We start from the raw sequence: 72,089 nt of genomic DNA on the forward strand, positions 1-72,089 counted from the left end.
GAAATAACCAGGAGGTTTTCAATGGGGTTCTCAGTGGTCTCTTAATTATTTTTCAAAGCTGTATGACCGCAAACCTGATCAGAACCAGAACCAGTTGTAAGGTTTCATTCATCAGGACATGAATGACTTTAGTGTTTGTTTGTTTCTGCTCACCTGGAGCACCAGCCGGGTGGAGTCAGTCTGAGTTCCTTCATCATCTAAAGAGAGCTGGAGAACATTGAAGATCCTCCTGGAAAAAAATGGGAGCTTTGGAAAGAAATCAGCAGGAAGAGAAAGAAAAATGGATCTTCATCACTTCTGAAGTGGACGACATCAGAGTTGGATTCAGTGGAGTCACATGAAGAACAGAACACTGAGGCTAGAATAATAAACATCAATAATCAGTAGCTGCTTATACTGCTCACCAAAGAGTGACATCTCTCAGTGAACTTTATTTGCTGAAATCAGAAGTGAACCTGGTCTCCTTTGAGAAAAATAAATAAATCTGACAATCCTGAAGTTACTGTGAAGAGCTGTTTCTTTATCCAGTCATTTATTAAACTTGCCTGAGTCCCATAAAGCTTCCACTGGCACATCAAGATGGGACTGAACAGTTCAGTCAGTTTAGCTTGTTTTCGCAGTGACTGAAGGTAAACTGTAGGAAAAATTGTGTGTTGGGTTCATATGAGCATTCTGGGTTGGTCTGCACTGATGCAATGTTAAAGTGGGAGCTGCTGGGTGTGGGAGGTAACTGGGTTACTGCTGCTCCAGCAACTCCTTCCCATTTTCCTGCAACTACAGCTACCTGCAGCCACAAGAAATGTGGCTTTTTGTCCACATCTGAAGCATTGCTGACAGATATCACCCATCCCAGCTTCTCTGCATGCTTGGCATCCTTAAGTCCTCACAGATCTGCCATGAAATTGTAAATACTTTAGAACTGCAAAGTGACATTTAATTTAATCTAGCTGTCCACAGTAAGAAACCTGAATTATGTGGTAACCTTAAACGCATAGATTTCATTGACAGGATGGTGCAAGTCGCCAAGAGAATAAATGCAGAAAAAAAAAAATTCCATTTGTGCCTTTAGAAACGGTAAAAATTGCTTTGCAGATTAGACATCAACTCCAACTGGAGGCTGTATGAGACAGGAATTTTCCTTCAAAACATGGAACGGAGAAATGTTAAATTTGATTTCATGCAATTTTCTGCCACGACTCTAGACCTGGAAATCTAAGTTCTACATATTTTTAATATTTTATGAACCATAAGTAGATTTGGTAGGAAGTAAACCAGAAAGTTCTTATGCTTTTCTTGTGATGGATACTTGAATATTTGACCCATTTCACTCAGAAATAAACAAAAGATTCAAAGGGATTTTTGAACACTGATGTTTTAATTCAAAATTTCTTTGCGAATCAGTTCCTTCAGATACAGATCATTTCATTCTCCTTCACTGTACAAGGCTATAAAAAGTTCACAGCAACAGCACAAACATACAAAATAGTAATTTTTACCAAATTCATTTGTGTTTTTCCTCCTCTGCTCTCCTTAAATACATCTGAACTCTGGTGAGGAACCCAGCCATAGCAAAAAAAGATTCAAGTCAGTGTATACAATCTTATTTACAGAGAACTTTGATCAAAGTGCATTGAAGAGAGTCCTGATTTACAGTCACATCTCTGAGGGAGGAAATATATTTACACTGTTTACAAACGCTGTAACCATGGTGATCTCAGCAGCAGCAATAATAATAATGCAATTAACAGAAGAAACCCTAATATTAGCCAGCAAAGCATGATCAGAAATATTAACATCCTGTTTCATAATTAAATACTCGTCTTTTAGTCTCCAGACTTCTTCCCCGTTAAGACCTGAGAACTTTGACCCGGTTTAAATCAGAACCAGGAAACAGTTTGATGAAGACACCCAGTTCTTCAGATGTTCAGTCCAGGCAGAACACGGAAAGACCCTCAAAGAGAAAACTGTTCTCTGAACGGACGGGCAAAGACAATGTCGGAAAAACAAAAAGAAAAATTCCTTAACACTTTGGAGTGAACATAGAAAACTCATGGAAGTATTCACATAATAAATAACATTTCCTCTTCACCACAGATCAGGACTTAATGCACTTCTGAAGGCATGTGGTTGAACTGTAAGGGCCGCCGTTACGGCGAACCGTTGGCATCGTAACACGGAGGAGGTTTCCGCAAAGAGAACAAATAAAAAACAAAATCCTGAGAACGATCAGGATAAATCATCGTCTGTGCTCACTATTGAAATCTGTGGAAAAAAAGAGATGAGATTTTATTTAACACTTTGTAAGAGGAAATGGCAGCATTTTCATGCAACTCAAAATATTGACTTAATAAAATATAAATATTCAGATGACTGAGAAAAAAAAAGATAAGACTTATTTGGGTAGGAAATGAACTGATCTTAACATCTTAAAGATTCATGCAAGTGGGTTTGAAGCCAGAAAACATTTTTTTTTAATTATTATTAATTTAATCAAGTAAAACAAACCTGGAGGAGGAAATAAGGAACTACTCTAATTACAAAAGTTTTCAGGTTTGGGTCGACTCACCGCTGGGTAGGTGTGGCCCACGTTGGCGCCGTGGCGGGTGATGTCGATGTTGAGGTCTTCTTCTGTGGTTTTCAGGTAGACTGGGTTGTCAAAGTTCATGCTCTTCTGGTTCTTCAGCTGCCAGTTCCTCCACATCAGGTAGGCGCCTGCTCCGGCCATGGCCAGCAGCACTGCAGCAGAGACACAGGCTGGTGAGAAACAGATCTGACCTTCATGTTTGACCTTGGAGGCGGCAGCTGTACTTACAGACAGGCAGGATGGCCCAGGCAGCAGCAGAGCCTCTGGCTGTGGAGTCCACCTGGATAGATGTGCTCACATTGGCTTCTGGAAGAGACAATGACAAAATCTATACAAACAACTTCCATACACCTTGAACAGGTTAGGATAGGTTTATGGTCTACACAAAACCTGCTCTTTACACGTTTTGCAAAACTCATTTTTAGAAAAGGTTCAAGTTTGCTCAGTTCAGAATGAGTCGTTTTAGGGCTTCTTGTCACCAATAACCAAATAAAAGCCAATCAAATTCACAATTGTATAGCTTTGAAAAGCATAAGTGGAGCCTCCTACACAAACAAGAATGCGGCAAGTGGTTTCTGGATTACGGTTGTCTTTTCCACCAGCCATTGTACAGTGCATACAGCAGTAAAATCTGCTGACCAAATGTGCTGGGGCTCAGTTTGGGATGCTAGGCAACAGGCTGGGATGTTACATTTGGAAGGTTTTTGTAAAGGCTCATTTTTCTGAAGCTAAAAATATTTGCCAAATATTAGCTCAGGTGTTTAAGAGCTTGGGTTGTTTTTGATTTGGACAGTTTGATCCACAAAGGAAAGGAAAATTGAGGCAGTGAAGATCTGCTTTAACATCTGGGAATACTGAAGACCCAGGATTTATTATAAGACTTCTAGAAACTCTTCAAATCTAAATATTTGGTGGCATTTTATTGCAATAAAAAAAAATTATGAAAATCTCCAGGTATTCAGAGCCTTACAAGACAGACGCTGGTGTAAATCCAACGCTCACAATCAAAATAAGCTGCAGTTAATTCCTACATTAATCTTTACATATGCAGAATTGTGGAAAAAATAAATTGTTCAAATAGCAAAAATAAAAACTTCCAGATTTTGAGATTTGTAAACTACAGTGACAGTCCTGCTCCATTTTCACAGGATCACATGAATGCATGTTTAACTTGTTTCAAGCCAAAAACTGCATGTGCACTTCATAATGTCTACCTCTAGATGGCGCTCCTGTTCTACATTAGTTCAGAGGCAGATTTAATTTGTTAATCATGACAGTAAACTATTCCAACAGCAGAGAGGTGATTACTGAATGTTGCATGGATTGTTCTGCATTTAGCAACAAGTCACAAGGATTCCTCATGTTTCTGATTAAAATCTAAATTACTCAAAAAAAAAAAAAAAGATACAGGGAATTTCAGTTGTTTCAAAAGTTTCCAGGTTGAAATGATCCAACTAAAGAAACATCTGAGGGACGATTCATTTATCTCAGCAGGATTAGAAGATTTGAGGAATTGCAGGTTAATTTCAGCTCTTAGATTCAGATTAAGATAAAAGTAGCAGAAGTTTCAGTTAAAGCAGAAGAGAAGGTTAATTTAGAAAAATCTTTGACGGGAGGAGTAAAACTAGATGCTACTTGATTTGAGGAGAGCCCAGCATGCTTTGAGATGACGGCATTAGGTTTTACCTTTGGGCTGCGTTAGAGCTTCACTACCGTCCTCTGAGGAAGAGTCTGTCACTAGAAGAGGAACAACAAACCTTAAGCATTCAAGGTCGTCCCATTTTTGAGTTTTCTTTGAATGTAGACCAGATCTCTGGAGAGTAAACTGGTTTATCTGATGCATGAAAGCAGAAATCAAAACAGTCGCTGCAATCTGCATTAGTGGTTTCAACATCCTGTATTAAATGACTCCAACTGGGAAGTCTGGTCCTTTTGCCTAGAAAGTCCAGTTCATTTGGGGAGGTGTGAATGTGGAAGTGAACTCTGGTCCACCTACAAACATTGGCCTCCATTTGGACACTGGTGCGGTTTGAATGCCTATATGAATGGACCACAGATCGCTCCTAAAGCAGGAAGTAGACTACAGCGTAGAGCATATAAAAATAAGAGGTTTTCTTCATGAAACGTAAACAAACCTGCCCACACAGCAGAGCGTTATGGGATTTCAAGTTTGTTTCTCATTGTAAACATTGAAAAACCTAAACTTCTAGCATTTCAGCTCACACTGAAGGGAAAAACTCCGCTTATCTGTAAAGGCGGCCCGTAAACAATAAAAACAGTCGTTTGTAGCTGCGAGTTGAGCTTCTGTTCACTTTGTGTTTCTAACAAGATTAGAGTCGGCCAGAGCAGCAGCCTCACAAAGCTCTACAGTTCCCGGTCGGCCCAGCTGAGGCAGCTGGAAAATGGGCTGGACGGGCAGAAACGGCCCAATTAGTCTGCAGCCTTAAAGGGACAGGCGCCAATTTTTGCAGGCATGTAACCAACAGAACTATGAGGTTTAGCATAGTTCTTCAGTCTATGCTAAACCTCCAAGTGTGATTTAAATAAACTTTCCAATACAAGGAACTAAAATTGACCAAGTTTAGGGTAAATACTTTAACAAAATGTGGAATAACTAGAAACTAGAGGGAAAATAGGAAGCAAACTCAAAGGTGAAGAAGAAAGTAAAGGATGCAGTAGAGCTGGGATCCAATTTTTGAAAAATCTGGATTCCCCTGTTCTGTTGGTTTTTCAGTAGAAGGTCTCATCTCATTTAAATCAAGTCAAAATGACTAAATTAATTTTTTTTTTTAAAACAACCTCTTTATACTCTACTGTCAGTTAAAACTTCCAATCCTCCACAGATTCTCAGCGTTTGCTGTAAAATAAAGAGAAAATCTGGGAAAACTGAAGTTTGTTGGGAGCGCCGTCATGAAGACGGTCCAGCGATCTGCGAGTCTCGGCTGGAACCAGAGTCCAATTAGTGCTGCGGATTCAGCTGTCAGGTTTCTGTTTGGTTTGAAAAGGCTAATCTGTGAAAGGAGCTGGAGCGGAGCCGCAGGGAAAAACAAAGCGAGTCTCTAAGCAACCGGTCGTCCAGCAGGAGGGAAAGGCCAGAGCCGCCGCTCTGCCTTCACTCCTGGAACCGCTAATTGTTGCAAACAATCCTGGAGCTGCTTCAAACTGGACCACTGCAGACATTTACCCACAACTTAAAATTCAAGACGCCGGTTCCCTTTTCTCCTCTAGAAGCCTTAAAAACAGGCGAGTGGTACTTACTATATTGAAAACATGAGGCTGAAACAAAGAATTCAGCAGTAAAACAAAGAGGATGATGTTTAGAGTTGATGTGAAAACATCAGAAAAGCTGCAGAAATAACTTTGTGCATTTCGGTGCAGAACTCACCAGGTCTGCAGCGATGGCCGTCGGCTGCCAGCTCCTGGCCTGCAGGACACACACAGCTGTACTTGGGGGAATGTTTGTTGATCTGTGGAGCAGGAAGACACATGAAGCTGCAGCCGCCATTTTCACTTTTCTCTGTGCACCAGTTGGTACCTGCAGAAAAAAAAAGATCACTGAGTGTAACTGAAGCCCAAATCAAGCTGAGAACTTGTTCACCACCAGTCCTGGGTTAACTGGGTGACCTTTGACCTCTTACCAGCCAGCTGGATCAGCTCATGGTAGACGATGACGTCCTGAGGGTCGTTCAGGTTGCTGGCGAGCGTGATGACATCAGAACCAGAGAACTTGTTGGCGCCATAGATGGCTTTGTTTTCACCGTCTGTCCAGAAGACCCGATCCTGAAAACAGAACCAAACATGGCCGACTTTTATACAGAGCTGATCATCATTTCAGTAATCCATTGTTCTGATGATTAATGGAAAGTTTGTCATATTTTACAGATTTTTCCATTTGACCACCTAAGCCTTGTATACAATTTTAGAAATTGTCCAAATAATTTTGCCAAAAATTTTTTTTTATTTTTATGATGTAAAGTACTTTGTATAGAACTTTTCAGTAACAAGGCAGTTCAAATAAATTTGATTAAAAAGCAGCAGCATTTCTTTAGCTTCGTTTTAAGAGAAGCTAAAAATGCCTCTAGAGTTTTTGGTGAAAAATAGACAAAGGGTGTTTTTAATAATGCATCTATATTTCATAAAGTTTTAGCTTAAAATTACTGGTCCGAATATTCTTTCAGGAATTTGCCTTTGAGTTTATATATTCCAGTGAAAGATTGATTACTAAATTGGTAATTAATCATAAATCATTTCAGCCAAGCTTGTATACTCGTACTATTAAAGTGAAAGTTAAACAGGTTGCATTTTTTAGCTGAAACTTTAATTTTTTATTGATGTCGATGAATTTAATGAGAAATCTGAAGGCAAAACGAACCTCGAACACGGTGAGAGCGAACGGATGAGCCAGGTAGTCTGCAGACTGCAGCACCTTGTTCCTGTTGTCTCCGTTCAGGTCGACGCTACTGAGCATGTGCAGCTTAGAGTCGACCCAGTACAGCCGGCCTTTGATCAGATCTGAAGAGACAAAAAGATCAAAAATAGTTTCATTTCTGCAGTGTCAGATCTAAATGTTTCACCAATGAATAGATTTTTATAATTTCAGCTACAGGTTTTTATTTTGGAGACGTTTTTGCCTCCATCCCTACCCAGTGTGATCCCGTTTGGCCACTGGATGTCAGTCGCCACCAGAACCTGCCGGTCCGCTCCGTTCATACCAGACTTCTCAATCTTAGCCGGCTCTCCCCAGTCAGACCAGTACAGAAACCTGAAGCCAGTATAGAAAATGTCCAGTCAGCTGATCAGACCAGTGCTCTGCCAGAGGAAAAACCCAAAATGTTTCCACCCACCCAGATAACGGATCCACAGCGATGGAGGCGGGTTCTTTCAGGCCCGTGTTGAACAGAACTTTCCGTTTGGTTCCGTTGAAGTTTGCCACAGAAATGGTTTTGGTTCCCAGATCGGACCAGTACAGGTTCTTGTAGATCCAGTCGACGGCGATCCCCAGAGGAGTCTGGACGTTGTCGATCACCTTCTTATGGACACCAACGTCTCCTCGCTTGTCCAGGACGGTGCTGAAGAGAAAAAACACGCAAGTTTGAGGAAAAGAAATTCTCCCTTTGTCACGTTTAAATGACTTAAAGTTCAGATGATTTATTAGTTAAAACTGACAAAGTAATTTTCTAGACACAAAATTACAGCAAATACTCCAAAAGTCAGTTGGCAAATGAGCTGAAAGTTTTCATTTTCCTGCACATGTCCAAGAAATAACTACATTCACACTGCAACCTGAAGTGAAACAAATCAGATATTTTTTTTACCCCTATTCGACCTGCATCTGATCTTTTCATGACAAAAATTGAGCATTAAAGCTGCAATATGCAACTTTTATAAAAATAAAAGGTTCACATATTTAAAGGTTATTATGTTGAGATAAAGTTGATGTTTGGAAACCCTGAGTCTACCTGTATATGGCCCTCTGTCCCAGGTCGGCCCAGAAGATGGTCTGCTGGTTGAAGTCTGCATCCAGAGCCGCTGCGTTTCTCTGCTGCTCCACAATCTGCGTGTACTCCTTCCTCTCCAGACCCAGACGGCGAATATCACGTCGATTGGTGAAGATCAGGCACGGCTCCTTACCTGAACATGGAGAAAAATTAGCTTGTAAAAACCAGGAAAGGTGAAAACATCCAAAACTAAAAGTTCCTGATGCTCACCAACAGCCTTGCAGACGCCGGTAGCCGGATCCATCTGGTAGCCGTTGTGGCATTCACACTTATAGCCTCCCTTCAGGTTAACACAGATCTGACTGCAAATACCAGGATTCATGCACTCATTGATGTCTGCATCAAGAGATAAAGAGGAATCGTTTAGAAATTTAAAGCTGCATAACAACCATCTTAAAATTTTAAGTTTAATTATAAAATTGGCAAACGAGACATTGAAATCTATAATTTCAGTTTCTGCTGGTTGTACATTTGGGAGGAAATTAAACACTTCTGCGCTGGTGGAGGTTATGCCAGGAGAGAGACTGTCAGAAAACAACCTGCAGGATTTCTGCTTTAAAGCTGATGGACGATCAGAACATGGAGCGAAATCCTGGATCAAGATTTTAGTTTAAATTAAATGAGTAAAATGTTAAATGAAAATTAGTCAATTAGCTTTTTTCAGCCTCATTTCTTCTTTGCACCACAAAAAAAGAAAAAAAATCCAACTTAAAGTTCCCTTCTTGAACTTGTCTGGTAATTACAGTGGATCGTACCTCCACAGGTCTTGTGGTCGATGAGCTGCAGTCCAGGTGTGCAGTCGCATTCGAAGCCGATCACCGTGTCTTTGCAGATGTGGGAGCAGCCGCCGTTGTTCAGGAGACACTCGTTCACATCTGGAACAAGAAATGCCACAGTTTACAGTAGGAGCAACAAAATAAAAGACAGGAGTCTTCTACAAACAAAAACATAAATTATCAGTTCTTCACATAGATTTGCTTTTAGAAGTTGACAAGCTGACAACTCCTTCAGACTAGCTAGCAGCATTTGGCAAACGTCTGGTGGAACTGCTGAGCTCAGGAGCTACTTCTCATTGAAACGCTGGTAAAAACATTAAAGGGTTAATAGAGAAGCCATGTTGTGATGACATGAAGTCAGTTTCAGAAAGCAGGAGTTTTTAAAGAGACAGGCTGAAGTTCAAGGCGTTAAATAAGTAAAGTTTCTTTTAAGTCTTGTTTGATGAATATAGCATTTGCATTTCAGTAACAATTGAAGGCAACAGTTACTGGATTATGCTATAAAATGCAACAAAGCTGACATTTAAAGGAGGATCAAACACTGTTGTGCAGGTTAGTAAAGAAATACCAACTGATTTTAAAATTCATCTCATCCTTTCATGATTTAAAAAAAAAACACCCATAAGTACCACAGATGCTCATTCATAGAGTTAGCATAATTTAGTCCTATTTAAATCAAACTCACTGCACTCTTTGATGGGCTCGTCGCTCCAGTCTGGACAGTCTCTGATCTTGTTGCACACTTTACTCATTTCGATGCATTCTCCGCTGCGACACTTGAACTTCTCTGGCCCGTTACACTGAGTCACTGAAAAACAGGAAATTAATCCAGATGATCACTGATCCAATATGAAGAAATTCGTTTCAATGCTAAAATCTAGCATGAGGACGTTAAGTTTTAAAACCAGAGTAAAGTCTTACAGTTCTTGCAGTTTATTTCGTCTGATCCGTCGGCGCAGTCTCTGATGCCGTTACACTGTCTGCTTCCCAGGATGCAGCTTCCATCGTCACATTTGAACTGATCCGGCCCACAACTCCTCACAGCTGCAAACAAAAACTCCAACTTTAATTTGTTCCGAAGAAAAATAATCAGTGAAACAGAAGCTGGAAGTTGTCTGGACGGCGTAACGTACGACAGTTAGCCTCGTCGCTGCCGTCCTTGCAGTCTGGGTCTCCGTCGCATCTCCACTTCTTATGGATGCATTCTCCAGAGCCGCACTGCATCTCGCTGGGCAAACATTTGGCGGGCGGCGTCGGGTGGCGGCCGCAACGAGTCGGAGCTTCATCTGACTGGTCCTACAGAAACACAGCAAACGCTTTAAAATTAGAATATTTTACTTAAATGCCAATATTTCAGCTAAAATCACCAAACCTTTTGGTTTTGCTAGAGGTCTGGAATGTCACAGGAATCCTAATTATGATTAAATGTATAGATGTACATTAATGAAAGTTGCAGTTTGACACTTCAGTCACACTTTGCAGTTTTCTAGATTGAATTTTGTTTTTCTACATTAAAGTTATGATTCTTGCACTGTAAAAATGTACCAAGTTCGCAGCTTTTTAAAACCGTTTACATTCAGATTAGACAAATCTGGATTTTCTCACACCGATGCTCTTCAGGTTTCCAGAGTGACGTTAGTCTAAGAAATACCAACTTGTTTTCCAGATTCTATTCATCTCAACTCACAGAAGCAATTATCGAAATAAGCAATTCGTTTTATTTTATACATTTGTCATTTAATTTGGTAATGGAAAAATTAAAATTGGAAATTGAATCTGGTGTAAAACAATAGTTTCAATTTTAAGCGATAAAGACAGACTTTGCAGCTTCTCCTCACACTAGTTTGATCTGTTGATTTGATTGCCGTCATGTGTGATTATTGACAAATAGAAATTTTCCACATGCAATTTTAATTTTAAAAAAGCAGAATTCTGTCACAGAATTATTCATTTTAAATCATATTTTGAGAGACAACTGTCTCATTTCCTATCAAACTAAATTCCTCAGAATTAAAGTAGTTTTAAGTCAAATTCTGACCTGAACTTGACCTGTAAATCTCTAAAAAGTATCGGCAGTAGAAAATGGCCCTTCAGTCCTCAGACCTGAAGGTTCACCTCTTCGTTTCCGTTTCCTCTCACCTGACAGTCGACGTCGTCGTCACACACCCAGCTGGCCGGGATGCAGGACGCGTTCCCACACTGGAACTCACTGGGAGCGCAGGACGACGGCACGCAGTCCACCTCGTCCGAACCGTCGCCGCAGTCGTCCTCGCCGTTGCACACAAAGTTCTTGGAGATGCAGCGGCCGCTGGCGCAGGTGAACTCGTTCAGAGCGCAGGTGACGTTACCTGGGAGGAGTAACAGTGTTTAATTCAGGCTCGATTTTAACTGAATGACGTCTGATCCACTCTGCTGCTCTACATCCACCGAGGCAGAAGCTGCAGTTGTGAACTGAGCCAAGCAGGTTTCTGCAGCTCAGCATCCCATAATCAATACCAGCTGATCTCGCTTCACGGAATCCATGAGCATCCGCCGAGATATCTGGCGTTTTCCTCAAGCGCTTCATCAATACGACAACAAGAGGCACAGCTAAACTGCAGTAAAAACCCAAATCACTGAGAGCACAGGATGTTCCTCACCATGTTGTGACAGAGAACCTTTTAGAACAATTCAAACTAACTTTCACATTATGACCAGCATTTTCATGGTTCTTAGTAAAATACAGCTGGAGTTAAAAAGAATGAGCTTCTCAATCAATATGAAGTATTGATTGAGCAGTAATGTAAAGCACTTCAGACATTTTGTTTATCAAAATCCCAGGAGAAAACGTTGAACTGCTATGAATGCCTCATCTTCAGGTTTTCCAGCAGTACTTGGACCATAAATCATCTAAAGGTGAACACAGTTGCTGCTGATTGCAGCGGCTAGACGTTCAGCTTAACAGGGAAACGACGGATTCAAAAGGTCAAATAATTACTGGGGAGTTGAGGGGAGAAAAGCAGCTTCCACCCACCACAGTTGACTTCATCCTCTCCTTTGTCACAGTCTCTCTCGCCGTCACATTTCCAGAAGATGGGGATGCAAAGCGTGGTTCCCGGGCCGCAGCTGAACTCGTTAAGACGACACGTCCGCATGTCTGCAGACAGAGGGGACACGGCGAGGTCAGCGACCAAATCCAAACCGCAAAGAGCGCAGCACCAAAGCAAGACGTTCTAGGAACATGTCAAACTGTAAAAGTCAATTAAATATTTGGTCTGAAGTTACATGAAGCTCAGTCCTACTGAAAAAGAAAATATACCAGTTTGAATTAGACATTGCATCTACTTTCTTGATATTGTGCAGCACCAAGAATGAAAATATGTTTTGGGGAATATGCATAGCTTTACTTTTTTATACACTAATTAGTGCATTCAAAAACAAAAACAGAAGTACTGTTGGAGCCAATTGGATAAAAATGACAACAGAACCAAGCAGGGTCAAAACAAAGGTTTTACAATATTTCTTTACAGGAACTAATTAAAAATCACAGGCGACTATGGAGCTAAATTGGGGCCAAAAAGCCCCAATTTAGGGGCTTAAATCCTATAGTTTGGATTTAATATCCAAACTATTGGATATTAAATCATATCCAATAGTTTTTAAAGCTTAATACCATACCAACTTTATTTATGAAGCACTTTTTGCACCGACAGAACCAACGTGCTATACACAATCATAAAATACGTCAAATGTTGCATTTTATTCAACTTTTACATAATTTATGCGAGACACGAATCAATTCTGAACCAGAAGAAGCCAGACGCAGGAGATCTGAACATAAACAGGTGAAATTATAAATAAAAAAAGTTTCTCAGTAAACTCACATTCTAGAAATCTTGTAAGAATCATTTTTGAAAAAGTTCAGCTTGCTTTAAATTTGATGCACGAGTTTATAAACTTTTAAAGTTGCCAAGCGAAACATTAAGAAAAAAAAAAGCAGCTTCTTTAAAATTAGAAAGTTTAACTGTTGCAGGAAGAGAGAAATCACCACCAGGAATGTGGAGGAGGAGTCAGCGGGTTAAAATTAAAGCCAGACATTTGCAGCTGCTGAGCTGAAGCCGGCAGCTGGTCAGACATCAGCGTGACGCAGCAGCAGCTCTGATATCAGAACATGACTGGACCTGAAAACGACCCGATCATGACCTTCAGAACCAACAGGAACATAAACAGCTGCTGCACTAAACATGACAGAGCAGAACTGGCTCAGGCATCAGCAGGAAACTGATCCAAACTCAGAAAGCAAGAAATGATCTTTTATTTCTGATTAAAATAAAGCCAGGAAAAAGTTACTTGGCATGTATTCATTAGCAGGATTAACTTTTTCCCCACAGCTTCACAGTTTAACATCTTTGCTGATTGAAACCTGTCAAACGCGTCTAAACAAGTTGCATTGTGGGAGAACTTACGGCAGATTTCTACGCTCTCGTCGGATCCGTCCTCGCAGTCCGGCTCGCCGTCGCAGTGCCAGCGCTTCGGGATGCACTGACCGCTGCGGCACACAAAGTCCACATCCGCACACGTCTTCTGAACTAAAACAGAACCAGAATAATTTAAAATAATACTGGGATCCAGTTTAGCTTTTATTACACAGCCAGCATCAGAAACTAGTCCTGCATCTTTAGTTTGGACCATCTGGTGTTTAACTGAGGCTGAGATGACAGAAAGTCGTGGGAAGAACAATAAAATCTCAGTGGATTCTGGTTATTTTTGCAACATTTTGGTTGCTTTGTATCCCACTTCCTGCACTGCAGGATGTGGAGTAGAAAATTTGGAAATCATTAAAGTCCAACATGTTCCCAGTTAAATGTTGCTACGTGCAATTAGCACGTTTCCCTCTCATCCTTTTTCCCTGCATATTTAATGTTTTTTTGTGAAAATATTTGACATAAACCAAGAGTTCAAATAACATGATGTTTCGTTTCCTGTTCATAAAGGACTTAAACATCCCATCCCCCTCCTCTTATTCTTTCCTTGCTGTGTTTTATTGAATGACCCAGATAGTTGAACATATTGGATCCAGATTTAGCTCCGCTGTGCTTTTCCTTCCCATCAGGTTCGACTCTCAAACCGTCACCTTCCTGGTTCTAAGGCGACAGAACGGCTCAGAATCTGAACGGTAAATAGATTAGCTCTGATTTATTGAAGCGGTTTGACATTAATATGCAGCAGCTTTCAGAACTTCATGCATATTCACACGTTTTTTTTTTTTTAAATCCGCTTCAAACTGAGTTCTGCACAGAAACGTTACAGAAAAACCACAGAGCAGGTTGAGGCAGAATTACAGGCCTAGTCAAAGCAAATTTATACACGTAAAAAAGATAACGTGTTAGAGATGTTTATCTGCACAAGAGAATAAACTTTGGTTTCATTAGTACGTTAAACAAGTCAAAAAAGGTGAAATTAGCTGATCAGAGAGCTGCATCCAAGTGGAAAGTTGAGTGGAAGGAAAACATCTTGTGAATTGAAGCCTGTTCTGTATGTTTATATAACTTTACTTTTATGTTGAACTGCCTCGTTACTGAAATGTGCTAAACTAAAACTCCACTGATCCAGAAGTTGCTACATCAGCGTTTGTGTTCTGGTAAAGCGGGTCGTTCCTCCTCACCACAGGAGTTCTCGTCGCTGCCGTCCGTGCAATCCTCGTCGCCGTCGCACTGCCACACGGCCGGGATGCAGCGGCCGTTTCCACACTGGAACTGGTTGGCTTCACATTCAGTCTTCGTACCTGCAGAGACCCAAACAAGGTGATGAGAGAACTTCCTGAAACTTGATGTTTCTACAGGGTTAACAGAAGTTTTATCATTCTTAACTTTAGTAGGTTCTGATCTTATTAAAATCAAGCCTCATGTGAAAAAATATTCAATAATTAACCAAACAGTGAAGGAAAGAGAAAAATTCAACTTTTATAGTTTAGTGCATTTTATTTTGAAATCAGACCCAACTTGAGCCGTCCTGAATTGACCCAAAGGAAAGATTAATCCTGAGGTTAAGAGTTTGTGTCGTTTGCTCCAGCTGCAGGTTCAATAATTTAAACAGAAGCACTTTGTCACTTCCTGCTCCAACAGGACTGAAACCAACGTTTCCAGACTGAAGGTCGGCGCTGTGGCCCGGTTTGCTGCAGCTGACATCGGAACATGTTCCTAAAATAACCCCGACCTTGAGGCTGGCGCCACGCTGCAGCCGTCCAGGTGGGGAAATGGAGCGCTCCTGGCTGTTCTCAGAGGTTTAAATGAAATATTCACCTCAGAAGAAGCAGAAATGCAGCCATGGCAAAAAACTGAAAGTGGGTCAGAAGAACCCGGATCGGCTCGGAACCGGAACAGCTTTGGGCCTCAGCGTGGAGCGGACCGCGCCCCAGATAGACAAATATTTAGCTGCTAGAAGATACAACTGGGTTTAAAAATATCTAAAAATTAAACATCCAAAAACAGAAAGTCACACAACCAAGGAAATAAATAAAAGAAATTCCCTTCAAAATATAATTAGAGCTCATCATGTGATTAATTATTGCAAAAGGCTCACTCAAATGATTAAAAATAAAACTGTGAGTGAAAACGTCACGCCATCAATTTGATGCATTTCAAATATTTAAAAACTAATCAATATTCATCAACAGACTTTAATGAAAGGCTTGTATATCAGGTACATTTTTCAGCCATATCACTCAGCTCTGTCCTGTAGCAACTTATGGCATCCTAAGTTTTAAAACAATGGTAGGTCAGGCTTTTTAAAGACCCCAATTGGTGCTGAGGAGCCATTGGCTGGTGTTTGCAAAAAGCCAATCCTGGAGTTCCATTTATTTTCCTTGAAGGTGATTGGTTGTATCCTAAAGCTTGGAGCTCAGACTGTAAATGTTGCTTCTGCAGTCGTGTTAAGAGTTTCCACTGGGTGCATTAACCCATATTAAGGTATATTTAGTGTTTTAGCTGGTAAAATAGTTGGGCACTGGTGGCTGTGGTTTCTAACTCCAGTCAATACTGGGATTTAACTATAGCTCTTCTTTAAAAACTCAGGAAATCCACAAAACAGAAGAAATTCAGCCAGTTACTGAACAGAAATGTCTTGTTACAAACACTGTCCAACAGAACACAACCAGAAAACTAAAGTCCATTTCTTTCAAAGTGTCAGTGAATCGTTTCTGGTTTCTAGAGAATCCTGTTCCATCTTTAACCCAATCATGAACAAACTTCAACTCCTCTCTACAATTCCCCTGTATGTCTGTCTTTCTGTTCCTGTAGCTTTAAAACATCTACAGTCATGCAGCCACCCAGCCGACACCTGCTGGTTCTGAAACTTATTTACCTGGAAGTTACAGCCCAGCAAGGCTGGCCACACTGCCTGAAGGAAAGGTTGTGACTCACCACAGTCTAAATGCTGACAAAGCAAAGAGATCCTGCAAGTCAAGCCTCAAAACAGACTCATATTACAAACTTCCACTTTTACAAACTTGTGACTTTAGCAGAAATTACCAAGAAATGTTGACACTTTCCTGTAGTCAGCTCTTTTCAATAATAAAAACCAAATACAGGTTTCCTATTTTGGGCAAATATTCAACATAAACTCCTTAAATCCTTCCATCCTTAAACATGTTCAGACCTGAAATACCAAAATCAAATCATAGGAAACTTAAATTTAGCAGAACATTTCACTTCATTGCAAGTTTACTAGCTTACAAGCCTGCAAAAAGACAAAACAGTTAAAATGTATATAATAAAGTCCATGTCAGTGCTACAGCAGTAAAAGTAAGAAGCAGAGTCGATGAACTGTAGATTCTGTGCTTTTGTTCCTTCAGGATGGCTCCCCCACAGAGCTGCTGCTACGCCAGCCCATCGACTAGCTGCCAGCAACGCTGTACACTTCACCCTCTGATCAACACTCCTCAGCAGTTAGACGCACCTGCATGAAGCAACGCTGCTTTCTCTGCAGTGTCACTCCTGATTTTAAAAAACTGACACCTAAAGGATCTACAAACAAGAGACTGAGGGAATGTTATCAGCAAACACTAAAATTAGACATTTTCTGCCTTTAAGGTTCATTTCAGCAACATATTAAACACTTTAGCAAGTATTTGCACTTTATTTTTAAGCATTTTTGACTCTTAATTCAACATTCTCTAAAGAGGAAACATCTTGCATCATTACAGAGACATTGATAGTAAATTTAAAATGACACCCGTCATCTTCATGTACCGTTTGAAGCTGACAGGCGTTGAGCCGAATCAAATCATCTCCATTAAAAATAGAAAATTATTGTGCTCTATATAAATGCTGTCGCACTGGAGGTCATGGTGATGCAGTTTTCCCCAGTAACAAACGGCTGCAGCATGCTGCTCTCCACCACTCCGCCCACTTTAAGAACCCCCACACACCGACGCCCCCCGCCCGGCTTCCCACAGCCGAGGATCTGGGTCTCACTCAGCATCATAGTAACCATGGAGGGGGAGAGAAGAAAAAGCATAAAACATCCATTTTAATCAGGCCAGCCTGCTTCTGCTCTCCTCTCACTAATCTGCATGACATTTTGGTCAAATAATTCGTCTGAATCTCAAACAGAGGCAACAGCAGCGGCTCGTTTTGGAGAACGAGGCTCTTATCAGGCACCGTGGAGCCGATGCTGTAGGTGGGGAACCTGGGGATCGGTGCAAATCAGAGGAAAAACATTTCCTGCAGATAGCAAATCAATTATGATGGAATTAAAGACTCCACAACACAAAAATAAAAAAATGTGGTTCAAATTATACCAGCTAACAATCAGCTTTGTATACACAGGCTTAAATGGATTATGTAATTGAAGGAAAGTATTTCTAAATAAATATTTTAAGTAAATATTTTAAGAAAATATTTCTAAGTAAATATTTTCTAAATATGCACCCACACGAAAAAAACTCAAGACAAATGCAAAAGCCAGCATAATAAAAAAATGTATAAAGAGAATTTCAGTGGAAACCAAAATGTACGAAACATATATACATAACCTGCGTAATAAATTAAACATTTTAATAAGAAAGTTTGATAGTAGAAATACACAAAACCTGCCTGATAATCAAATATTTAAATATAAAAAAAACTTAGAGTAGAGACAAAATGTACAAAACCTTCTTAATAATACAAATTGTTTAATACCAGTCAAAATCCAAGTACAAATCTTAATAATGAATTTTGTTAAAAATTTAAATAGAAAATCTGCCAAATAAAACAATTTGAATATAGCTCCAACATAAAATTACAGAAATATTTGTATATGAAAAAATCTTTACATTAATTAAAATCTTTTAAAAAATGAAACCAACTCCCCATTTAAAAAGAGACAAAATTCAAACATTTTGAATTTTAAAAAAAGCCATTACATCTCCAGTTTTCTGACTACAGCTGTGGATAATTAAATTTATCCTAATGTAATATTTAACAGCTATATGAAAACTACTGTTGGTTACTGAGTCTATTTTAATGTTTTATCCTGGATTTTCAGGTTAAAATGAGAAGTTTTGCCGCTACATGTCCAAGCTGAACCCGGACACTCAGCAGGTAATTAGCCTTCATTGGGATCCCTGCGGCCGGTGATTGGCCTAAATCACCGCCCCCTCCCCTCCGGAGCTCCAAGCTACTCCCAGATTTAATCCCCATTTCAAAGATGTTAATCCGCAGTTTGCCCCCTTTCTCGGCCAACATGTCGGCTTTCACTTAAAGAATAAAATAAATTAGGAACGTCACAGAGGCGGAGGGGGTTGGTGATGATGGCCGAGGAGAAATCACAAGACATTGACGCAAAAACGAAGAGGTTTAGGTGCTGAGCCACCAAATTAAGGGTTTAAATCTTTGCTTTAGTGGTTAAATTCTTTAAACGAGAGTAGGAATCAATTCAAAATGAATTAAACTTACAAATACTGACCAAAATGCTCGAAGAATGTGGTTTGTTTGCTAATTAGACGGCTAACAAGTGCATGAAGGTGCAGCCGGGAGACAGGTGTGCGGCTCGGTGAATGTTAGCTTAACCGCCCCGAACACCGGAGCGTTTAACCGGACAAACCGGGGGAACCGCAGCGGGCTCTTACCGTGGACGGTACCGCAGTGCTGGAGCCACATCAGCAGCAGGAGGAGGAGGATCCGAGGTGCGGACGTGACCATCTCTGGTTCGGAGGAGTCACGGTTCGGCCGCTGCTGCTAGCTGTGCTGGGCGCCCGCGAGCTCCCTGCCTGCCTGCCTGCCTTCTCCTGGCTCGCGCTGGCCTGCTCCTGCTTTTTCTTATGGTTCTGCCGGTCGGTCCACGCGCTAGCAGGAAGCACACATCCAAACAGGCGCGAGCGGAGAGGGCAGCTTTTATAGTCCGGAGGTGGCACGCGCCGCTGAGGAGGACTGCGTGCGCACCGGGAGAAGACGAATGGAGAAAAACACAACAACCGTAGAGCCCACGCGCCCTTTTATATCGTTCCGGGCTGATTCCAGTTCCGTCCAGTCCGTTTAAAATCCATTTTTTTAAAGCGGTTAGCGGTACCGAACCGGTACCGGGTGATTATCAGTGCTGCACACAGCCGTGGAGGGGTTTTCTCCTCCTTCAGTGCGTCTGCTGCAGGTAGTTAACCCTTCACTACCCGCACAAATTAATTAATTAATACCGCAGAAATCACAACTAGCTTGATCCAACTTATAAAATCTGAATCTTTAATGTCAAACAGAACATTTAAAAGAACAACACCTTTTATATAGTTATATATAACAAGTAAACAATGAGCTTAAAAAGAAAAATGGTTGATTTACACCAATTAACATTCATATGGAGTACCGTTTGTAACACTGTCAAAAATTAACAGTAATAATCTGAGTTATTTAACATGAGGATAAACTGAGGATTCATTTTTTAATGTAATATTTTCAATATGTTACTCATTTGTCACACTAAATATTTAATTAGCAAGCTAAATATTTAGTCTAAAGCTATGCTTTGTTAGCAGATATTTATAAATATTTAATTTATAAAGTAATTATTTAGCTCCAACCTATGTATTTTGTGTGCAAGCTAACTTTTAGCTCCAATCTAAATATTTAGCTTTAAGCTAATAGATGGAAACATTCAGCTAGATCTTCAAAGCTCTGAGCTAAATATTTAGATTTGGCTAAATATAAATATAAATATTTAAAACTAATGCTTATTTAGCTTCAAACTAAATATATAGCTTGCAAAACTAAATATTTATTTTGGAGCTAAATATTATCTAAATGTTAACTAAATGTAGTACTAAGTTAGATGAAGCTTTAGCTTCAAGCTAAATATTTAGCTTGCTAACTAAATATTAGTGATGCTTAAAAACAATCTTTCAGCTAACTAAATATTCGCTTCTAAATTTTTAGTTTGAATCTAATTATTTATCTTGCTGAACAGCGCCCTCTGTGGCCACTAACTAAAATTACCTGATAATTACCTTCAATTATAACTTTATTTTCTTCTAAATTTATTCTCTTTAGCTATTGCATTTTTATCAACTGTAAATTGATTAATATTTCAAATTATTTTTGGCACTTATATCAGTAAGAAAAGGTACAGCTGGATTATTTTATCATTTTAAATGAGGAAAAAATGAAGAAAATATTGTAATATTATGTATTTTTCTCATGTTTTCACTGGCAGTCATTTTATCGGATTTCTCAAGCGGAGTGACAGAATCTTTGAACCGAACCCGACTGTTGCTTTTCCTCTCTGCTGTCCGTCTGAAGCTGTTTCCCTGCGGTTTGATCAGCCCGCGGTGTTTCCACAGGGCTGCCAGCCTCCACACACTCTCACGCTTCTTATCAGAGGATTAAACCTCATCTTCACTGAGGCCTGACGGCTGCTGATGCACCCCGAGGCTCGCTCCGTCCCAGATTCCCTCTTTTTACTTCTCTCAAAAATACACAAACCTCATAAACCGACTAATAATCTGCTTCCAGGAAGCGTTTTCACACGCCTCTAATTTAAAAAGCAGACTTCTCTTCCTGGTTGGATCTGCAGAGGAGGGAAAACTAATGTTTGCACAGAATGGAAAGATTCACATATTTAAAGTATTTTATTTTTGGTTTATTGACTGCTTTTGTTTGTTTTTTGGTATGCATTAACATTCAACAAATGAATGCAAAAAACAGATTAAGTTCAAAAGTAATTGCATAAATCAGACTTACTACGCCTACAAAGTCTTTGATTTTCTTATATTTGTTTTTTCAAAAGCATCTATTTCTCTTTTATTCATATTTTGCTTATTTAATATTAAACACTGCAAAAACACAAAATTTTACTGAAATTTCTAATTAGTCTAGAAATTAATTTGATGTTTGGACATAAAACCAGAGGTGAATAAATCTTTTTAGATATTTGAAACATTTACTGACTTATTATTAACTAACTAACTTATTTTTATTGTGTTGTCTCGTTATGTTGCTCAACTTTATCATCCAAAATGACCAGACTCTGAAGTTTCTATATACAAATGCACAAAATAAAGATAAAACCCATTTTTTATGCAATCATTTATACACTCTCAGTATATATTTTTGTAAAAAACATCACATTTACATATTTACAGTCATTCTTTTACATATTTACATATAAATATGGACAAAAGCTGCACAGTATAAAACTCAGGAATGTACAAATGTTAAAAAGCCTGTTTCAATGTTGACAAAAACAGATAATCAGTCCCAGTTTGGCTGCACTGTTAATTTGAAAACAAGATTTTCCACTTCTGTTAATGTTTTGCCTTTATTTCCAACTGAAATGTAAGTCGTAAGTTTCTGTTCTCTCGTGTCAAGGAAGGTTCAGAACGCGACTTTTAGCCTTTAATTTTGTCCGTTTGGCTTGTTTAAAGTCATTATGTGTCGTGTGACGCAGCCAGATTTACACAGAAATACTCATCATAGGCTTCAACATCTGAAATTACTTAGAGAAATGATACAGAAATAAATACTTATAGCTATATTGAGTGATATGTTTATGTATGTAGGCTGCAAATCCAGAATCTGTTGCTTTATGTTGTCATTTGTCGCCTCCTGGTGGACAAAATGTGTCACAACCATCAAACTGCTCTGATTTCCCGCCGGTTTTCCATCCTCCTCTGGGTGATTTTCAGTTCAGTTTGTATTGAATCCGTTTGAAGGTGCGTCTCCAGCTGCATGTTTGGCTTCAGCTCAGGATTTTGGCGTAAGGCTTCTGCAGGCACAGCGAGCCGTGGTGAGGAAGAGGTTGGCTGTAGTAGTGTTCAACCAGCGCTGCCAGGTTGGGGAAGGTCAGGTCGCTCTCCAGAAATACACTGTCATCCTGTCAGCAGACAAAAAGGAGACGTTAATGAATTATTACAAACATAGAGTCATTATAATACAGCAGGGGGCGCTGGTGGGTTCCTTACTTCTTCAAACAGTCTGTAGTTTCTGGCCTTGTTTATAGCGACGTCCCAAACCACCAGCACCTGAAAAACACAAAAATATCCTTTAATCACACATTTTCTGATTTTATTTCACTTCTGACTACTTTAACCTTAACTCTTCACTTTCTGTTATAAGTTAAGTCACAAAACTATCAAATTAAGTCTTTAAAAACAACTTCAGCACATTCAGAAAATATGTTCTCCCTTCAAAAACACCGCAAAGTAAATATTTTATTAAAATGATTTTAAAAAAACAAGTTTTCACTGAGAATTATTTAAAAAATATTAACTTTCCAAAAATTTTACAAGAGAATACCGTCCTCTGAAGAACTTTAACCCAGAATTATTTTTTCTACCTTTGCAGTTTTGGTTCCTGAGTTTCTGATGCCGTAGAGTCCATCCGGTGGATTAGCACAGCACTCTTTAAAAAGCCTGAAGAGGAAAACATCAACACATGGTTTTTATTATTACTAAAAGACTAAATTCATAAAATATGAAAATGTCTACAAGATTGTCGAGTGTTAAAAGCTGAGAAAAATAAAATAATTGAAGAAATAGGTGTTGGGTTTTGCCAGTAGGGGGCAGTAAAAGTCCAGAAAAGAAGAATTGGTTTTGGTTTAAAAGCGTTTCTAATCTGTAAAGCATTAAAAAGTCTCGTACTTTTCCACAAAGGTGGTTTCAGTTGAATCGATGAAAACTGACTCTGGCAGCTGCACCTGCACACAGAAACAACTCAGCTTTAACTTTAACAAAAGATACAGAAAAATATATAAAAAATGTCACAAAACTGAGACTAAAGGCCAAAAAGCTGCTTAGTGTTATTTGTAGATTGCTTACATTTTCGTAGTCGTCATCGGAGTCGCGTCTGTGTTTGGATGACTTTGGTTTCTTCTTGAAATCAGCGGGGATCTCCTCTCCCAGCGAACGGAAACTCTGCCCGTCTGGAGATGCTCTTCTGACAAGAAAACACTCGTTAGTTAGAGAAGCAGATTCATCTAGTTCAGGCAGATTTCCTGTTTGAACTCACATATTTATCTACCGTAACATGGAAAATCTTTACAATGAAATATTAGACAAATAAAACAAAACTAAAGTCAGAAAATTATGAGAAATTGCTATAATAAAGGAGGTAGTGGCAAGAATCAAACGGTTTAACTGAGTAGTGTCAAACTTTTTGCAAAGGCCAAAATCCCAAAGGTGAAACTCCTTAGTTTCCAAAATTAGCCCAATTAAAAACATTATGGTGAATTCTTCATTCTTTACCGGCACTACAATAAATTAAACAAGTTATATTTTAATAAAAAGGACATTTAGCCAAATAGACGGATGTGACCAAGTGTGTTTCTGGGTAAACGGTCACTGGATGTTTGGGGCATGACTTACTAAACGGTAGTAAAAAAAACAATTTGTTGTCTTTTACTTGACATTTTCTGTTTAAGAAGATATAAACTTGCATTGTGGACACAACTGGTGTAACTGGAACTATTACAACCAAACTGGACGAGGAATCTGGACGCCAGACAGAGAGGAGGATGTGAAGGGAGGTAAAAACATCTCTAGTTCTGTGCTGGGTCACTGCTAAAGACATTGGCATCTTGGGGTCACTTAGTCTCAGCTTTTAGACCAAATGGTCCCCAAATTCAGTCCTGAAACTTGTAGATGTGTCCAACACACCTGAATCGAATGACTGACTCATTAGATACCGAGGAGGCATCTTTAACTGGTTCTTTGACTTTAACTGGTTCTTTGACTTTAACTGGTTCTTTGACTTTAACTGGTTCTTTGGTTCCTCCATGTTTTCCATAACCGCTTCGAGAGGTGGTACAAGTTGCACCAAGCGGTGTATCCGTTTATTGGCCTGTGATTTACTTTTGCATGAGCAAAAGCCAAACCTAACAAACTCTCCAAAACAACAAAATCTCAAACACCGCAGTGGACAATCGTGAGATTCGTAGATGACGCAGAGATTTAATTTTACTTGACACTTCCAGCTGGTTGCTTTTACGACAAAATGAAATATCTGGGTATATTTAAGTCCATCAAAACCACAACCTTGAGGTTCTCCATTGCAAAATGTCACTGCAAATAAAATCATAGGAGGACAGTCCCAATAATCACACCCACAGCAGCAAAGAACAGACTGTAACGAAGACACACCCAGATTGGCTTGAACCAAACCAAACATTAACCAATGAGAGCGAGACTTGACAAAGAAGAAGCAGCTTTGGTAGGACCAGAGCAGGAGACTTCTGCTTTAGACATTACCTGAATACCAACTGGTATGGCAGGGAAATCCCTCTTCTGTAAAATCAAGGTTTACTGAACTCTGCTGTGAGCTTTGGTTGGATGAGAAAACAGTCCAACTGCATTTGATGTGAAACAAACCATGAACATGTGTGAAATCAGAGATGCTGACTTCAGGTCCCCAAGTTTCAAAAAACATACTTTGGAGTTTCTGAGAGCAACACATTTTCTTTCTGTTTGGATTAAATCAATTTGTTTGTGTCTTGTTCCTAATTTCTGACTATGTTTTGTTCACACAGCAGGGCTTGATGCTCAGTTTCGCCATTTTGGAAATCTGATCTTCTTTTCATGCTACTAATGAAAAACAACCGCAATCAGACTTCTGTTTGAAAGGTTTATGACCCTAAAGCGACACGCATGCACTGAAGAAAAGTGAAAGTTATAATGGACGCAGTCGTCTATGGATTTATTTTGAAGTTATTCAGCAATAGGAGAAGTATCGTCACACGATAGTGGAACATTGACGGCAACTTTTGCAGAGAAATCTGTTTGGAGGTGCAGTTGGAACCAGAAATGGTGTGAATGTTGATTTTCTTTTGTTTTCAGCCGTTATTTGGTTTAGCTCTTTCTGGTGCAGAATTATGACGCATTTCTCAAGTCAGTTAAAAGTTACATGAGAATTCAGAACCTAAATTATTTGAAAACAATCGAATATGTGTCCAGATTAGTTCCACATATGGAAGAGGCACATATTTTTGGCGGCTGAAAAGGTTTGAATTGAAAAAGTCAGATATGTGTGGCATTCACCTGAACGTAGCCAAACTGTCAAGAACTATGGCCAAACATCTGGAAAAATGTTCACCCCAAACTGTGGCTAATGGTGGTTTAAATGTTCTGGTTATTCCTTGAATGTAACTTACTGAAACGGAGACTTTGGCTTTTCCAGAGGCTGCGGCGGTTTGGCCGTCGGTGGAGGCGGTTTCGGTATCGTCGGCTTGTTGTGAAGTCCAGGTTTGAGCAGTGGAGACGTTGGAGGTTTGGCAGGCAGCGATGGGGCACTAGTGGATAGCAGGTTAACTTCGGTGTGGGGCAGTGGTACGGAGGGCTTGGTCCGAAGGCAGTGGTTTCCCAGAGACTGGGTACTGCCTGTGATTGGGGAGCTGTTGACCGGGCCGTTCAGGGCCATCCTGTTGTGCAGCTGGTCACAGATGGGCAGAGTGGCCGGCAAGTGGACCTGAACGGTAGAGTGGGACCTCAGGTCTCTCCTATCGTTGGCAGTATTCCCCAAAGAGATCGTCCTGTTCTGAGCAGTTTTCAAGGAGCTGGGAGGAAGAGCAGGAGGAGTCGGAGACGGCGACTTCTGCAGGTGAGGGGCAAAGGGCAGAGGAGGGGGCGGACCTTTGCTTTGTTCTTTCTGGAGGGACTGGTGAGGAATGGAGGGCTTTTTGGGGAGTGGGCTCGTTGGGTTTCTGTGCTGTCCAGGAACAGGTGGAGGCACAGCTTTCTGGACATTTGGACTGGAATCCCGACGGAGCGGAGTAGCCGGCACCGGTGGAGGAGGGTAGGCAGGAGGCGGCCCGGTGGGTCGACCTGCAGGGGGGGAAATCACCAACTTAGACACTGAAAGACCTTCAGCAAGATACATGGAATAACTTCTACCTTGTTCTAGAAAATGTGAACAGAACTAGGGATGTTGCAAGTAGGGCTGGACAAACATCAACAATATATATCACGATAGACACTTGATCAATATCAATAGATAATACATCTGATCAATATGACTGGTCTGGCGGATGTAGGCAGAGGAAAAGCTTTAGCCACTGAACTTCTCATGACACGCAGAGCAAGACTGCCGGTATCAACTAACTCACTCAATCTTTGGTTGCCTAGCAACAGGCTGTTGAGTAACTTGCACAGCAGCAGTTTAAGGTTTTGTCTCATAACTGCTTAAAAATAAACAACAATGGCAAGAAGTGAAAATTGTGGATAAAGCGAGACATGTCATCAGGTTAGCTGTATTTCAGATGTTTAAAACAAAACACTTTCAATAACTATTAATATTGACTGATATATATAATGCTTGTATTTATTTTTCAGATGGTTTTACCTGTTGTTGGTGAACCATCACCGTCTGGCTTCAGATAGTCTTCTTCATCTTCTTCATCATCGTCCTCATCAACATAATCTTTACATAAAGAGAGCAGATGCTAAAGTTTAATAGATAATTAAATGGTGGAGCATTGCTGTAGGTGTCAGCATGGTCTTACCATCCTCTGCTGTGTCAACAGCGTGTTTAATTTCCATGGGTCTCTCTATGGTGCCATAGAAGTCTGCGTCTGAGTCAGAGTCACTGTGGCAACAAGGAAAGTTTTATGAATTACAAAATAAAATTGCTCAAAGCTCCTTAGAAAACTTACATTTACATCAAAATGCCAATCATTCTGTCATATGTGGTTTATAAACTGACTATTTTTTGTGGATTTTCCAGAAAAAGGATGTTTTTGCTTTAGCTATCCAGCTAGCTATGTAGCTTCTAGGCTAACAGTTAGCTTAAAACCATCAACACCCCACATTGACACAACCATAAACATGGTGTACAAAACAAGTAGCCATTATAAGGAAGAGCCATTGACATTTTAAAAATCAAAGCTATCTAGCTTGATAGCTTTAGCCAACGTTTGCTACTCTTGAACTTGTCTGAATCTACCAGGGTTAACATATGAGTTTGCAGTTATAGTCTGAAATAAAGCACAGCCTGTGAGGCTAAATGTAGTCAGAAGGTTCAAACATACCATAAATACAAATGTTAAAAGTTCATCTGACTTATTTGTAAGTGTGAGAGTTTATTTCAGGTATGCGGGTTTCTTTCAGCAGTGCAAAAACATGCAGACTAGATTATCTGGAGATTAAAAATTGCCCTTTGATGTGTGTGATAGGTTGCTTGTGTCTTGTTCATGTCTTGCACCTTATTTAGTATCTTACATACCAGACTGGTAATTTATGCTTTTGTATTTTAAAAGTAGTAAGTTTGACCAGGTTGTTTTGAGGTTACCTTGAAATTTGAGCCTCTTTTCTGTCGTTGTAGTGATCGATTTCCCTTCGCAGATATCGCATCCATTTCTGTAAGACAGAAAGTAAAATAACCAGATGTCAGCTTCTTCCTGCAGAGAGTAGAAACGTAAGACTTTCACAGTTCAGTGATGTTCTCACCCTTCGCTCGTCCTCGCTCGCTGCAGAAAAGTACCACGTTCTGTGTTTCTTACTGAAGTGAACGATTTTAAAGGGAAAAACGTTGCTGGACGTCGTCTCCTCTGCTGCCCTCATCACTCTGTTGAATCCAACAAATGTAGGAGTTATGATCGGAGATTTATCTGTTCATAATTATTGGATGAAAACTGGGAAGTAGTCCACTTAGCGTTCACATATGAATTCAAACCGAACCATAGTTCACTTAAGCCAAACTGAGGCATAGATTTGTAGGTGGACCAGACCTTTGGGACTGCCTCAAACAAACTGGACTTTCTAGACAAATTAACTAGAGTTGGACTGAAGCGGACTAAACATGGCTGGTTTGAATGATGTACCTTAAAAAAGAACCAAAAGCTCATTAAAGTGGTCTCATTACGCTTGTTTTGAGAGTACCAGGCATTTGGGCTAATATTAGCCAAAAGTGCTAGCTTTAGTCCAAATGCTACAACTAGTTTGTTTTTTTTAAATCAAGCAAAATCTGCTAAACAAGCCATTAAACTTGCTGATTAATTTTTACCAACCTGTTGTAGCCATTGAGAGAGAACGCCCCCTGTGGTGAAGGAGAGGTGCTGCTTTTGAAGTAGTACACGCAACCCTTGTGGATGATTATGTACCTCAAAGGCCCTGAAGACAACAACGTGTATCAGGAATGTTTTTATCTGTCTAATAAACAAGGCAGAAATGATCTTTTTAATTGTTTGACTCACATTTCATGAGACTGAACTGACTGCCTCCCTTCTTGTGGAGGTATCCTGAGGTGGAAACTCCTCCCGGCATCGTGAGGAGGTTCTGAGCCCCGATGGCTCGCATCGGCACCGGCCAGTACATCTCTGGAAACGACATGGTTCTGCAGGCAGGGAGGGGAAAAAAAGCATAAACGTATGAAAATCAATTCATCGTTTTCCTCTTTTAGTCCAACGAAGTAATTCCTTCTTCACTTAGAAAGTCCAAACAAACTGAAAATCAAACGTAACACCCAAGTTCTCCTCTACCTCCTGCTGAGTCTTTTGCTAATGCTCTGGAAAGCAGTATTTTCCCGCAGCATGTTGACTGTGGAGGTGAAAACCGTGGAGGCTAAAGTCAGCAGAAGGTCCATGACAGAAACAGCATTCTGGTTGGACTCTTTTCTGTCCGGGTTTCCCCACTTCGTCTGATCCGATCCGGGTCGAATCGTCCATCTGAACTCCTGCTTTCTCTAATCAAACTATCCCTTTGTTCCCTCCCATCTGCTCTCTCTCTCTCTCTGTCTGGTGTTTTATCTCTTACATTCTCCGTCTTATATAATCACAGTCAAACTGAGATAGCGTTCCGTGGAGGCAGGCACGGATTTCTGCATGAACACAGATGGATTCAGATACGGCAACCCAAGTCCTTTCACTGCAGTTCAAGGCTTAGAGGGAAAAATCTGAGTGTGTGTGTGTGTGTGTGTGTGTGTGTGTGTGTGTGTGCGTGTGCGTGTGCGTGTGTGTGTGTGTGTGTGTGTGTGTGTGTGTTTGGAGAGTATAAAGTAAACACCCTTAATGAAGTTTTTAATCTTCAAATGTGTTTATGTGTCATTTCCAGTATATCAACAAAATCAAGAGCTCAGACGGAAGGAGGGTGTGGTAATGAGTGTGTGAAGTGCAAAACCAAAAGAACTGGAAGAAGTTGACTTTTAAAAATCTACATCTGGGTCGTAACAAAGTTCAGTCTAGTTAGAAACTGCTCACTAGTTCCTGTCTGGCCAGCCGTTTACCATTTTTTGTCAAATTAGTTGCTACCTTTCTGGTTTTCCTGTCCTACTAACGTTTTCAGTGGTTCAGTTTAGTGTTTCTACCTGCTTAAAAAAAAACTATTACAAAATCTTTCTTTAGATACTCCAATAACTCATTGAAAAACCCATTTAGGTCTCTGGAAACGCTTCTATGTTTCCTTTCTGGTTTTCCTCTTATTATAATGCTTTTGTAGTTCAGTTTGGGAATTTTACCATTCTCCCGTTAAAAAACAACTTTATATTTGTTTTAAGGTAATCCAGTAGTCAGTTTAGAGACAACTTATGTAACTAGCATGAACCTGTTAGCTAATGCTCATCTTTTGATGAGTTTGTTGTTTATTAGCAGGGTTTCTTTTAGCTAAATTATCTGTTTCCTTCTAGGTTTTCTTTCATATTGACCATTTCATTTGTTGAGTTTACTGTATTTTAAAACCTGCCTTAACATAATAATAAAAACACTTTTAGAAATGGCTACTCCTTTAACTCAGGAACTATTCACTGAGCTAGCAAGAAGCTGTTTTTGCTGGTGATCTTTATTTCATGTTGAGTTTTTGTTTATTATTTTATTGATTTGATTTGATGTTCTTACTCTTACTCAGCCTTTTTAATTTTCCCAAGGTGACTATTTCCAGTCAGCCTGGGAACCTGTAACCATTAGCTAATGGTACCTTTTTGCTAAATTAGTTGTTTCCTTCCTGGTTTTATTCTGTCTCTCTCAACTACATTAAGATTAGAAACCACATTACTCCACTTTAACTACTTTAAATAAAAAAGCTTTCTTTAATTTCAGCTAAAATGTAAGTATTTCATCTTGTTAGGGTTAAATGTTGGTTGAGTGCTAGCTGCTAACTCAGTCCAAAAACATTGAAAATGTAAAGATTTAAAGCAACTGCATGAGGTCTTATTACTTTTTCTACTAGTTTATGTTGTTTTCAAGGTAATATTTAGAGGTTAACTTTTGTTAATCATGCAGAAAATTAAATAAACCATCTATATTTCAATGTAATCGCTTGCTAATCTTTGCTAAGTAAACAGGTATTAACTTCAAAAATTGAGTTATTTCACTCCATAGGAATGATTTTTGTAGAAACAGTGATAAGTGATGACATAAGACATTTTTCTGAAAACATAACAGTGATGAAACAGGAAAGCAAACTCTGACAGTAAATCACCAGGGAGGAGCCTTACACTGTGTCTGACCTCTGACCTCTGGCAGCTCTGCTGAGCTTTCATTTGGATATGAAGAGGGAATCCAGATGCTATCATCTGACTGCTAACACATAACTCTGTCACTAAGTCTAATGTGGGTCAGAACCGGGTCAGAACGGCTGCTTATCACCCCCAGGAGGAAATCCTGAATCCTGCTCAGAGCAACACAGAAACAGTGAAAAAACACGGCGGCCTCCCGACTCTGCGCTCAGCATTTCTCTGTTTTTAAAGGGAAGTCGGCTGAAAAAGCAGCGGAGATTTGAGCTTGGTTTTGGTTATTTCATCATCCAACTGAGAATTTATTCTCAATTCAAAAATATCCAAGGATAGAAGAGTAGTCTTGTATTTATTACTGATTACAAACCAACACTTGTGTCTGGAACAGTGAACATCAAATTAATTTAAGCATTTTTCTTACTGCAAAAACACAAAATCTATTTTGGTTGTTTTTAGTGCAAATATTTTACACTTGAAATTCAGACAAAACTAACTTAAACTTTTTAGTGAGATATAGAAGCTTTAAGTCAACAATTCCTTAATATTGAATGAAGTACTAGATCCATTGGCAAATTATTTCACTTTTTACAGTGGAAAAAATGTCTTTTAAGTGAAATATTGGCGTAAAACAAGCTCCTCTATTTGCTGAAAAGTTGCATGTAAGTTAGTTTTGTCTTATTTCAAGTGTGCTATGACATTTACACTAAGGAATAAACCAAAAATATTTGGTAAGTTTGTGTGTTTTTCAGTGCTATCATGAAGAAAAATGGGGCCATGTTAAATTGCTTCAATTAAAACTCAATATATGATTGATAATGAATTAATTTATATCATGTGATTTAATAATAGAAGTGAATATGTGTCACAAATCAAAATATAGTCTCTGAATTACTGGATTTACCAAGTTGAAGTAGTTATTGGAAACATTTCTAAGTATTTTGTGATAGTAGTGATGTTAGTTGTCTTATTAAATGATATTCTATCCAGTTATTGCCTTAAAAGGAGAAATATTTGCATCTGTGGTTTAAGATTTGTTACATTTTACATATCGCTGGCGGCACCGACAGGTTTAAATTACTTATTTGTTTCTTCTGAGAACTCGTTCACCTCGACTTTTTTTCTTTTTATTTGTTTTTCTGGTCGGAGATAACGATCAGAAAGCTGCTGTTTCGCAGGAAAGGAAGCAGCTTGCATACCAGACTCATTGGAACATGTTTCCTCTGAGAATAAACACAATATGTCTGGACTCATTCACACGCCTGATTCCAATCTGCTTTTCACCTGAGGAGGCGGGAAGAGAAGGCAGCAGCTGCAGGTATGCAGTGGATTTATCACAATAAAACGAGATCAAGGCGACAAATTCAGGAGTTAGAAAATAATTTGGCCAGTTGAATCATTTTAGATTAGTTATTTATCTCTCCTAAAGTAATAATACATCATTTAATATCAGGTAAACTGCTTGTTTCTAGAAGAAAATCGTGTTTCAGGGGTTTATAGTCAACAAGATGAGCAAAAACAGACTTTTGTAACCCTTTTAAAATAAAAAAATTTACTCACAAATATAAAAGTTTGACCTAAATGACAAAGAATATGTTATATCACTGATTTCCTGTAGAACTGAGGTGTTCAAGGTGTGGTGCGGGGGCCATTTGTGGCCCCCAGAATGTTTTCAAATGGCCGAATGTGGCATAAATGAGGCGGTTGAATCAGATACGCATTAAGAAAAAAACGTTAAGGTTTCATTTTTAAGTAGTGAGAGGGACATTAACACATCTAATGTGTTAATAATATATATAGTGATTTTCACACCTGCACTTCTGAATCGGTTGATAAACTTGTAACTTTTTCCAGCGGTTTGGTTTCTTTACACACAACGGAAACTCTAAGTCAACCAGAACGTGTCACTGCAAACCAGGTGAGAACATTTGGTCTCTTTAGGGGTCAGACGAGTCCAGAGCAGAAGAACCAGATGTAAATACAGGAAGAAGATATCATGATGAGAGGAAGTAGAAAACATGGAGAATCTGAGAACTGCATTTAATTACTTTTAGATAAAAAGCTGCATGGAGGTTTTAACTTTACAAGAAAAACGCACAAACCTTTGTTAGTTTGTTTGTCTTCTCTATTACGTCCTATAATGCACCAAAATGTTTATTTCCTTCTCTAAAATAAATTTAATTTTCTAATGCATTTCTAAAAATGTAAAAAATATGATTAAATTTAAAATCTGCACTTTTATCTGATTAATTGATTAATCGATATAATCGTTTACAAAAACCCTACAATGACTTGTAATGTGAAACAAACAAATCAGTTATGTTTTAATTTATTTGAAAGGATTTTAAAACTACAAGCCTGATTTAAACTGAAAAGCAGATCTATCTATTAAAGTTTGGCTAAATATAGCAGAAAGGAGCCATTTCCTGTTCCTGGTGCAGAAGTAACACACATGCAAAGTATTTAGACAAACACAGTAACACAGTTAGGATGTTGTTTCATTGTATTTAACCAAACAAACCTAAAGACCACATTTATGTTTTGATCAAATTATTTAGGTTTGCTCCATTAAAACTGTTTAGTTTATTGTTGAAGAGAATTAAACACAGATAAATTAAATTTAAAAGATGTTTGTCATTTTAATAAAATAATAACTCGTCCTCGTGTGTAAAGGTTTGGTCATGTCTTCTACTCGATGGTTTAGTTTTTCCACCAGCGTTCGGCTAAAGGAGTCGTCGTTCTGTAAAGAGGAAACTGAAACTGTTGTAGTTGTGGATGGAAAACCCCTGCAGATCCGTCTCAGGACAGGATTCCTGCTAAATTACCTCATTACTAACATCTAAAGACCTGAAATTACGCTCCGGTCAGACACAATGGAACAAATTTCATCAAATCCAACGAAAATGAAACATTTCTGTGACATATTATATTCCTACTGTTGAAGTAACCATTAAACTCTGACCTCTTTCTGCTGAACTACACATTAAAATGTTTGTTTAGATTTTAGAAACACTTATAAAAATAATCTGGAACTGCTAAGACAAGTCAGTCATGGGTTTACAGACAAATATATATATCTTAAAAAGGAGATGCATAACTATGCATAATTATTTTATTTTATTAAATAAATAAAATAATGTGTCTTCTGCTCAATTTAACTGAAAAACAAACAAATACTTAAATGCAAAAGCGTCACAGTTTGAAACTGATCGTTTTCTGAAGCTTCTTCACCTGAAAAATTATTTTGTTTCTGCCAAGACCAATTTTTAAGTTTTCATCTTACAAATAAACTAAAATATTATTAATCTACGCAACACTTGTAGTAAAAAAGATATCTGGGTTTTTCAGGTTTACGTTTTGAATTTTTATATTTAATACAAAAAGTTTTTCTGTAAGAATATTCTGTGGTTATATTTTCCACCTTTGGAAAAGAAAATACAAATTTTTTCAATTTTGTTGTGAATTTCACTCATAAAAACAGATTTTTCTAATTTAATATGAAACTATATTAGGGATAAAATTGTTTGATTTTGGAAAAATACACATTAAAAAATTTTAAAAGAATAATTTAAACAGTCCAGGTAGCTGATGAGGTGTTAATGGTTCCCACTCAATAACCAGTTGGAATAAAATCTGTCCAGTAAGAAATGTTCACATGAAGTTTTTCTGCCATAAAAATTTTACGGATGTGAAAAACATCCAATCAAAGAGGCAACAGATTATTTCCTCATTCTGGACATTTTGTTTCTGTTACGTTTCCAAACACAAAGTCTCTTTATTCCCTATAACGAGCCATTTTAACCTTAAAGGGCTCCAGAACGTTTAGTTTCAAAATAAAAGCATGTTCTAACCTATTGAAATTGTTATGAATGCAAATGACAGCAAATTATTTGAAAATGATGAAGTTACAGCACATCTTTCAGCTGATATTTTATGCATCAATATTTTCATGAGTAAAAGATTTTTTTTTTTAAAATCATCTCCCGCCCGGGGCCCATGTCCTTTTAAATCCGGCCCTGTGCTGCTTTTAGACTAACCTCCAGTTGAAAACGTAATTAGTGCACCATAAACAAATTGTGAAGCAGAAAACAGAGTTTCTACGGTGGAAGAAGGAATAAAATTTACTTTATGAAGGATTATTAGTGAGTTTGTTTGGTTCTTATCCACGTTTTGATGCTAATTAGCACATTATTGCTCAAAGATTCGGAAATCTGCTAAACCTGGTTCGTCTCTTTTTTTTAATAGAACTTGTAGCGGTTTTCCAAACCAAAGCAATAAAGATAAATCTGTTTACATTTCCACGCCTACATGCTACAAGACAAACCTGCAGCAGTTGCGCTGCAAAGATTTCCAGCAGATGCCAGGTGTCTTTTACTGAAAATGGATTGCGGTTAACCTGAAGCTGTGACTAAAAGCATGCTGCAAGCCCCAGCGCAGTCACGAAGACCCCCCACTGTGAGCCTGCCTTAAAGGTCAGAGGTAAACCACCGCCCCAGCTGCGACGGGGCCGACCGGCCCAGGAAGTAGACGCAGCCGGCGAGCGACGCCTTCGAAGCCGCAGCACATTTCCTGTTCCCCATCCTGAGACCACAACAGTTATCAAAGCTTCACTTTTTCTGATGTCAGGTGGAAACAAGTGAGTAGAAGCAGGTGGGCTTATCTAGATGAATATAAGAAGAAAGTGATTAATGAAACGCTCACAGATTCGGTTTCTATGGAAAACTGTTAGTGCCCGAAAAAAACCAAAAACCCATAAATGACCTAAACGTGTATTCACCAGAAAGTTTTATTTCATACTCCTAACAATGACAGATATATGTTGTAGGGTTTTATGGAAGCCCTTCAGTGCCAAAATCACAGAAGTGCTTAGATTTATAATCCAAATGGGATATAAATACTGAGAGATTTAACTTAATTTATCTCAGAAGAAAATGATTAAAGCAGCTCAGCATTTAGCATGTGTAGTTGTTAGTACCAAAATCTCAAATACCTCTTCTAAAGGGAGATAAGCATGTTATTCTTAGGAAAAGTTTTATTTCATGCTGCATGTTGCTCCTAACAATGACAGCGACATGTAGCAGGGTTTCTATGGAAGTCTATTAGTTCCAAAATCACAAAAAATGCCCAAATGTATAATCCAAATTGGGAATAAACACTGAGGAATGAATATATGCAATTGGTCTTGAATCTAAGAAGAAAATAATTAATGCAGTGCAGCGTTCAGCTCTTAGAGATGTCTAACAAGGTTCTACGGAAAGCTATTAGTGCCAAAATCTCAATATGTAAATACGTCTTCTTAAATGATTCAAATGTGTAATTATGAGAAAAGATTTCAATCACAAAAGATATTAAGACACCTCTGCTCTTGCAGGAATGATTTGTCACATGGACTAAAAATGTCCCTTTTGTTCAGTTGTTTTAGTTTACGTTACGTTGTTAGACAGATGCTGTTTAGGGGATATTTTTTTCTCCAGGTCTACCGACACTGAACTTAAACAATGTGGGTAACCATAGTTAATTCATGGTTTTCCAGGCTAGTCTGGGTAGTTTTTTCATCTTAATTCTAAAATTGGCTGTGCATTAAATAAGATTAATAAAAAAAAATACTGATTTTGTTTGATATTTAAAAATGTTTGTGAACCTTAAACATTGCAGCTGGACTGAATGCACAAACATGAACAAATTTCATGTTATTCTGACTGTTTATTCAATTTTTACAACAAGGAGGATTTATTTTATTAAATTTAGCTTTAAATAATAATTTTTAAAAACCAAGATACTTTATTCTGGCTTTGTTTTTATTATTTATGTTTGTAGTTAGCTGGCTGCTCAGTCAAAAATAGTTTTTTTATTTGAGGAAATTGATTTAGGATGAGACAATTGAGCATTTTTGATGGATGCGGGTTTAATTTAGCAACGATTCTGTGGAACCAGCAGATTCTCTAGGTTAACGAAACGCATCGATGACAACCGACGTGAATAATTCCTCGTTTTGTTGCAAATAAAGAACTAGCTGAAAGCAGAACAGAAAGAGAAAGTGAACTTTCTCACTGCAGCAACAGCAGCTCCTCTTTCTGTACCTGTGTCCTCATGTGCATCATCTCTTCCTGTGTCCTAATATGGAGGTCCAGCTCAACAGGAAACGCATCAACAATGTCAGACTCTGCATGAAACCTTTCCCAGAATTAATCGGTTAATTCTCTTTGTTAAAAACATCGATATTTTTTCACGCTGAGCTTTAAGACGTTCAGAAAGTTGCACGGAGACTTTGAAGACGTAAATCTTCCAGATTCGACCCTCTTTCCTCCCGCTCTCACCGCACTTCAGTCGGTGTCGAAAATGAGAACACACTTCCTGTGAACGTCTCGTGTTCTCGCCGTCGAACCTCACAGAGGAATTACCAATAAATGGAGGACTATGGGATGCTATTATAAACTTTTGTCTCCACTGGAATAAATAGCAAAAGCGTCTTGGAGAAAATGACCTCCAAGAATCAAAAAAAGTTTTTTATTTAAGTGCTTATGTCACCAAAAACCGACTAAATGTTGACGTTTGGCTCAAATCTAACTTGTTTTATCTTAAATATTTAAATTTCTAAACCTTTCAATCAAGTTTCACCTGTTTACTGGAACATAAAACATTAAAACTGTTCAACTTAAAGCAATAAAAACATCCAATTTTAAGCTGATTATTGTGAAATATAACAAATCTCTGACAGAACAAACCAGTCAGATGAGCCTGTTGTAAATTTGCTGCATTATGTGGTGAAATGGGACTAAAATAAACATAAATGTCATCTTTAAGCTCTAAAACCTTTGTTTAAAAGGAGATTATTTTCTTGAACGGGGTTCTGTGCGGCGTTTAGTAGCTGTAACTATCTTACCTCTTGGTAGATAACCATCTTTTCATTTCAGCAGAGATAAAGGTTTTGCAGGAGTTCATTTAAATGACATTTTTGACATTTAAAATGCTTTCCTGTCTGAAGAAATGCAAAGCAGCACTAAGTCACTGATAAACAGGGGATATATTTAAACTTTTAGATTTGATTGAACTGAATTTTAATTGGGACTGAATTAGTTAGAAAGAATTAGAAAGATGTGAATTGTGTTCATCTTCTAAAATGTTATAAAAACAAAAACTTAAATGATCTCATGCTATTGTCATTGTTAACCACTATAAATTAACTATAAATATGTTAATAGTAACTGATTATTCTGACGATTAATTTGCACATTCTGCAAATTTTCACGTAACTAAAAGAGCCTTTTTCATGCAGTGTTGCAAAAACAGATGCAATAAAGAACTTAATTCCTTTTTAAAATAAGAAAATAAACATTTTGTTGCATAAAACGCACCAACAGATCATTCCTTCAGTGAATGCCTCATTTCTAGCTAGTTTGCATCTGCAGCTAAAACATCCTTTAATATTAACATGTGAAAAGCTCAGCTTTTTAAATACAGTGTAGAACTGACCTGTTTTTCATTTATTTATTAACTATTTCATCACTAAAGATGCTTAATGGGAGATTTTATTTGCATAATTTGAACCAGGTGAAGATAAAACTGTCACTTGAGGAGTTCTGGGTTGAACAGATTTACGTTTTTTAATCATAAAATCAAAATGTATTGATATTTTTTACAGTTTTGGCTCAATTACTGCTCTGAATGCGTCGTTCCTTCAGCAAAATTGCCCTTTTTAGAGCCTGAACACTCCAGTTATCAATTAATCAATTTCTAAATTAGCTAACAATTATTTCAAGAATCCGATTAATCCGATTAATTGTTTCATTCCTGGTGGGAGAAGTTATTTTCTAGCATCAAATTGAAGATGCAGAGAGTCTAAAATGCGTCTCTGCTCCATTTACCTCCATGCAAACAGAACATGTAAAAATATGAACTTTCCCTTTAAGATTTCCATTTTGATTGAAGCCACCAAACACTAAGATATAAAGATATAAAAGTAAACAGCCCAGAGCACGAAAAGCTCTACTTGTGCTTCTTTTGCAACTGGCTTGCATCAGGTTCGGCCTCTGAACCAGGTTGGTTGAGTAAATCTAATTCTGGTCACTGCCAGTGTTTTTTGTTCTTCCACTGAAGTGAAGCTGCTGCTATTTCTGACCTGTAACCAAAACCTTAAAGTTGCTACAATAGAAACGTTAGAAAAAGGATTTCCTTTCATTTCTGACTTTCAATCCAGATATCCGACGATGTACCAAAGCATCACTGAGTGACAAACAAAGTAAAGTTGTGCGGAAGGAAAACACACGAAGAGCTCAAACTCACAGGAATTCCCTTTCTTCCCGAACGCACATCCTTGTGCTCGGCTTGGAGCTCCGAGCAAACGACTTCTTCTTCCTCAGCGAAGGCGCGGACACGGCGGCGGACATGACAGGAGCCTCACGGGAAGATGAGCAACCATACTTCTGAAAAAAAGCCCAGCGGAACGACGGGAGGACGGCCTAACGGAGGAGTAGAGTCTCCGGTTCCAGAGCAGACGAGCCGATTCAGGTGGAAGGTGAGTAAATTATTGGAGGTTAAAAAAAGACGAGATGCGTCTGTTAGGAAGTCTGCAGTTAATCTGAACCGCGTTGACACTCCAGCTGAGGTTTCCTGAAGGTGTCGAGGCCTCTGATTGGACGGCTGCGTTACTTCCTGCTTCCTCTGAGGAAGCATGCGATTGGCTGCCGGACGCCACCCATACAGCCGATCTCTCACACTCACACACACACACTTCCTTTTTACACACTCGGACAAGCAGGACCTGAAAAAAGACACCGGGGGAATTTCCATCCCCTCAGACTGGAACAAAGAACAGGCCACTTATTTACAAAATGTAACAAAATGCACAAGAACATCGGGAGAAAAATAATCAAATGTTTTTTTGTTTGAGACTGACTGAAGTAAGGCTTATCTGCTAACAGGCTGTGTGGTAAACACATGGGTCTGATAAATAACAAAACAGAAATGATGCAATAGTATGTGAACATTTTCAACAGTAAAATGAAAGAAGCTCAAAGCTGGCAAGTTATTTACAACAAACCAGGTTGTGTGTACTGATAAAATTATAAATAAAAACACTTTTTAAAGTGTAACTAAACCCACAACATCCTTTATCTGCTGATATAAACTGGCCCTAAAGATGCTATCTTTATGTTTCTGTGCAAATTGGGACATTTTCGTGTCAATGTGTTTAATTCTGTGGTATTTTGGCTGAAACCATTTCAGTGCTGCCCTCTTTGGATTGAATGGTGGTACTGCAGTGGTACAGCATTGATTACAGCTAAACAGCTCAGCATTCCACTCAGACACACGCCCCCTAGTGGCGAGTCAGGAGATGGAATAACGAGTGTTGATCGATAGAGTATCTCACATTAGCAAATGAAATCCATTTGTAACGTGGACTCAAAGTGGAATTGATAAAAGTCTCCAATAACACAGAACAATAGTCACCAGACATGTCACTTCTTTAAAAAAAAGTCACTACAGGATTTTGAAAGTTGATAAATATAGCGAAAGTCGCTAAGTTTCATCCATGCTTCATACTCTCCACTCAACCCACACTTGACCACGCCCCCCGCATGTCTTAACTCCGCCCACTTTGGTGGGCTTCTACCAAAGTGGGCGGAGCTTTGCTTTCAGATCGGTTTCCTTTCGCTTCAAAAATGCATCCAATAAATGAAAACTGAGCTAAATTTCTGCAACACCCTTTGTTAAAACGGGCTAAATTTAGCTTTAGATTTGTTTTGAAAAACGGTTATTATCATAGAGTTTCCTGAAATGTAGAAATTAATAGAATTAATTTTATTGTTCAGATTGTGCCATTTTCATGTGAAACAATTAATGTGTCATCAGGAAATAAAAGAAGTTTTTTAAAGCTGCTGTTACATATGTACAGCAAAATAACAAGGTACTAGAAACACATCCCTGAGGAACACCAAAGTTAATTTACCCTTCTCATATTTAAAACCTTCAGCATATATTGAGGTGTGATAGTATTTATTCTCTATGGTTTCCTATGTAGTTGGGTTTTAGGGTCATGTTGGGTTCAATACAACAAAACAAAGGCCAAATGTTTATTCTGTGTTCCGTTATAAACAATGACTTGAACTTAATAGGCCGTATCTTTCTACTGGTAATCTAATTTAAAAATAAAAATACTGTCACTTTTTTTTAGCAATCAGTCTCTTACAAGTCGTATGTAAAAGAAAATATGAGAACAAGAAAATAACACCTAGAATTTGAAATCCACATAATATTTTATGTAAATATATTTCCTCCCAATGGAAAATGTTTAGTTATGTAATCAGTTCAATCTCAAAGATGTAGTTAATTAAGAATGCTGCACATGGAGTTGCAACATAAACATAATTAAATATTACTAAGTAAAACGCTAATTTATTGGAGGAAGACATTTTTCTGTATATTTGGTGTTTGCAAGTTTGCAAGGGATTTAGAATTTTGCTAAATAAAACTCATCAGTTACATTCTAAACCTGATGTATTCTTATAACTTTTTTATTCTCCAACCTCTAAAGAATCAGTTTGAGGTGAATAATACAATCAACTCAAACAATAATAGAAAAATTCGCTTTGAGAGGACATTTGAAGCTAATTATATTTGCAGGGATCTGCCACTTTAAGAGAGAGGAACAGTGTTGGCATCCAGAGTTTTACTCCAACTCACTGAAAAGTGTCAGAAATGCAAACAGAACAAGAGATAACAGAGACACTGTGACATTTCGTGTTCATAAGAGCGAGGATTGCTGGTTCCTGAGCAGCAGGTCTCACCATTTAAACCACCGAGTGTCTAAACGCACGCAGCGCGTCCAGAGTGACTCAAAGCAAAAGCCTCCTCTGGGCTAAATGACCCAGGAAGCAGAACGCTGCGGCTCGCGTCTCATCTGATCAAAGACAGGTAACCCAGATCTGCAGGCGGTTCAACCCGACTGCCATGTCAGAGGCTTCACTTCACTTGTTCTGTCGTCTCATCTGAAACCACAGCAGTTTTATCACAGGTGTCCGCGGCGGTTTCACATTCACACTAATAGTTTCAGCTTTGGTCAGTGCATGAAACACGTGTAGTTAGGCCATAGCAGCGTGAGAATCTGCAGCCAAATGATTAATTTATGAAAGTAGGCCTTCATCCACTCAAGAAATGCTAAGACACTGATTCCCGCCTACAGGGGGAGCCACGCAAGCAAGAATCAAAGCCTCAATCACTCAGGCAAACAACAGATGCTGTCAAAACAAAAATGAAACCATAAGTGGTGGCTGCACATATTACTGTCCATGCATCTGCAAGTAGCAGATTAAAGAGAAACTGTTGGCTAAATATATAATAGGAGTGAATTAAAGAGCACAATCTGGAGTGATATGACAAAACTAAACCTTAACTTTTCATATGAAAGCAGTGAAAAAAGTAGATAAAAAATGCCTGTTATGTTGAAATTTGGGTAAGTCTTTGAATTTATTGTTGTGCTGCATTTTTTAAATAAGCTAGCAAGAATAAAGATGGCAGAAAGATGAGAGAGTTTTGGATGGCAGCAACATTTTGTTCCTGAAACAGACAAAATGATGCTGCAGGACGACCAAAACTGCAAAGAGACGGGCGAGCAAAAAGGAGAGACGCTAAGCTAACACATGATGGAGTATCTTTGTTACTTTCCTTCCAACTTTATGTTTTTAAAAACAATAATTTGTCTATTCCCTCTAGTTTTGGATGCTGTGCAGCTAAAAGGATTTTAGTTGATTATGATGCATAACCATAGCAACAAGAGCAGCTGATCAACATCACTAAAGTTCAAATAACGCCGTTTATCCAGAGCAGGAGCAACAAGTTGGATGCTATCGACCCTCTGGAGTCGAATAAAATTCACCATGACAGTCTGAAACTATCGGATACACATCAGATTTAGTTCCACATGTGAAAGTGGTACAACTTAGATTTTGTTACTGGGTGAAACTATCAGAATTGGGTCAGTCAGACTTTTGAAAAAGTCGGATATTTGTCACATATGGTCAAAAAAAAAAAAAATCAGATTTGGGTCACATTTATCTGCTGTGTGAATGTAACTGTAGTGAATTTATTTGATCTTGCTGCTTCTGGGTTTGTGTCTCTTCTTTTGAAAGAAACGCCGATTGTAATGAAATTTGGGGATTTTGAATAAACAGTAATACGTCATCAGCGTAACTCAAATCTTTACATTGAAAGTGATCTTTTCAATTTGCACTAAAATATTTAAAAAATGGATTGTGGTCACAGTTTCTCATGTTCCTCTCCTGCAGCCAAATTACCACCAGTTTTCAGTAGAGGGTGTTTATTTTTGACACTCTGTATAGCAGCTAGCCAGTTTTGCCATGAAAGAAAAAATAAAAGCCAAACAGAAAGTGGTCATTCTGACATACTGAAGCAAAACCATGCTGCTTAGAGAAACAGCACAACCAAATATCATAATTATGACATTTAAATTCCAAACAGTAACTTCCTGTTGGGCTTTTACTTCTTTTCTCCTGGTGGAAATTTTAATCCTAAATAAAGAATACATCAAAATCCCTGGAAAAGTCATCCTCAACGTGAAGTTTTGAATTATGCTGATGACATTTTACTTTTTATTTAAAACCCCCAAATTTCTTAACAATTGGTGTTTACAGTGGATACATAACTCCGCTAAACTGAAACTGTTAGCATTAAGGAAAATTTATTTTAAGACCAACTGTGTCATCTAGAAATAAGAAGCTAATATTTACCAACTAAAATAGTTTCAAATAATAGCATGAATTTTAATCTGGTCAGTAACAATTTAACACTTTTTAAAAACTTTTAATCCCTTAATTAATTGGCCAAGAAGTTGGCAACATTTTCACTATTTGCAATTTTGACATAAAAAACCAGATTGGAGCTTAATTTGTTTGTTATATTAGTCAAAAACAAAACGATACAGCAGCTTTAAACATTATAAACAGTAAGTGATGCTTCTAAAGTGCAATAAAAGCTGATAAATAAAACATCAGGAGTCATTTTGTACAAACTCAAACCACCAATCAGCTGTTAAACTGGCAAAACTTGAAATAAACAAGCAAAAAGTGCAGCTTATTTAGTAAAAGAAGATTAACTCTGAAAACTGAGTGATTTGTTTGTCCTGATGGTTTAATGTGAAATGAGAAATCGTAATCTGAATCTGTCCTCAACTGTTGTAGTCGATTTAAATAACCAGCATCAGAAAAACATGCAGCTATAAAATCCTCTGGTCGGCTGCAGCTTTTATTACGTCTCATTGCTCCACATGAAGCAGGAGTTCAAAACGCTGTTTCTAAAGAAAATCTATAAAGTTTTTATTCTTTTCACCACAAGCATATCCATGAAAACATAAAAGAGCCGTCAAATATTTTGGTTCATTGAGCGAAACCTTAAAACCGAGTCAGGAAAAGAGAAAACAAATCCATGTTTTTTAGCTAAAAATAACCAGAATTTTACCAGAATAAAACGCAAACAGTTACTATTGTGTGATTTTTATGTTTTGGGTGGAATAAAATAAAACAAATAAATCTACTGAAGGATATGAAACAGAAAATAAGGAACATAAAGCCAGCATTATGAATTTATTCATCATGTTTTGGATTAATTTGATTCAGAAAAAGAAGCTGGCCCACAGCATCACTAATTAGCTCTAATTGTTTCTAGTTGTTTTAATCTTTTCCAATTCGATTGTAGATCTGGGAAAGTTTAGAAGAGCAACCTGTCTTTCCCATTTTGAGGAGTGATGAGAACAAACCACATTAGTAACCGTGCATGTTCCATCTCTGCACAAAATCTATGAATAAATTCAAAATATGTCCTTATTTTGTGATCTAAAACTTAGAGTTTAGTATAAAGAGTTTTAAAATAAACCGCCCCGAGGTTTCTCTTAGATTTACATCTGGACACAGAAACAGAAACAAAAAACGTCGCATTTCTATTTTCAGCAGGAACAATATAAGTTTGATTTAAAATCTTATTCTATTCTTGTCATTCTGGAGTCTAACAAGGACTTGGCAGTGAGTGTGTGACAGACCTCCGCTGTCTTGAAGAGTAACACAATATTTATACCCCAGGGAAACAGGAAGTTCCTAATTAGAAGTTCCTAGAAATGACAAAATGCTTCTTTTCTCACTTGAGTGATTTTACTTTGACTATAAAAAAATCCCAGGCGAAGAGACACAACAATGATCAACGCTGGTGGAAAGGTAGAAAAGTGTTGCAGCTCCATCAGGGTTATTTTATCAGCACACTGTCAAATAAATAAATGAAAACTTTAAAAAATACAAACAATATTTTAAAAAGCAGGTTAGTTTTACACCTGAGATGTTATTTCTGCATTTGAATTATTTTAGTGTCATATTGGAGCTGCTATAAAAAGATACATTTATATTTACACATCCTGATGTGGATTGTTGTTGCTAAGTGCAGATGGATTTAAATTTAAATGAACATCACAGATTCACAAAGAAACGTTTGTGGCGGAATGGAAACAGGTTTTCAATTTTGCATCTAACCAGGAAACGTCCAAACGTTCATTCAAATTTTCAGATTTTATCAACACAGAATCAGAAATGTCTTCAGTTATGTTGTGAAGAAGCAAATTTAAGCTTGAGCAACTTTTATTTCCGTCGATGTTTCATAAGAAGAGTTAAGATTTTAACTCTGGTGTTGCGTTTTTATTCTTATCGATCTTTAAAAGTTGTTTCAGTTTCTTGGATTTGATGCAAATATCAGGTTTTCTATGTTTTTTCAACAAAATTGGACACTAAATAAAGTTTGCATGAATGTTTCTTATCTTCAGCAAGTTTAGATTTAGATTTTCATTTTCATGACTTCCTGCTGATGTTTTATTTTTAAACTCTTTATAGATGAGAAATACCAGAGATCAGGAACGTTTTCACTTTTTCATCTCAGAGAAATAATCTGTTCTGGTTTGCTTTTGTTGTCACAATTACATAGCAATTTAAAAATCAAACAAAAGAGGCATTTTTACACAATTATATTTCAATCTATTAAGGTAAGAAAACTAAACCAACCTGTGAGAAACAGTAATTTCCCAGTTTTAATAAGAAGCTAAAACCTTTTTACTAACTGTAAGAGCCAAAAATGTTAGTTTTAACATTGTTTCTTTTTTGTATGCTTTTTGCATATTTAGATATTGTCTTTACAGTAAGGTTTTATTTTACTATGTTTTTTATAAAACAGCGCCACCTAAAGGACACAATTGTATATATAAAAAGGGCGGTGTCACTTAAGAGTAAAAAAGAAAAGAATGTTGGATGAAGTGTGGTCGCTTAACCTCTACACAGTTTTTGACCGTTAATTTTAAGGATGCTGTGCAAGACAAAATAATTTTCATGTTATGCCAAAGAAAGTAAAGTTCATACTTTGTGTGGAACCGTAAGTATTGTTTATTATTTAATGCACAAGACATATCAATGAACAGAAACGCGTCAACTAAGAAGAGATAAGCTAACCGATACTAACAAAGAAAACTGAAGCTAATTTATCAATATAGTGGCTTTATAGAAAAGAACAAGTAGCCACTACATAAGTCAAAAACTGTTTACATCGTTTGAAAAGAAGGATGACTTCGTGTGTCTATTGAAGACGAAGGACAACGTAATAACGATTTTTAAAGCATAAGAAGGTCATAATGGCGGACAACTCAGACTCAAACGCTGTAGTAAACGAAGATGACCAAAAGAGGGCGCCAAAGCTCACAGAAAAGGCTGTGGATTCTAAACTCCATAAACTGATCAATGTAAGAAGGTACAAACTTGGACAGTTGACAGCTAAATCTAAGGAGATTGATAGCTTAATGCAAAATAATGGAAGTTTGATCCAGATTGAAGAAGAGCATTTACCATTATTTCAGACACTTCTTGAAGAGTTTAGTAAATCCAATGAAGCAGTTTTGGAAATTCTTCATGAAGATGAACAACATGTTGACCAAGAATATTGGTTTCAGCCAAAATATGATTTTTTCAAGTCTATTTTGGAAAAAACAGAAACATGGATTAAAGAACAAAAAAGGAAAACCATAGATGACCATCAGTTAGATGTAGAAGTGAGTCCTATGGATAGTGTATCCATTGCTTCTGTGTCAAAGAAAAGATCAAAAGGGACTGGATCTAAAGCAAAGTCAGTTAGTAGCAGTTCATGTGCTTCTTCATCCACATCATCTGCATCCTCAGCTCGCTTGAAGGAGGAAGCGAAAAGAGCTGCACTTCTTGCAAAGGCTGCTACTCTTAAAAAGAAGCAGTTGTTGGAATTAGAAGAAGCTCAACTAAAAGCTAAGAAAGAACAGTTGGATGTTGAAACTGCTATAGCAGAAGCAACTGCCAAGATAAAGGTTTATGAAGACTATGAAGCTCCAGTTATCAGAGATGGAACGTTTGAAAGCAAAACCTTTACACAAAAAGAGGAAAGTGAAAATGTGCATCATCCCCTCATGCCAAGAGATTTGCAGCAACAACCAACTTTTAATGATGCTGTTGTTCAGTCCACTCAACACGTCACTGATGTTCACTCATCTGAATTGTTACATGGAAACACACAGCAGAGTAATAATATGGAGGAACTTTGCAAAGTAATGCAAAAACAGAATGACATCACAGAACTTCTTGTTAAACAACAACAACTTTCTAAAATGCCACCAGTTGATGTTCCTATTTTTTACGGTGATCCATTGCATTTCCGTTCCTTCATGAGAGCCTTCAATCACACTATTGAAACAAAGACTGAGAACCCTGCTGATAAACTGTACTATTTAGAACAGTATACAAGAGGTGAAGTCAGAGATCTTGTTAGGAGCTGTCAACACATGCAACCACACAGAGGTTTTCAGGAAGCAATGAAACTGTTACAAATCCAATATGGAAATGAGATTCAGATTGCTTCCGCTTATATGGACAAGGCATTACAGTGGCCTCAAATTAAGCCTGAAGATGGAAAGTCATTGAGTTCTTTTTCTCTTTTCCTTACAAGTTGTTGTAATGCAATGGACGACATTGACTACTTGGATGAGATGGACAATCCTGTCAACATAAGGATTTTGACATCCAAACTACCATATAAGATGAGAGAAAAATGGAGAGCACATGCATTTGAACTACAAGAAAAATCCAAAACTAGAGCCAAATTCACAGACTTGGTGAGTTTTATTGACAAACAAGCTCGGCTGATGACAGATCCATTGTTTGGAAATATAAACCCCTCTCAACCAGCAGAAAAGGGAGAAAAAAGAAAGACACAGATCAAAAGTGTAAAAGGAGATGGCTTCAAGAAAAGTAGCTTTGCAACAGACATTACCTGTAAAGAAGAAACCACAATTAAAGCTACTAAAACTCAATCAGAAAGAGCTACAAACAGTACTGCTTTTTCAACGCCATGTCTATTTTGCAAAATGAATCACACATTTGAAATGTGTGACACTTTCAGAGATAAACCTCATAATGATAAGGTTGAATTTTTGAAGAAATCAGGACTTTGTTTCAGCTGTTTGGTCAGAGGACATCTTAGCAAAGATTGCAAACAAAAGATGTCATGTCAGTTTTGTGCTAAAAAACATCCAAGTCTGCTTCATGTTTTAAGACTTGAAGAAAATAAACTTGAATCAACCAGTGATAAAAATGAACCACAGGTCTCATCAAGTGCACTTGCATCAGTGCTTAAGGAAAATGATTTGACTGGGGATAAAGATAGTATTCTTGCAATAGTGCCTGTAAGAATCAAATCAAAGAAAAGTCCAAAAATGGTTGAAACTTATGCCTTTATTGACCCAGGAAGTTCTGGTACTTTTTGTACTGAAGATTTAGCAAGACAGCTCAATCTCACAGGCAGAAAAACAAAGATTTTTCTTACTACTATGAATAAACAGTCCAGCACTGATAGCTACATGTTGACTGACCTGGAAGTGAGTGGTATGGAAGGATGTATGTTTATTGACCTGCCAAAAGTATTCACACAAAAGGAGATACCAGTGAGCAAAGCAAACATCCCTCTGCAGGGAGAACTGGATCAGTGGCCATATCTGAAGGATGTCAAATTGCCATGCATAGATGCTGATGTGAGTCTTTTGATTGGAAACAATGCATACAAGGCCATGGAACCCTGGAAAGTGATAAACAGCCAGGACAGTGGACCATATGCAGTGAGAACACCACTCGGTTGGATAATAAATGGACCCCTCAGAGAACCCAATGGAGCCTGTTCAGAAATGGAAAAGCAACAACAGGTTACTGTTAACAGAGTTAGTTTGGAAACAATAGAAGAACTCACAAGGCAACAATACAACCATGACTTCCCTGAGAGAAACTGTGATGACAAGTTGGAGATGTCTCATGAAGACAACCTTTTCATGGAAAAAGTAACTAGCTCACTGAGTTCTATCAATGGTCATTACAGTATGAAGCTTCCTGTCAAACATGAGTCTGTCACAATGCCATGCAACAAAAAATTGGCTGAACAACGTGCAGTTAATCTGAAAAGGAAATTTCAAAGAAACCCATTGTTCCATGATGAATACAAAACATTTATTTCAAACATGTTGGAGATGGGCTATGCAGTACAAGTACCGGATCAACAACTCAACAGACCAGATGGAAGGATTTGGTACATACCACATCATGGTGTGTACCATCCTCGTAAAAAGAAGCTGCGTGTGGTTTTTGATTGTGCTGCTTCATTTCAAGGAACATCCCTAAATGACATACTGCTACAGGGACCTGACCTTGCTAACTCCCTCATTGGAGTCCTCACCCGGTTCAGGCAGGGTCCTATTGCAATGACAGCAGACATTCAAGCAATGTATCATCAAGTAAAGGTTGCAAATGAAGACACAGACCTTTTGAGGTTCTTGTGGTGGCCTGAAGGTGACTTCACAAGAACTCTAGAAGAGTTTAAGATGATTGTCCATCCATTTGGTGCCACATCTTCACCTAGTTGTGCTATGTTTGCACTAAGGAGAACAGCTGAGGATAATCAAAGCAAATCATCATCAGAAACAGTGGAAACTGTACTAAATAACTTTTATGTTGATGACTGCCTTAAGGCTGTGGATACCACTGCTAAAGCCATTGTTATGGTTGAAGAATTAACTGCATTGTGTGCCACAGGAGGGTTTCATCTAACTAAATGGGCAAGCAACAGCCGTGAACTGTTGGCTACCATCCCCGAAGAAGAGAGAGCAAAGGAGTTCAAAGATCTGGACCTAAGTAATGACACATTACCTAAGGAAAGAACGCTAGGAGTTCAATGGTGCACTGAAAGTGATGCTTTCACATTTACTATCAATGTGAAAACCAGACCGATGACAAGAAGAGGACTTCTCTCGGTGGTGAGTTCTATTTATGATCCACTGGGTTTTCTAGCACCCGTCACCCTTCTCCCAAAAACTCTTCTCCAACAGATGTGCAAGAACAAACTTGGATGGGATGAAGAAATACCTGAAGAATTTGCAAGAAAATGGAAAAAGTGGCTAGATGAGCTTGACTTGCTTTCAAGCTTCAACATTAACAGATGCATAAAACCACCTGAGTTCAAGTCTGCCATTACAGCTAAACTGCATCATTTCTCTGATGCAAGTGAGTTGGGATACGGAACTGTCACATATCTCAGCTTAAAGAATGAAGAAGGAAAATTCCATTCTGCTTTCATCATAGGAAAGGCCCGTGTTGCACCGATAAAGCAGACTACAATACCAAGAATGGAACTTGCAGCTGCTGTCGTTGCTGTAAAAATGGACAAAATGTTGAGGAAAGAAATGCAACTCGACTTACAAGACTCCCAGTTTTGGACTGACAGCACTACAGTGTTATCTTACATCTCATCTGAAACACACAGATTCAAAACTTTTGTTGCAAATAGAGTTGCAATTATAAGGGAAAACACAAAACCATCTCAGTGGAGATATGTTAATACTTCCCTCAATCCAGCAGACTGTGCATCACGTGGGTTGACAGCAGAAGACTTTATGAAAAATGAGAAATGGATAAACGGCCCAACATTTCTTCAAAGTCTGGAAGAGTCATGGCCAGAAGGTCATGAAAGTAAACTTGTGGACCAAGATGATGTTGAGTTGAAGAAGAAACTAAAAGTAAACTTAACATTGACAACAAGTGCTCCATGCCCTATTAACCAACTGATTGAGTACTATTCCAGCTGGTACAAGTTAAAAAAGGCTATAGCATGGATGCTAAGGCTCAAAGAAATCTTATTACAACTTAGCCAGCAAAGACAACTCATCCAAAAGACAACCAGTAACGCAGATATGGTCAAGAGGATGAATGAGTACAAGACTAAAATGAAAATGAATCCACTATCAGTACAAAATCTACAAGATGCAGAAAGGGCAGTTGTTCAGTATAGTCAATGCCAACGGTTTCCAGAAGAAATCTCATCTTTGCAAAAAGGCGTTTGCGTGAAAAGAAACAGTGAGATCTATAAATTAGATCCTCTCCTTATTGATAACATGCTGAGAGTTGGTGGCAGACTTTGTAATTCAGCCATGTCTGAAGAGGCTGTACATCCTGCTATTCTCTCAAAAGACATGCACATATCAAGACTCATTCTCAGGAATATTCATGAGCAATCAGGACACAGTGGAAGAAACTATGTGCTTTCTCAACTACGACAGAAATATTGGATTCCTAAGGCACATTCAGCAGTAAGGAAGTTGCTTTCAAACTGTGCTGTTTGTCGAAAGCTTCATGGAAAACCAGGAGAACAAAAAATGTCTGACTTACCACAAGATCGGGTTTTGCCTGATTCACCACCCTTCACTAATACAGGTGTCGACTTCTTTGGACCAATCGAAATAAAGAGAGGACGGAGTAATGTTAAAAGATATGGTGTCCTATTTACATGCCTTGCAATCAGAGCCGTGCATATAGAAGTGGCTCATTCACTGGACACAGACTCTTGTATAAATGCAATACGGAGATTTATGTGTCGAAGAGGACAAGTTATGGTGCTTCGCTCAGACAATGGCACTAACTTTGTTGGTGCTGAAAGACAGTTGTGCGAGTCTATTGAGCAGTGGAACCAATCAAAAATTGAAGATACACTGAGACAAAATGGAATTCAGTGGATATTTAATCCACCAGGCGGCTCTCATCATGGTGGAGTTTGGGAGAGGCAGGTTCGAACTGTGAAAAGAGTGCTAAGCTCTGTGCTGAAACAGCAGATGCTTGATGATGAAGGTCTCCAAACGGTGTTCTGTGAGGTCGAAGCCATCATTAATGCAAGACCTATAACAAGTGTTTCGGATGATCCTAATGACATTGAACCGTTGACTCCAAACCATTTGCTGTTACTGAAAAAGCAACCTCTGTTACCATCTGGACTGTTTCAACAGGCAGATCTTTATGCTCGCAGAAGATGGAGGCAGTCTCAGTATATTGCTGACCTATTTTGGAAACGGTGGACAAAAGAGTATCTTCCCATTCTTCAAGAACGTCAGAAGTGGTTTCAAATTAAAGAAAACCTCGCCACTGATGATGTTGTCCTAATCATGGATCAAACTGCTCCCAGGAATGCATGGGTCATGGGAAGAGTCCTAAAAACTTTGCCAGATAAGAAGGGTCTAGTTCGCAGGGTTCTGGTGAAAACAATGACCAACACTTTGGAAAGACCCATTGACAAGTTATGCTTGATTCATAAGAAGGACATTGTATAGAGACAGTTACATCACTTCTTTTTTTTTTGAATATATTCTATGTTTTTGCTCTTGCTAAAGTTATGTTATATAATTGACATGTTTTCTCCATGTGCAATTATGGGGCCGGAAATGTAAGAGCCAAAAATGTTAGTTTTAACATTGTTTCTTTTTTGTATGCTTTTTGCATATTTAGATATTGTCTTTACAGTAAGGTTTTATTTTACTATGTTTTTTATAAAACAGCGCCACCTAAAGGACACAATTGTATATATAAAAAGGGCGGTGTCACTTAAGAGTAAAAAAGAAAAGAATGTTGGATGAAGTGTGGTCGCTTAACCTCTACACAGTTTTTGACCGTTAATTTTAAGGATGCTGTGCAAGACAAAATAATTTTCATGTTATGCCAAAGAAAGTAAAGTTCATACTTTGTGTGGAACCGTAAGTATTGTTTATTATTTAATGCACAAGACATATCAATGAACAGAAACGCGTCAACTAAGAAGAGATAAGCTAACCGATACTAACAAAGAAAACTGAAGCTAATTTATCAATATAGTGGCTTTATAGAAAAGAACAAGTAGCCACTACACTAACATTTGGTTCTAAAGCATATTAAATGACTTGAATAGGACCTTCCTGGCAGCATGAAGTAGGCCAAAAGAGCTTAAAAAGCAACACATCAGGCTCTAATTTCAAAATAATTCAACAACAGATCAGCTTGAAGCAAACTGATTGGCATCAATTCATCTAGTCAAAACTCCAGAGACATTTCTATGGTTTTTAGACTCCAGAAAACCATTGAGAAAACACGAAACAATGGAAAACCTTCACAGGAGAAACTGATAAATCAAAATTAACATTAAGTTCAGACCCAAAAGAACAAAAAAAACCCACCAACATTTACTAAAAACATCAAAACTTTGGGGAAACATACATCTGGTGTAAAACTCACAGCAGGAACAATCAGTAAAGCACGGCGGTGGCAGCATGATGCCTCATAAAACTAAGAAAAATTATGCTTTTGGAATGGCCCAGTCAAAACCAGGATGTACGTTTCTTTAGATGCTTTTCATGCTGAATTTCATCGACATTGCAAAGATAAATGAGGCAGAGATAAAGTTTTGAGTTTTGCATCCAACAAGGAAAAGTTTCTTCAAATGTTATGATTTTCTCAAAGTCTTAATATTTGAATGACTTTAAGTTTCTAAAGTTGTTTAGTTGATACAAAAGTTTAAACTTTTTTTATTTATGCATGTGGATTTTAAAAAATGGCCTCCATGAAAAAGATCCAAGACCAGAACCAGAGCGGACCCGAAACAGCCCAAAGACCCGCCAACGTTTACTGAAAACATCTTTACCATCCACAAACGTTTGGGAAAATATATGTATGGTGCAAAACTAACAACAGAAACAGAGTCAAGCACGGTGGTGGAAGTATGATGCCTCAAAAAAACACACACAAAAAATGCAGATTTAGGAGCGGCCTAGTCAAAACCTGGACATAACGATGCTTTTCATGGTGATTTTCATCAATTGTGCAACAGCAAGTGAAGCGAAATGCCTTGAGTGACTTTAAAGAAGCTTGATGGCAGCTGTTGGCACCAAGTTGATAAGTATTAGTATTAGGAGGCACTTAGTTTTTTTTAACATGCAATCAGGTTTGTTTGTTTGTTTTTTCTCTAAATAAATAAGAAAATTCATTTGGAAACTGAAATTTGAAGTTACTCTAACTGGGTCTGGGCGATACGGGGCTAACAGCCAACAGCAACTCCAGTTTTCACCCTGAAAAATAACTTGAATTTTCATTTAAAACAATAATAATAATAAAAAGCACTGAGAATACCGACATGAACAAAATGAAGAAGATCGACAGCCGGTTAAGATTCGGTTAATCGCCACACTTTAACTAATGCGAAAGTTTCTAAATGTTATTAAAAGGTTAATAAAACCCGCGCCGTTTGGTTCATGCATGTTTTCTGTTTGTTTTAAACAGTGGAGCTGAGAAGTGAATCAGAAGGAAGCTCATAAACCAGAAACGGCTCCGCTGGATGACTTGCAGATCTGCGGTGCAGCCTGCGCTCACGCAAACACAGAAAAGCTGCAGTTTTAAAGTAAAACGGAGCTAAATAACAGCGGAGTCGGTGGATCTGACGTACCCATGGATTGTTGCGTCAGCTGCGAGGCGCGTCTCTGCGGGGCATCGGCGGTCTGAGTCCCGCAGATCGTCTCCTCACTTCCTGCTCTGCTTGTTTCACAGCAGCGGCTCAGAGCGGAGAGGAAACGGCTGCAGGTTTCATTCAGACTCTGAAGTTTATTTCAGCTGCTGCTGCTGCAGAGCCGCGGCTCGGTTCTGGTCAGACTTCCCCTTCATGCAGCCGGAGCCACTCCTCCCTCTGGTCAGACGGGTTAATGTGTAACTCAGGCCTGCAGCTCAACCGTTATTTAGTCTTCAGAAACTTTTACTCCTTTTGTTTATTGTTTCTGGGTTTTTTCTTTCTACTTTTTCTGTTTTCTGTATTTAACTTTTCTCTGTTTCTTTCTTCCCATGTTTTCTGTACATTTCCATTTTATTCTTCATTTCTTTCATTTCCTGTTTTGTTCTTTTTCCTTTTGTTTTGCTTTATTTTTTCCTCTATTTTCTTTCCTGGTTTTTCTTTCAACTTTTTGTGTTTTTTATTTAATTTGTTTCATTTTTTCTCTTTTCCCACAAATTTATTTATTATTATTTATTGCCATATTTGCTGCTTTGCTCTTTTGCCTTTGTTTTTATTTTTTCCCTATTTTTTTTCTTCTGTTTTTTATTTTACTCCAGTTTTTTCTTTATGTTCCTTTATTTTTTTTATTTCTTATTTTTTTCCTTTCTCCTAGTTTTTACTTTTCCTCCATATTTGTTATCTGTTCTTTTTCTTTATTTTCATTTTTCTTTTTCATCAAATTTCTTGTTTTTGTTTACTTTTTCTTCTTTATTTTCCTTTTTCCAGTTTTCCTTCATATTTTCTTTTTCTAGATTTACTTAAAACCTTTTTTATTATCGTTCTTAATTCTCAGATTCTTGTTTTTCTTTAAAAGATGTAAATTTTCAGAAGTAATTATGAGTTTTGATGCATCACAAACAGCAACTTTTTTATTTAATAGGAAAATTAAAACATGTTCAACTAATCATGGATCCTTTTATTAAAAAATGAGAGCAAAGACGAGACGGTGAAACCAAAGACACCACTGGAAGTTATTTTAACCTTTTATTACAGCTGAGAGACGAAGTTACATCAAAACAATCCGACAAATTGATAATTCATCAGAATAATCAACAGACTGATTGATTACTGCAGTAGTTATTAGTTGGACCCTTTCTATAAATATTTATTTTGGCGTTCATTTGGGCCAAAGAGAAGACAGCTTCTGAAATAATTCACAAAACTCCAACATTTCTCTGTCTGCTTTTCTAACCAAGCGACCAGACGGAGATTTTAAAAAAGCAGCAAAAGCAAATGAGGTGAATCAGCATTGCTGCAACTGATGATGTCATCCAAGACATGCTGGCACAGAATATCGTTTCTGCTGCCTGGAAATTGAGCTGGTTTTCATTCCAGTCATCAGACAGTCATACAGCAACAATCTTCAGTCAGATTCCTCCTCAGGTTCACTGCAACAGTGACTGCTACTGGAGATCTTTACTACCCACAGCATCACTTTGAAGATACTTGAGTTAACATTTAATTTCCCTTTGAGATAAATAAAGCAGGTTTATGTTGAATTTGCAGGTATTTTTGGATCTCCAAATATTCTGATCACTCTGACATTTTCAGCTATTTGCTTTATTTAGAAATCCTCAAAGTGGAGGAAGTTTTCAGTTGGTCTGAGTGAAAGTCAAACCCTTTGTACATGTTGAGCGCACGTACGCCAAAATGTTCCATGAGTAAATAAACATAAATAGAAAGAAATCTCAAGACGCACATTTTAATTTGATCCTTAAAATATCCGTCCACCCACCATTTTTCGAAAACTAGCTAAAAAAAGTGTGATAGTTTCAGTCCCTGTCTGCCCTCAGCGTCTCTCCCGCCTCCCTTCCTGCCCACTTCGTGTTTTGCACACACACCTACACACCTCTTCCACTTTTCCCCCTACTTCTGAAGAAAACTGCAACATGCAAATTGGTGCTTTTTATTCATGCCGGGTCACTCCCACACAGGGATTTTTAACTAAATAACTTCAAACAACAAAAAGTGAGAAGTCCTGAATGCAGAAGCAGGAAGGAAGTGGTGTGAACTGTACCCATGATGCTTCATCTGCAGCAAACCGAACCGAACTGGCAGAATGTCACTGACGCCTGGTTACTGTTTGTTACCAAATTACATCAGAGGGGATGTACAAACAATAAATAACTACACCATGAAACACTGTATAAAATAGAGTTATTTTTACTCCTCTAATAAATCTTTTCTCCAACATGTTTAAAACTAAAGCAGCAGGTTTTCATCCTCTATTCATCCATTCATAAGATAATTCAAAGTTCTCTAAGTAAAAATTAAGAGAAATTTAGATTAAAAAACTAAATTAAAGTTTGAAAAATATATAATATTTCAATCTGATGTTGAAATATAATTTGAAACTGTAATGTTTTCAGCCCTGATTTCTCAGGTTTCCAGAATGAACAAACTGGATGAAATTCAAAACTGCAACATTTGTTACATTTTCAGCTGGTTCTCTTTCTCTCTGCTCTGAGTCAAACAATCCAAACCCTTTGAGCAACCTGTTCCCCTCTTCGCCTGTGGGGGCGCTGCACCAGGAACCACTGAAGGAACCGACACAAAAACCTCTGAAGAAGACAACTTCCTTCCTCGCCGAATAAAAACAAAAATGGAGCGGCGTCAGATTTTAGTGGCTGGAGTTTTTCTCTTTTGTCTTTGGCTAAAATCCACACAACCCATTTCTTCATTAGCGCTAGATTAGCTAAACGCAGCTACGATCTAACGAACCAAACCCTTCAAAAACCTGTTCTCCTCCTTGCCTGTGGGGGCGCTGCACCAACAGCCACACAAAATGTAAACAAATGGAGTGGCGTCAGATTTTAGTGGAGGATTTCTCTTTTGTCTTTGGCTGGAGATCATGAGCCAAATCTCCCGCTAGCGCTAGGCTAGTGCTTTTGGTTGAATTTACCCAGAATGCCTTGCGCTGTAGTCCACCTCCTGCTTTTGGAACGATCACCAATCCACTTCCATTTGTACCAGATTTAACTCCAACCGAACCCAAACAGAAGTTTGTGGGACCAGAGTTCACTTTTTAGGTCGATTAGAGTTCACACCTCAACAAACAAACAGACGGGACTTTCTATAAAAATGAACTGGAGTTTGATTAAAGTGGACTAAACAGGCCTGGTGTGAATGGACCCATATGTCTGTGTCACATATCAAATGAACTGCATGAAAACCTGATTTAAAGGAAACATAATTTCTGTGCAGGATGATGTGAAACTCTGAGCTGTTTCCTGTTTCCATGAGAAATGTTTTATTTTAAAGTGATGCTAAGGATCTTTAGAAACACATTGTGTCATTGTCCAGATTTATCTCTGAGTCGTTGATTGCACCAGTCGTTTTTACACATTATGCAGTATTTTTATGAGAGCTGATCTAAAGCTTTGCATTTTCAGGAAACGAAGCTATAATTTCTGTTTTATTTGCCGTAAACTGGTTCTGACTCAACAGAAGGTGATCATGTGTCATCAGGTTACATGTCTTAAAATTTGATGTATTAATCTGAGCTGGACATAAAACCAAGACAAAGTTTCTGATGAAATGATCAGAAATCTGACTGGAAAGCATCAGAAAATATGGAGTACATTTGTTTTTATATGCTTGTTCAATGGTCTTTGACAAGAATGTTAAGTCAGATATTAGCTGTTAATTCTTTTCATGAAAACATTCAGGTTACACTTTGTGAAAATAAAGCTACTAAACTCCTAAATTAGTCTTTTAGGAGGAGTTTTTTTTTTTTTAGCAAATAAAAGATTATTTACTGGCAAGGAGAGTCAAAAAGGTCCAAACAAGATTTACGTTGTTTATTAAAACACTCTGGACTTTGAGATATTTTCTGTTAAGTGTTTAAAACTTTTAAAAATATTTTATCAATATCTCAAATGCTTAAACTCAGAGAAAATACCACAACGTGACAATTTCATTGAGCCTGAAAATCCTAATATTTAGCTTCATAGGTTAGCACTAGCTAGTAGAGGAAAGCAATAGCAGAGTCAGGCTAGCATTAGCATGCTGGCCATCTCAGTTTTGTTAAACGTCTGTACTACACTTTTAATGTTCTTAGTGGATAAAACTTTACATTAAAATGTTTGCATGTACAAAGATGCACATATGTAGTTTTCACATTGTTTAGCATGTTTAGTCGATGATGTGTGCACTAACACCTACAGTTGTGGTCAAAAGTTTACATACACTTGTAAAAAACATAATATCATGGCTGTCTTGAGTTTCCAATAAGTTCTACAACTCTTATATTTCTGTGATAGAGTGATCGGAACACATACCTGTTTGTCACAAAAACCAGTCATAAAGTTTGGTTCTTTCATAAATTTATTATGGGTCTGCTGAAAATGTCACCAAATCTGCTGGGTCAAAAATATACATACAGCAACATAAATTGTCAATTTTGGTGATGTAGAGAGTTGTGTCAATCAAATTAGCTTCATGTCATGGCCTCTTCACTTCTTGTAAGTGATTCTGATTGACCACAGCTGTTGACTTCTCATGAGCCCATTTAAATAGGGCTCATTTGACCCAGTGATTAGACTCAGCCACAAAAGCTACAATGGGAAAGTCAAAGGAACTCAGTGTGGATCTGAAAAAGCAAATTATTGACTTGAACAAGTCAGGGAAGTCACTTGGAGCCATTTCAAAGCAGCTACAGGTCCCAAGACCAACTGTGCAGACAATTATTCGCAAGTATAAAGTGCATGGAAAAGTTGTGTCACTGCCACGATCAGGAAGAAAACGCAAGCTATCACATGCTGCCGAGAGGAGATTGGTCAGGATGGTCAAGAGTCAACCAAGAATCACCAAAAAGCAGGTCTGCAAGGATTTGGAAGCTGATGGAACACAGGTGTCAGTCTCCACAGTCAAGCGTGTTTTACATCGCCATGGACTGAGAGGCTGCCGTGCAAGAAAGAAGCCCTTGCTACAGAAAAGGCACCTTAAGACTCGGCTGAAGTTTGCTGCTGATCACATGGACAAAGATAAAACCTTCTGGAGGAAAGGTCTGTGGTCAGACGAAACAAAAATTGAACTGTTTGGCCACAACACCCAGCAATATGTTTGGAGGAGAAAAGGTGAGGCCTTTAATCCCAGGAACACCATGCCTACTGTCAAGCATGGTGGTGGTAGTATTATGCTCTGGGGCTGTTTTACTGCCAGTGGAACTGGTTCTTTGCAGAAAGTAAATGGGATAATGAAGAAGGAGGATTACCTCCAAATTCTGCAGGAAAACTTAAAACCATCAGCCCGAAGGTTGGGTCTTGGGCGCAGTTGGGTGTTCCAACAGGACAATGACCCAAAACACACATCAAAAGTGGTAAAGGAATGGCTAAACCAGGCTAGAATTAAGGTTTTAGAATGGCCTTCCCAAAGTCCTGACTTAAACCCCATTGGGAACATGTGGACAGTGCTAAAGAAACAGGTTCATGCAAGAAAACCATCACATTTAGCTGAACTGCACCAATTCTGTCAAGAAGAGTGGTCAAACATTCGACCTGAAGCTTTGGAGCTTGTGGATGGCTACCAAAAGCGCCTAGTTGCCGTGAAAATGGCCAAGGGACATGCAACCAAATACTAATGTTGCTGTATGTATATTTTTGACCCAGCAGATTTGGTGACATTTTCAGCAGACCCATAATAAATTTATGAAAGAACCAAACTTTATGACTGTTTTTTGTGACAAACAGGTATGTGTTCCGATCACTCTATCACAGAAAAATAAGAGTTGTAGAACTTATTGGAAACTCAAGACAGCCATGATATTATGTTTTTTACAAGTGTATGTAAACTTTTGACCACAACTGTACACGTCCTCACTGCTAAACATAAACTAGCTATAAATGTAATGCATTAACCAGCAAATCTAAATTAAGCACTGAGCTCAGGGAGGTAAAGAAATAGACATTTTAAATGTTGCTGAGAATCAATTTGTCTAAGTTTTCCCACCGTTGGAAACAGATTTTAGAAGGTTTGCAGATGTGCAACATTTTTCAGTTCCTCCACAAATCCAGCTCTGGATTTTGTTAATGCTCCCCCCACACATTTCAGATATTTATTATTATTAATAAAAATTAAAACCATGTACCATTTTATACAAACATGCACGACTTTTTGTTGGTTTATCATAAAAAAATGTAAATAAATTTCAGATAAATCTGCAGTTGTTGAGTGAAAGAAAGAAGAAAGTTGAACCTTCAGATTTTTTTTTCTCAACTTTCGGCTCCTTAGAACAAACATGCAGAGCAGGAAAAGTTGTCCAACAATTACATTCAAGTAAAAGTAGAAACACTTCCATGTATTTTTACTCAAGTAAAAGTAAAATGTAGTCGTCCAAGAAATTATTCAATAGTAAAAAGAAATTTGGTAATAAATCTGCTCAAGTACTGAGCAACCGATGAAATTATCGATCATTTAATAATTAAAAATTACATCATCAGACGGATCAAAATATAAAGTTAAGTGGAACTTTTGGTATTTTAAGAACCAACAAAAAGAAACAAAAAGAATAACAGTCAGGCAAAAGAAAAAATTTCCAAATCAATTTATTTCAATAAAAACAAACTCATGAAACTTTAAAAAAAAACTGCAGGTGTGTCTCTGACTGGTGAGGGAATCCAGAAATTTTATTCAAGTAAGAATAGATACTTCATAATAAAAGTACTCAAAGTACAGCATAGTAAAAAAACTCCTAAAAGTCATTTTTTTCCAAAAGGTTACTCCAGTAAATGTAACCAGTTACTAGACAAACTGCAACCATGAGAGTCGAAAACGTCTCGAAGATGCAAAGTTTATCCTGAAACTGCAACCAAAACTTTAAAGTACAGTAAACGATCTGCAAGAGACGCGAATTAAAGCGTGAAAACTGGAATGCACTGAGGAGAGAAAACAAATCTTTTCTGAAAACTGAAAGTTCCTGCGACGAAAAGCGGCGACCATGAGAGAGGAAGACGTGAGTCAGAGAAGAAGAGTCGCAGCGACAATCGGCTGTTTGCTGCTGCGGTTCAGCCGCTTCCTGTCACAGACAATAATAGCTCCGCGTGTTCCTCTCTGCGAGAAGCGTGGGCGAAGCTACACGTGGGCCAGCTGCCTCACACTGACACTGCAGGGGAAACAGCAACATCCCCTTTAATAAATTATCACACGAACACAAAGAGAAACCTGCAGGCGGGAACGTCTGACTGCTCAGTTTACTCTGAAATTGTCTTTTTCTGCAGATATGAGTGTTTAAAGCTGCTTTTTTCTCCAGAAGAAGATCTCAGGATGAGATGCTGGTAATAAATTGTTGTTGTTGAACTTCAACACCTGTTGCACCACATTCTGTGACCACAGGAGGCGCTGCTGCAGCTTTACACCTCACTTTGCCATATCTGTGGTCACAGAAAATGATAGTGCTTATTACATATTGTGACCAATCAATAAAGTATCAATCAGAAGTGCTTTACGTAATAAAAATACAAAGTCATAAAAGACAACACCACACAGTAAACCAATAAAAATAAAAACATATTTACACTGCAGTTATTTTTAGTTTAGTTTCTTCTTAGTGCTCTTAAAATAAGACAAAACTAACTTACAAGTAACTTTTTAGCAAGATGTAGGAGATTATTTTAAGTCAATAATTTGTTAATATTCATTAAAATGTTCTAGTTCAATTGGCAAATTATTTTATGTATAACAACATTTTTCTGATGTTATACTTGAAATAATCTGTCAATAAACAAGTAAAAATATTTTTTTTTATCAATTTCAAAGAATCATTGACCTAAAACCAATTCCTATATCTTGCTGAAAAGTTAGTTGGTGTGCTAATAAGAAACTGGACTAAAATAATTGGTAAGATTTTGTGTTTTTACAGTGTAATATGTGATTTTTAATGTTCATCTAGAATTAGAACTGGGTAAATGCAAAATGCATTTTTATTTTGTACAGTTTTGGCTTAATTGCAGCTCTGATTGTGTTGTTTTTCAGGTGACAGTTATTTCAAGAATCGATTAATTGCGATTAATCAGATTAATCGTTTCATCCACTTGCAGGATTATTGCAAACAAACACTGGGATTTTCTCTCAGTGCAGCCTGCAGGATGCTGCCTCTGCTGCGTTTCGTCCTCCTGTGAACATGGAAACACTCAGAACCACAAACACATCCTCACATAAACCTGTCCTCCCCCCACCCACTGCGCTGACCTTCAAACACGACGTCAGAACCAAATAAAAACACTAAACCGTCGCTATTTAAACCATGCAACTCTAAATGCAGCTGCTTCCATTTTTACACCTGACTCAGTTTTTCCTTCGCTTCCTGGCGGTTCATTCAAAGGTCAAAGCATCTGCATATATAGGAGTCAGAAAGTAACAGAAAATATCACTGCAAAAATGTTTACAGTACTTGATTAGTTTCAATGAATTCATCTGCAAAGACAGAAAGTCTGCAGACATGACAAGATTGATTAAAAATATCAGTCAAACTAAAATTTGATCGAACCTTTTGAGCTTTGGCAGCTAGTTTTCCCAGATCTTTTCAAAATCTGCAATTGTTTCTTTCAAAATTTTCTACAAATTTTACTTTGATTTTCTAATATTTTACCATTTTTTTCTTAAAACCTAAAAAACATTATATTCCTCCCAAATAAAATCAGAAAATACATAAGAAAGCAAAACATGAAAAAAAAAATCCTAACTATTTTTAATTTCTCATTCTGGATTTCATCATTTTATGATAATATGATTGATAACTAAATCTGTAATAACACTTTGTTGTTGTTATTGTTGTTGTTGTTGTTTTGTTACTCAGTTCCAGGTGTTTTATGACCTCAGTGGATTTGTAATGACCTAAAACCAGAAATTACTCAACAGGCTAAGAAACCCAAAAGGAAACCACCTTTGTTTAAAAATACTGTAGAGGGGAAAATTTCCTTCATAAAGGAACTTTATAAACATATAAACTCTTAAAGTGACTTATTTGAAGACAGAATTCATGTTTTTATCAAATAGATTCTAAATTATGATCTTTATTTACTCCGTTTTATTTTTGGTTATTTATCCCGGAATCCCAGATCCAATCCAATGATCCGGAATGATCTGTTGCCCCCTGGTGGAAATTAGAGGCAATTGCTCCTTTTTCAAACATTTAATTTCAAAGTTAGAAGTTGAAAAACAGCTCCATCTAGCGGTCACACAAAGAAATACACAACTTTATGGCTTCTTTAAGAAGGCCAGTTAATTTTTTTTACAATAATTACTACAGTCATGGTCAAAACTAAGTATATCCTCAAAACATCCTCATGAAAACTTTATCAACCTGCCTCTGATTTCACCGCAGAGCTTCTACTTCCTGGTTCTGTTGCTCTGAAATAAAACACTACAACCCAGGTGACCTGTGACGTCATCAGTTACGCAACATCCGTCACATTTACTTTCAATTTGAATTCACTAGCTAAAGTGCGACTCCAGTCTGGTTGTTGTGTCTTTATTTGTTGTTCAGATTTTCTTCATCAACTCTTTAGATCATTTGAACAAACTGTAAGTTTATGTTTTCTATTTGGACTTTGTCTTCAGGAATTTTCCTATTTCTGTGTAATCTCTGATGTTTGGAGAACAGCTTCACTTCTGATTTCAGCTCAAAGTTTTTATCTCTGCTGTTTGAAAGTTAATCTGCAGGATCATTAGATTACAAATGAACTGAAGTCAAACAACAAGATGAATATCTGATGTTTCTTTGTTTTCTCTGAACAACCTGCTTCATGATTTTATTTCCAGGAATAAAACTTTGGCCAGAATGGCTTCCTGCTCCATCCTTTCAAAATAAAAATATATATATTATTATGATTATTATTATTATAAAATATTAATATAGAAATGTGTTCAGTACAGTCATATTATTGAATAGTTAATCTTTGACGGTGCTGATAATCCACTTGTAGAGATTAATAATTAACTAAAATACTTCCTGTTGTTCAGGTTGAATCAGTGAATGTAAATGTTGCTCCATGTCTCCATCTAGTGGACTGATAGTAGAAGTGCAGCAGCTGATGGCAGCTTCCTCTGCCTCTCTGCTGTCTGACTGCATTCACCTGACACTGATATGAAGCAGAGAAGAAGAGCCAATCAGAGGAGGAGCAGCTGATCTTTTTCCAGCTCTAATGATGTAAAGGATGATCAGAGTTGATGTACAGATGAATGATGTGTGTTTCCTCTGCAGGTGAAGGTAGAAAGTGTGTGTGAGCTGATGTGAATTCAGCAGCATGGATCAGTGTGAGGACAGAGAGGAGGGAGTCCCTCCCTCTAAAATCACTCTGTGTGGGGAAGATGAGAGCCAGAGCAAAGGTCAGAGGTGAGGTCACCATCTCTAACTGTCCACAGCCCTTTTCACACAGCGTTCACTATATCAGGCCAGAACAGACGTGGTGATGAAGCTGCTGCTGCTCCTCTTTGCTGATTAAGTTTTAATCATCATGTTTCTGTCAGGATCCATCAGAGACTCAAACCAGAACCAGAACCAGAACCCAGCTGTGTGTCCTTGAAGAGCAACAGGTCAAAGGGTACTCCCTTTGACTTTAAATCTCCTGGATCTCCACAATCAGAGAGGTGAGATGTTTCTAATTGCTGTAAGTGTGGAAACTGAACCAGTATGAACTCCGCTGTTCCCAGTTATACCCACCCTACCTACCCACCTATCTATCTAAATTACGCCTCAGATAGGGCATTCCCTAGTATGTCATTTCCTTTAACCTTAGATTTGGATGCGTGTACTCTGTGTGTGCATTTATACAAGTATGCAAATACCTAAAAGAGAGAGGAAAACACAGAATTATTTATTCTCAACAGGATTTCCAGGATACATTTTAAAAACTCTCATAACACCCAGGAGAGGACCACACATTGGCACACACCCACATATTTCAATCAATCAATCAATTTTCTTTATAAAACACTTTTCAAATTAAAAACAGCTCAAAGTGCTCAGTCCTCCTTCATGTCCACATCACCTCAGATTTATTCATAGAAACCTGATGGATGTCCCACACTGTCCTGAAGACCTGTGTGGACAGAGCCTTCATTTCCACTGTCCCCAAGCTCTGGGACACTGTCTCCACCAGCATCAGATCTGCTGACAGTGTCGACTGTTTAAAGTGCAACATCAACTTTTTTTACATCTACTGAGTGATTCTGGTGTTACTGTAATTCACAGGTGTGAAATCTCCAGTCCTCAAGGGCTGGTATTCTGCAGTTTTGAGAGGTGCCACAGGTACAAGACACTGGAATGAATTGACTTAATTACCTCCTGTGTAGATCAGTTCTCCAGAGCCTTAATGACCTAATTATTCCATTAAGGTGTGATGCAGCAGAGGCACATCTAAAAGTTGCAGGACACTGGCCCTTGAGGACTGGAGTTTGACACCCCTGCTGTAATTCATTTTCCTCTTTCTAACTCCTTTGTATTGTGTTCATGTGATTCTCTGATTTTCTGCTTCAAGTATTTTTACTGTGAAACTCTTGGTGATTTACTATGTGAATACTCCTCGATGAATATTTCCTGACTTCCTAATTGTTCCTGGTTCCTCCACAGAGTGGACCAGCAGAGCTCAGAGGTTCTCAGTGGTCCGTCTGCCCAGCAGCATCAAACACAGCTGGACTCCATATTGATGGTCTGTAAATGAAAAAATAAATAATTTTTCATGAGTTCTGTTAAAAGTCATCTCGATGCTGCACTTTGTAGACCAGAGGACTGTCAGTCTGTTCAACATCCATCTGCTGTTTGACTCCATGATTTCACTCTTGAAGTTTCCTTCATCTATTATTCTCTTGCAGCTGCTGGAGGACAACATTGTGACTTTTGTGAAGAAAGAACTGAAGAAGATAAAGAAGGTTCTGAGTCCAGATTACCCAGAATGCTCAGAGAAAGAGGATGAGATGTTGGAAGGTGAGGAAGAAGAACAGAGGAGGAGCAGAGAGGCACTAATGAAGATCACACTGAACTTCCTGAGGAGGATGAAGCAGGAGGAGCTGGCTGACCATCTGCAGAGTAAGAGGATTTCTACAAAGATTTGACCTGATGGATAAATCACACATTTACTGATGTCTGAAGAGATGGAATCACATTTTTTCAAACCTCTTCAGAATTTGATTTTTATTCGTTCCTGATTTTACTTTTTATGTTTATTTAGATCATCTTGCTGCAGTTTGTCAACATCAATTTAAATCTGGTCTGAAGAAGAAATTCCAGTCTGTGTTTGAGGGGATTGCTAAAGCAGGAAGTCCAACCCTTCTGAACCAGATCTACACAGAGCTCTACATCACAGAGGGAGGGACTGGAGAGGTCAATGATGAACATGAGGTCAGACAGATTGAAACAGCATCCAGGAAACCAGGCAGACAAGAAATAAGAATCAGACAAGAAGACATCTTTAAAGTCCCACCTGAAAAAGATCAACCAATCAGAACAGTGATGACAAAGGGAGTGGCTGGCATTGGGAAAACAGTCTTAACACAGAAGTTCACTCTGGACTGGGCTGAAGACAAAGCCCACCAGAACATCCAGTTCATATTTCCATTCACATTCAGAGAGCTGAATGTGCTGAAAGAGAAAAAGTTCAGCTTGGTGGAACTTGTTCATCATTTCTTTACTGAAACCAAAGAAATCTGCAGCTTTGAACACTTCCAGGTTCTGTTCATCTTTGATGGCCTGGATGAGAGTCGACTTCCTCTGGACTTCCACAACAAGGAGATCCTGACTGATGCTACAGAGTCCACCTCAGTGGACGTTCTGCTGACAAACCTCATCAGGGGGAAACTGCTTCCCTCTGCTCTCCTCTGGATAACCACACGACCTGCAGCAGCCAATCAGATCCCTCCTCAGTGTGTTGGCATGGTAACAGAGGTCAGAGGGTTCAATGACCCTCAGAAGGAGGAGTACTTCAGGAAGAGATTCAGAGATGAGGAGCAGGCCAGCAGGATCATCTCCCACATGAAGACATCACAAAGCCTCTACATCATGTGCCACATCCCAGTCTTCTGCTGGATCACTGCTACAGTTCTGCAGGATGTGTTGGAGTCCAGAGAGGGAGGAGAGCTGCCCAGAACCCTGACTGAGATGTATATCTTCTTCCTGGTGGTTCAGACCAAAGTGATGAAGGTCAAGTATGATGGAGGAGCTGAAACAGATTCACACTGGAGTCCAGAGAGCAGGAAGATGATTGGGTCTCTGGGAAAACTGGCTTTTGATCAGCTGCAAAAAGGAAACCTGATCTTCTATGAATCAGACCTGACAGAGTGTGGCATCGATATCAGAGCAGTCTCAGTGTACTCAGGAGTGTTCACACAGATCTTTAGAGAGGAGAGAGGTCTCTACCAGGACAAGGTGTTCTGCTTCGTCCATCTGAGTGTTCAGGAGTTTTTGGCTGCTCTTCATGTTCATCTGACCTTCATCAACTCTGGGGTCAACCTGATGGAAGAAACACAAACACCTATGCTGTGGTTATTATTTAGTACCCATAAAATAATTTCTCTCCATCAGAGAGCTGTTGACCAGGCCTTACAGAGTCCAAATGGACACCTGGACTTGTTCCTCCGCTTCCTCCTGGGACTTTCACAGCAGACCAATCAGAGATTCCTACATGGTCTACTGACACAGACAGGAAGTAGAACACAGACCAATCAGAAAACAGTTCAGTACATCAAGAAGAAGATCAGTCAGAATGTGTCTGCAGAGAAAAGCATCAATCTGTTCCACTGTCTGAATGAACTGAATGATCGTTCTCTAGTGGAGGAGATCCAACAGTCTCTGAGTTCAGGAAGTCTCTCCACAGATGAACTGTCTCCTGCTCAGTGGTCAGCTCTGGGTTTCATCTTAGTGTCATCAGGAAAAAATCTGGATGTGTTTGACCTGAAGAAATACTCTGTTACAGAGGAGGTTCTTCTGAGGCTGCTGCCAGTGGTTAAAGCCTCCAACAAAGCTCTGTAAGGATACAGATTGTTACTGTCTTTATTTATGATAAAAATCTGTCAATGATTAGATAACTATTGAGTCATTTATCAGTTTGTTTACTCGTGCATTGTCTCCTCAATGTTGGCCACTAGGAGATGATGAGTAAAAGAGAGAGCAGCTATCACAGGTGACTATTCATAATGCTCCATGTTCAAGCAGCAGAAATATTTTTTTTCTATTGAAGCTGACACTGAATTAATGCAGTTCATTATAGACATTGTTTCTCTTGCCAGCGTCTTTACTGGCTGCTGTGTTGCGGTCTTTTAAGGCTGGAGGCCCAACTATAGAATAAACCAGTTTACAATACATGTATCATAAAAATGTGGAAAATATTGTAATTCTTCAATCTGTGCAAAAAGAATATAACGTACTGGTACAAAAAGCATAAATTTTGAAGAAATATTTAATATTTTCCTCTCTGTCTCCTCAGACTGAGTGGCTGTAACCTCTCAGAGAGAAGCTGTGAAGCTCTGTCCTCAGTTCTCAGCTCCCAGTCCTCCAGTCTCAGAGAACTGGACCTGAGTAACAACAACCTGCAGGATTCAGGAGTGAAGCTTCTCTCTGCTGGACTGAAGAGTCCAAACTGCAACCTGGAAACTCTCAGGTGAAATATTCTCAATCCTGGTGAAACCAGATTTCTGTCGATTACCTGCTTTCAAAAACAATGTAATTATTATTTGTTATAATAATAAATACCTGCTGCTATAGATGATGTAAATGTTATTTCAATAGTAGAGTAGTAAAATTAAAAATGTCTGACTGTGATGAGGTTAATCATGCTAAGTCTTGACACATAAGCTCAGCTGGTTTTCATTTACTCCAGGCTGAAAGAACCAAAAAGAGAGGTATTTAGAAAGGTGGGGATCAGACTTTAAATGTTGGTGTCACACTGGACCCTTGACAGATTAATGAATCCTAGGTACACAAGGAAACATTATTGCAAATTTTTCCTCCAACCAGTTGTTAGACTTTCTCGTCCCTTCTACAAGTGATAAATGTTGATTTTTATTATCTACAGAATGAAGTAAAGTTTTATTACCATTTTACGATATTAATATCATAATTAATATCATTTCTTGAGTGTTTGCCTCCCATGAAAATGACCAGTTCAGACTTTGGGTTCTACCTCAATGTTCTCATATTCTCATCATGTGATGAATTGTGTGTCTGCAGCTTATCAGGCTGTTTGGTCTCAGAGGAAGGCTGTGCTTCTCTGGCCTCAGCTCTGACCTCCAACCCCTCCCATCTGAAAGAGTTGGACCTGACCTACAATCATCCAGGAGACTCAGGAGTGAAGCTGCTGTCGGCTGGACTGAAGGATCCACACTGGAGACTGGAAGCTCTCAGGTATGGAGGAACCTGCTGCAGGAGCAGAGAAGGTCTGATAGAGGAGGAAGAGGGACAAATGTCTTTAGTCAGTCTGCTGGGAAACATTTAGTTTCAAGCTGAATGTGTTGAAATATTTTGTCTGAAACTGCAGTATTGATAAATGAATGAATACCATGGTGAAAATATAACTTGACACTCTGAAACTGCTTCTGTCTCTTATGACAGTTAAATAAATCAAATTATTACTGTGGTTTAATCCCACCGGCAAAAATTGTTGCCAAACATTTTTTCTAAATTCTAGAAGCTTTAAATTAATTGTTTTGACTTTTGGCAGCTGCTTAAAGTTTTAAAATAAAATAATAATGCATCTGCTCTGAGCAATATCAATTTCCTGTATCCAGTGTGAAAGGTCACATGACCAGACCTCTTTACTTCCTGTGTGTGACGCTGGACATAAATGTTTGTCACAAACCTGAACAAGAGGAAGTCAGTAAAATATTTAAATAAACAAATATGAATAAAATATTTTGAACATATGTTCTTTTAAGTGTCTTCTACTGATATATAAAGAAAATTGTATCCCTTCATTCATCTTTTGATCATAAAAAGAGTGAATGTAAGTATAGCAACAATTGTTGCATCTAGCATAATACATAGACAGCACTATGCTAGGTGTCCATTGGTTTGCTGTTTATTCTATATGCCTTGTTTCCTCACAGCTTAAAACCATCAGATATTTTAGCTCTTCTAGACCTGAAGGAACCTCAAAATGATGTTTTCTACATCACTGTCATTCCCACAGTTGAACCCCTCCCCAAATCACCTCCCAAAACCTGATCCTTTCCACAAAGTGGGTCTTTGTACTGAATGAAGCTACAAGATGATGCCACGCCTGAAACTAGTTTAGGACAGAACAAAGGTGTAGTTTTCGGTCTGGTGGAACAGGGAAAATGTTCTCCAAGATGCAAATTAATTCATTCTAACATTTTCACCTGACCTTGCCCCATTGATGAAATGACCAAATGAGGTCAAAGGTCACTCGGCAAATTGAGACAATGACATCTGCAGGATGTGGAATTGAATCTTTATGTATCTAAAATATTTCTGAACACTCTTGTAACCATTCTTTGTTATAATAGGTTGTGCATGTCATAATTTTTCTTATTTTTTATATGTATAAATAGGATATATTTGTATAATTCAGACTATTGGGGGCGACTGTGGCTCTTTGGTAGAGTAGTCGTCTTGCGATCGGAAGGTTGTAGGTTCGATTCCAGCTTCCTCCTGCCACATGTCGATGTGCCTCTGGGCAAGGCACTTAACCCCAAATTGCCTACCGATCTGCGTATCGGTATATAAATGTGTGCGTGTTTGTGAGTGCGACTGGGTGAATGTGACTCTAGTGTAAAGCGTTTTGAGTGGTCAAAATGACTGGAAAAGCGCTATATAAGTTCAGTCCATTTACCATTTTTACCATATGCAGTTTTCCATTGGCGACAATTGATGCTCAGTATAAAACCAACATTTTCACTAACATTACCAATATAAAATGCATTAATTCTACAGATGCTCTGATCAGGTTTATTGCTGCTGATTCTGATACCGATCACTCATGATGTCGATCTTTGCCAATCACCTGAATTGGTTGTTAATTTTTTGCGTTAGTTATAAATGATACTATGTGATCTGGCAACATAAAAAAATTATCTGGTTATAAATTCACCTAATTAACGTAAACGTGCAACATACTTGCAGGTACAATACAGCAGCTACTCAGTCAAAAGAACAACTGAAAAACCTGCAACCAGTTAAACAACATTTAACAGTAAATAAATCTAATAACACTTATTATATCAAATAATGTCTAGTAAAAGAGGGAAACATTCATTCAAAGTCAAATGCAGGTTGCATCAAAATAAACAATCCTAAGTTACTAAATCCAAACTTCCTGAGAGCAGCTAGTTGATTAATTCTGATTCTGACTGAGCGGAGTAATTCTGCAGAACACAGGAGGAAGGAGAGGAGATTGATTATTATTTATTTGTTTTTTCATAAATTATCTCTCGTTTGGGCATAGGGAAAGTTTTAATATGTGTCAGGTCTAAA

General features: G+C 38.3%; 2 protein-coding genes across 6 annotated transcripts; both read right to left on the minus strand.

Annotated features, from left to right (window-relative positions):
- Nucleotides 1-1,362: 1,362 nt before the first annotated feature.
- Nucleotides 1,363-19,447, minus strand: vldlr (very low density lipoprotein receptor). 2 transcript variants are annotated; one of them, XM_023337893.1, is made up of 20 exons: nt 18,949-19,447; nt 14,503-14,622; nt 13,304-13,426; nt 11,872-11,994; nt 10,998-11,206; nt 9,992-10,154; nt 9,780-9,902; nt 9,544-9,666; nt 8,838-8,957; nt 8,293-8,418; nt 8,044-8,215; nt 7,429-7,653; nt 7,228-7,346; nt 6,957-7,096; nt 6,223-6,364; nt 5,970-6,119; nt 4,271-4,321; nt 2,813-2,890; nt 2,567-2,736; nt 1,363-2,262 (listed from the first exon to the last, which is right to left on the minus strand). In XM_023337893.1, exons 1-20 carry the CDS (start codon nt 19,019-19,021, stop codon nt 2,227-2,229), a joined length of 2,586 nt encoding a protein of 861 aa, XP_023193661.1. In that variant the 5' UTR covers nt 19,022-19,447; the 3' UTR covers nt 1,363-2,226. The 2 variants fall into 2 exon arrangements, with proteins under 2 accessions (XP_023193661.1, XP_005812485.3); XM_005812428.3 differs by lacking the exon at nt 4,271-4,321.
- Nucleotides 19,448-21,183: 1,736 nt separating this feature from the next.
- Nucleotides 21,184-54,745, minus strand: sh3bp2 (SH3 domain binding protein 2). 4 transcript variants are annotated; one of them, XM_023337901.1, is made up of 13 exons: nt 54,569-54,745; nt 28,485-28,624; nt 28,299-28,401; nt 27,739-27,856; nt 27,581-27,648; nt 26,796-26,878; nt 26,636-26,713; nt 25,449-26,118; nt 23,122-23,239; nt 22,945-23,000; nt 22,641-22,716; nt 22,267-22,326; nt 21,184-22,178 (listed from the first exon to the last, which is right to left on the minus strand). In XM_023337901.1, the coding sequence occupies exons 2-13, from the start codon at nt 28,618-28,620 to the stop codon at nt 22,044-22,046; spliced, it is 1,701 nt and encodes a 566-aa protein (XP_023193669.1). In that variant the 5' UTR covers nt 28,621-28,624; nt 54,569-54,745; the 3' UTR covers nt 21,184-22,043. The 4 variants fall into 4 exon arrangements, with proteins under 4 accessions (XP_023193669.1, XP_023193668.1, XP_023193667.1 ...); XM_023337900.1 differs by lacking the exon at nt 54,569-54,745 and adding an exon at nt 39,017-39,315 and having other exon boundaries at nt 23,122-23,236; XM_023337899.1 differs by lacking the exon at nt 54,569-54,745 and adding an exon at nt 39,017-39,315.
- Between the last annotated feature and the right edge of the window lie 17,344 nt (nt 54,746-72,089).

This window comes from Xiphophorus maculatus, chromosome 8, assembly GCF_002775205.1.
Source record: "Xiphophorus maculatus strain JP 163 A chromosome 8, X_maculatus-5.0-male, whole genome shotgun sequence".
Taxonomy (NCBI): domain Eukaryota; kingdom Metazoa; phylum Chordata; class Actinopteri; order Cyprinodontiformes; family Poeciliidae; genus Xiphophorus; species Xiphophorus maculatus.

Excerpts from the sequence above, each read along its gene's own strand:
- vldlr (XM_023337893.1), bottom strand. The coding sequence starts at position 19,021 with ATGGTCACGTCCGCACCTCGGATCCTCCTCCTCCTGCTGCTGATGTGG. Across the intron at positions 8,958-9,543 it reads CGAGCCCATCAAAGAGTGCA|ATGTGAACGAGTGTCTCCTG; the intron begins GTGAGTTTGATT and ends TTCTTGTTCCAG. Across the intron at positions 8,419-8,837 it reads CGACCACAAGACCTGTGGAG|ACATCAATGAGTGCATGAAT; the intron begins GTACGATCCACT and ends CTCTTGATGCAG.
- sh3bp2 (XM_023337899.1), bottom strand. The coding sequence starts at position 39,120 with ATGTCCGCCGCCGTGTCCGCGCCTTCGCTGAGGAAGAAGAAGTCGTTT. Across the intron at positions 27,649-27,738 it reads CGAGCGAGGACGAGCGAAGG|AAATGGATGCGATATCTGCG; the intron begins GTGAGAACATCA and ends TCTGTCTTACAG. Across the intron at positions 22,327-22,640 it reads CAGGAACCAAAACTGCAAAG|GTGCTGGTGGTTTGGGACGT; the intron begins GTAGAAAAAATA and ends TGTGTTTTTCAG.